Source organism: Mytilus galloprovincialis, chromosome 5, assembly GCF_965363235.1.
Source record: "Mytilus galloprovincialis chromosome 5, xbMytGall1.hap1.1, whole genome shotgun sequence".
Classification (NCBI taxonomy): Eukaryota; Metazoa; Mollusca; class Bivalvia; order Mytilida; family Mytilidae; genus Mytilus; species Mytilus galloprovincialis.
The window spans coordinates 46,673,196-46,745,284 of record NC_134842.1 but is presented as its reverse complement, the minus strand read 5'-3'; the positions used below and the strand labels follow the sequence as shown (position 1 = coordinate 46,745,284).

At 31.2% G+C, this 72,089-nt stretch overlaps 1 protein-coding gene and 2 long non-coding RNA genes across 4 annotated transcripts; 2 read left to right on the top strand and 1 right to left on the bottom strand.

The window, feature by feature from the left end:
* Positions 1-1,524: 1,524 nt before the first annotated feature.
* Positions 1,525-14,032, bottom strand: LOC143075925 (uncharacterized). The gene is made up of 7 exons (XR_012978464.1): positions 14,002-14,032; positions 10,981-11,056; positions 5,587-5,892; positions 5,057-5,157; positions 3,708-3,900; positions 3,238-3,345; positions 1,525-1,977 (listed from the first exon to the last, which is right to left on the bottom strand). It is a non-coding gene; the product is annotated as an uncharacterized LOC143075925 (long non-coding RNA).
* A 14,414-nt stretch (positions 14,033-28,446) lies between these two features.
* Positions 28,447-45,503, top strand: LOC143074574 (protein turtle homolog B-like). 2 transcript variants are annotated; one of them, XM_076249964.1, is made up of 11 exons: positions 28,447-28,508; positions 30,359-30,664; positions 32,719-33,021; positions 34,682-34,999; positions 36,766-37,053; positions 38,703-38,801; positions 39,733-39,754; positions 41,656-41,684; positions 42,479-42,652; positions 43,956-43,999; positions 45,017-45,503. In XM_076249964.1, exons 1-11 carry the CDS (start codon positions 28,448-28,450, stop codon positions 45,242-45,244), a joined length of 1,872 nt encoding a protein of 623 aa, XP_076106079.1. In that variant the 5' UTR covers position 28,447; the 3' UTR covers positions 45,245-45,503. The 2 variants fall into 2 exon arrangements, with proteins under 2 accessions (XP_076106079.1, XP_076106080.1); XM_076249965.1 differs by lacking the exons at positions 28,447-28,508; positions 30,359-30,664; positions 32,719-33,021; positions 34,682-34,999 and having other exon boundaries at positions 36,011-37,053.
* Positions 45,504-49,116: 3,613 nt separating this feature from the next.
* Positions 49,117-56,154, top strand: LOC143074573 (uncharacterized). The gene is made up of 2 exons (XR_012977942.1): positions 49,117-49,264; positions 55,293-56,154. It is a non-coding gene; the product is annotated as an uncharacterized LOC143074573 (long non-coding RNA).
* Positions 56,155-72,089: the final 15,935 nt, after the last annotated feature.

Genomic DNA, 72,089 nt, shown 5'->3' with positions numbered 1-72,089 from the left:
AAACATTTTCAGCTACTGTTAGCGTCAAATTGATAAACAAAAATTACCGTGATTTGTCGAAATATCCTTATCGTGATTCGTCAGAGGTCTCAAATATTTATCGTTCCGTTATTTTTGAAAAAAAAAATAAACGCGATTCGTAAAAATAATTCGATTTTTTTATCGTCTAAAAATAAAGTGCACATGTTATCGTCATGCACCAAAAATTACCGTTAACGTCATTTTTGCATGAATTTTTATTGTTATTCGTCATGAAGGTACCCTCATTACCACCACCCTCATATATTCATACTTCACTTACCTGTTGTCATCCATCATTGATACTTTTTACAAATTCCATTTATACTGATTAAAAGGCTATATAGTTTATTCCTTAGCATTTATTATGGGACCGGATCGACGTTGGCCGGATCGACATGGGCCAGATTGACTTTGGGCCGGATTGACTCGTTTTGCTCAGTCTTTAGTTTTCTTTGTTGTATTGTGTTGTGTTACTTAGGAGATAACTGTATTGTATTTTAAGATCCGACGGCATCAATTGGGGATTTGATGGTCGCAAATTAAGTTTACTAGCGACGCGTCATTCTAATGAAACTGACAGAAAACAACGTTAAAACATGTATTTAAAATCTGTCATATGCCGTCTGCGCTTGCGCGTACGTCCCATAGCATCAATTGTCAATTAAGGTGTAAGGAAGTGACGTTATCCAATCAAAATGAACCTTACAAACGTTGTTGCATTAGAATATTATTTGTCTGTTTGTCTTTTCCATTTTAACCATGGCGTTGTTAGTTTATTTTCTATTTATAAGATTGAATGTATCTCTAGTATATTTCGCGTTTCTTTTCAATAGGAGAACATAAAATATGGGATAAGCATCCATGTCCTAACTGAAAATCATACATGTACAAAGAAAAAGGATGACAGCTCTAATTGTTGTTCCTCGTCTCAAAGCCATAATTCGGCCTTCAGCAAGGGGCAAAGACATTTTTAAATCACTGCTTGTTTTATATATGTTCAAGAATGTATTAGACCGTTGGTTTTCCCGTTTGAATGGTTTTACACAAATAATTTTGGGGCCCTTTATAGCTTGTTGTTCGGTGTGAGACAAGGCACCGTGTTGAAGGCCGTTCATTAACCTATAATGGTCTACTTTTTAAATTGTTATTTGGATTGAGAGTTGTTTCATTGGCACTCACACCCCATCTTCCTATATCTATATAGTAGACAAAAACGAGTTTCATGTACAAAATTGAAATTTCTTAGTGAAATAAGAGAAAAATATTGAATATATATCTAAAAAGAGATGTGGCATGATTGTCAAGAGACAACTCTCCACAAGAGACTAAATGACACAACCATTAATAACTATAGGTCATCGTTTGCCCTTCAACTATGAGCAAAGCCAATTCGGCATAGTCAACGAAAAAGGCCCCGAAATGACAAATGTAAAACAATTTAAACAAGAAAACCAACGGTTAAATGTATGTTAAAACAATAAGCGAAAAACAAATATGTCTACGTTTCTTGTTTTGTAAACATTTATTTCAAAAGTTACGTTGGCATAAGTTTTACATCGGAAGTACATTTTAATTAAATACAGATACATATAAAATAAAATTTAATGATACACTGCAGAAATACATAATATACATGAAGATATATTATATTCATGATAAACTTTAAATGAAACCCATAGCGTACAGTATCTGTTGAAGGTCTCAATATCGATCTTGATTGATAGTTTGTTTCTGTTTCGGGCCCTAATAACTGTAAATTCAGAAATTATTGCGAGGTTTTTGTCGAATAATACGACTGAGTTTTAAACGCAATTATTAAAAAATCAATTTCTGAATTTACAGTATTACACGGCGGCCCTCCTCAGTGGTAACCGTGTAATGTAAGAGGACCAGACAGAAATTATGAATGTTATGAACTCGTCTTCATATAGTCCGTGCTCTCGCGCCCGCCCAGTTCTGAAAGACCAAAATTCTTTAAAATATTATCTTATATACATTGATAATCTTATAACAACTTTTATATATGCAAAGTTAAAATACATTAATCTTACGATTGAGAATGTTCATCAATGTCAGAATAGTTTGACCATACGACACAAACATCTTCACCGGGTCGAACTTCTTCAATGTATTTAAGAAAAAAATATTCATGATTTTTTTCTTCTATTTTGACTAAAGAGAATAGTCATTGATTGCATTACCTGATAATCAAATAAAAACTATGCAAGTCCTTTATTTGTAATTTTCACCATCATGCATATTCTAATTAACTTTTTTCAAAAAATGTATTAATCGAAAATCGAAATGATATTAATATTCATGAAATATTTTCATCCTGTACACCGAAAGACAAAGTTGTGTATCTCACTAATATAGACGTACAGCTGCAGATATTAAAGTGTTATACGGAATGACTTACACATTTTCAGTTTTATTGATTGAGATCTTGTCATACATAGGAATAAATCTATATATTCTAATATTCCTGCTTAGTTTTCGCAACAGTTTGTTCTATTTGCATTTCGTTTTCGATGTGAGTCAGTAATAAGTTTCTGTTCACAGCAAATGATTGGTTGAAATTAAACTATGCCGTTAAATTGTCTTCTGAATTTTCTGTTGCGACGTCATGAAAAAAGCGACCATTGATATAAAAAGAAACCACTTTCTGTCAATCTTTGAAAACGACAGATAAAAATAATTACAGAAACAGATTTCACCACTTTTACTCGGGTATTATCTCAATATTAGAATTTAACTGTCTCGAGTAGGGAAATATCATAACACACTTTTTGCAGTGGTGGAATCTTTGTTGCTATAATTCGTATTTTATTGGGTATGTGCGATCACGAATTGATTTAACTTTGTGTAATTCTATCAATTTCTAATTTCTATCTTACTTGATGTTTGACTAAATCTATTAAGGGGTAGTCAAAATGAACAAAATAAATAATACCGATCATTTATTGTGAATATTGCAAAGACACCCGTCTTTTGTTAAAAGAAAAAGATCGACTCTAGATAAATTTTGATTTTACGGGGTTACTGTAACACTTGCTGAAACCACTCATCCGCTTTTATATCCATGTTATAATTAATAGTATTCAGGTTTTTCTTTAATTCACATGCAAACAACACTACACAGAAATCAACTAAACAGAAGACTTAGATATATAAATGATATCACTAAATTCTTAACATTATAAAATGTGTACTTACTCTTTCTTACGCATAAAAAACCTATTGTGATCGATACAATAGTAATGATCCCAAGGATTAATCCCAGCCACATGAAATTATCCGTTGAACGGTTCACACTATTAACGTCTGAAATTATATATTGTAAGCAAAATAAAAGAATTATTTATTAACCGCTGACAATATATCTGCAAGTTTTTATTTCCGTGAATATTTAAACTTTAAACACAAGCAATATATATAATGCCTGTTTAGAAAATCTGCAGTGTACAATGTAACGAGTAGTTGGTATTTCTGATTTGATAATGGAGCTCTTGTCAAAACATTTTTTTTTTCTAATTTTTGCTTTAATTTTTTCCCGTCAAATTAGCAGTTGTGTTAATTAACATGATAATTGATTTTAGTGAAATCGAATTGTCGTACAAAGTATTTACAGATTGAGCCTTCAAGATATTGGTATACCATTTATACAGTTTAAGAAAATATCAAACCTGTGCATGATTTGGTGTCCAAAATAAGAAAGTCTTTTGATGATTTAACCTGGCACTTTACGTTGAAAGAACAATCGAGTTCCCTTTGTCCAACGTCTAATGCAGCTGTTATTGTAACAGTGTAAAGTTCAGAGCCTTTCTTGTTAGATTTAACGGATTCCACTGTCTTTACTGATGCAGAAGATTCCTTGGCCTATAATTATAGTTATAGGATATATAAGTGTTTTGCATGTTAATAAAGAATATAAAAAAATGTGTCTATATTCCAAGATGTATGAATATCAATTTTTAATCACAAGTTTATAACTTCAAAATATAAGGCGTGGTGCTTGTTTTAACGATTAAAACATCGTCGCAATTTGTTTTAACTTGAGAACGTAAGCAAAGAAAATATTGCTTAAAATCGTCTTTTTAGTATGAAGTCCATTATCACTGTACTAATATACATATTTTTAAGGGGCCAGCTGAAGGACGCCAACGGGTGCGGGAGTTTCTTGCTACATTGAAGACCCATTGGTGGCATTCGGCTGTTGTCTGCTCTATGGTCGGATTGTTGTCGCTTTGAAACATTCCAAATTTCCTTTCTCAATTTTATTTACAAATTTAAATATAGTTCTTTTTCGTTTAAACTTCATCTTTGTTCAATCATAACTGAAGATGTTGTTCATGAAGTCAACAGCAAAAACGAACATTTGACCTTTTAGATGCTCTTTAATTTTTATATGGAATTTTATAACTTTTGATTGATAAAGCCTTAAGGTATGTCTACGAATCTCGTTTCAACTCAAAAAAGCACAGTGTGCACAGTGTTAACACTTCTAGGTTATTTTTATGCAGCCTCTATAAAATCATTCATAAAGAAAATCAAAAACAGTTCCACGACTTAACTAGATACCTGGAGTAAATAGGACATAGTTTGATTTTGTTGATTAAGATTACATGATTTGATATAACCAAAACGATGTCTAACACGTGATTATTTATTGCAACTATAAAGATGAAAAGTAACAGGTGTGGAAAAATTATTGCCAATGAACAACACATAAAACTATAATACTAAGACCATGTACAGATCACTGTAAGGACGTTGCAAATGTGCAAAGCCAATGCTGTATACAAGTAGTAATTTATAAAGGATACAAGTAAATTAGGTCAAAGATTCATACTTCAACAATCGAAGACAATATGACAATTGGCAACTAACGACGCCTACATGATAAACAGTTCCTGGCTCAGGACAGACACATTAATTATACAATGGGGTTAACAATGTAAGTGATCAATCAAACTTATTCTCCCCGACCTGGTCAAGACACCCCTTATCTATGACATAGGTTTGTTAACTATACCTTGTATACGATAGAACAGTTTGGTATTGGGTAAACTTTCATCTCAATGTTTACAATGTATCTATCGTCTTTACGATTACTTGAATCTTTGACATCACCATCTAAAATAATAATTAATTATAAATGCTATTTACTTATATTTTTGAAATATATAGCCCAACAGGGTTACACAATTTATATTGAGTTCATTCGTTTATTTATGTTTGTTCTTGTTATTCTTCGCTAAAATACCGACGAAGTGTTCATATCTAATTTGATAAATATTAACAAATGCAGGTTACTTTTTGTTCTAAAGGAATAAAACAATTTTTGCAAAATATTTGAAAATTCGCATGAAGATGACGGTAAAGTGATAATCACTGATTATTCAAAATACTCACCAAAATGCCTATGATCATGATTAAAATGATAATAAGTAGTTTATTATATTGCAATATGTGTTATCATATTTGAAAGAGTTTATGCACAACAAAATTCAAGAATTATTTCTTGGTTTTAGTTCAATTCAACTTCAACACCAATATACTTACAAACGGTATCAAGGTCGTCTAGCTTTAACATTTTTGTAAATTTCTCGAATCCACATGCACAAGTATATTTACAGTTTACGTCGGAAACGTTGAATTCTTTGATAGTTAAACTAGAGTTGAATAAAGATTTAGACGATTGCATTTCATATTTTTTTGGATTTGTAGAAATGTCATCATAACATAAAAGGTCGTTACTTCTCCCGCCGTACCATGTCTTCCTCGTGTTCTGTGAACAATCATTTGCATCGCAACTCAATGTTGCTTTATCGCCAATCTTTATAGGTTTGTTAATGACGCTCCATTTTACTACATAAAAATAAAAAAAATTGTAGATTTCAAATTCATTACCCGTCAATCAAAAAGATGTTAGCAAGGCAATGATTTCCCAACAACATACAATAATTCAAAATAAAATCGTATTGCATTTTATCCTTAAATAAAGTAACACACTTCTTATTCTGTACTACGAAACATTTTATTCAAATGTACTGACACTAGATGTGGACTTTTTAATACTTCATTAGTTTTTTGGTATTTTGTTTATTTTTTTTTTACATAAAGACAGAATACATCATGTACAGTTTTAAGTATGGACTTTAAGATATTTCTTTTTAGATAATATTACATCAAGTCTAAATTGAACTTTTTTTACTAGTAATGTTTGAATCGCCTAGAACAGATTTTAATGGGAACCATTTTATGTCTACATATGGTTTTGGCGTAGGCGGTAGGTCGTATGTTGTTCTATCCTTATACATTACTAGAACACACCCGCAATATCGAAGGTCCGTTACTGAATAAAAGTATATAACTATGTGTAAGCCTTATTTTAGCCTGGATTTTTAGTATTGGTAATGTCGTCTGATAAAGACATGCTGATTATAAAAGAGGAACGAACAATACCAGAGGGACGGTCAAACTCATGAATCGAAAATAAACTGACAACGCCATGGCTAAAAATGAAAAAGACAAACTGACAAACAACAGTACACATGACACAAAATAGAAAACTAAAGAATAAGGAACACGAACCCCATCAAAAACTAGGGGTGAATTCAGGTGCTCCGGAAGGGTAAGCAGATCCCACTCCACATGTGGCACCCGTCATGTTGCTAATGAATAACAAATCCGGTAAATAGTTTAATTCGGTAGGTCACATGCATGAAAGGGAAGGGGATTGTAGTTACGACGTAAAGAACATATCCGATATCATTTGTGAAACGGTCAATCATAAAGGTCAACCAACCCATGATGGCGTCCGTAAAATTTACGAAGGGATGATTTCAACTTCACCATTTGGAACTCTTTGTTTAATAGCTTCCTTGTGAGCAGCAACCCTCTATCAAGAAAAGCATGATAGGAAATGCAAGCACGGGAATATTGTATCAATTGGGAGATATATACACCGTATGCAGGTGCTACTGGAATGTTGCTACTTAGAAATGGAAAGTTCACAATTGGAAAGCTGAAATCATCTCTTTTGTCGTAAAGTTTTGTTTTAAACCGACCCTCATTGTCAATTTCTAGATGTAAGTCAAGATATGAGGCCGATTTAACTGTATCTGTAGTATCCTTTATCTCTAGTTCGATGGGATAGCTGCGTTCCACATAGTTACCAAATTTTGAATTATTTAGTGAAAGAACATCATCTATATAGCGGGAAGTAGAGTTAAAGGATATCGCTAACTTCTTATCTTTCTTCAAAAGAAGTTCCTGTCAGCTTCATAATAATACAGAAACAAGTCGACAAGAAGAGGGGCACAATTTGTTCCCATTGGAATGCCGACAGTCTGTTGAAAAACACGTCCTCCGAATGTATTAGATGTACAGCAATTAAAAATCTTTCTGTTTGAACCCGTCGACCTGGAACTCAATTATTGATAATAATAATTATTTGGATAACAAAGGGGTATGGAATTGAGTAATCTTTAATCAACAGCATTATTCTTTATCAGTTATAAATAAAGTTGAATTCTTTGATTTGTCGTTTTTACGTGATGCCGGCTAACAAATTGGAAACTGTATATATACTCCTTATTTTAAGTCTTACATTTGTAGCATTCGTATTATCATCTTATAAGGACATGCTGATTAAAATACTAGACAAGGGAACAATGTGACAATCAATTTATTAGTGTCAATCCTGTAATTATGACCCGTGTAGATAGCAAATCCTAGGAACACCGTTGATCGGTGCGCCTGTCTTATGCTGAACGTACAGATAAGGTTATAGGTAACAGGTGAATATACTATTGATATTGGTATCGGATTGGACCCTGAACTTGTTTATAATTGAAAATATTAATTATGTGAAAAACCAAAACGACCGCCTCGAATGGTGTAATTTCTAATCAACACCATTGTTCTTAATTAGCTATATACAAAGTTGAATTTTTTGATTTGTCGTTTTTATCCCATGACAGCTAACAAATTTGACCTCGTTATTTTAGTATTAAAGATATCAAATATGCAGTCCAACCTTTCACAGAAGGGTTTACTCCTGACTTTGTACAGCTTTTAATTTAATGTTCTAAAATCAACAATTGCTTTTGAATGCATTTTTATATGTCAACATTTGAACCAATACAAAAAAAAACACATCCCTTGCATCTATCTGTTTCAAGTTTAATCAACCCTATAATAATAAGATTTAAAGTGCAACTCAAATACTTCTACTCAATACACATTCTCAAAAGGTAACTAATGAACATTATTTGGTATCGGTGCAAAAAGTCACATTTCTGTTTCTGTTAAACAACTTTTATAATGAAAGGAGTTTAGCATATATTTCTATGTAATAAGTTCAGCATCTCCAAATTTAATACATATATTCGCATATTCAAAAAAAAAGTTGGAAGAAAGATACGTTAGATTTTCCACACTTACACTTTTACCCTTTTAGGATTTATTTCATAATCCTAGGAAACGGAGATAACTTTTTATGTATCTAAGTTACTGTAGATATATACTTCACATAAAATTCAGCGTCACAATATCTTTTCGACTAGTTGTCAGTAACTGCGAGTACTCCAGTATATGTACCTTGTGTTTTTAATGTTGTTAGGGAGGTATAAGTACACTGTCACATCCGGTCTGCTTTTTTAGATGTTTTTTTTTTCCTGTTGAGTTGAGCCTTTTTAACTGTCTATTAAAGGTTTTGAGTCTGATGTTGTGCTGTACCACAACTGTTACAGGTTAAGTGATAGTTGTGTGCTAACAAACATGTTTAACCTTGCCTCATTCTGTATATGCCTGTCATAAGTCATGATCCTGTAGGACCGTGGTTATCGTTGGTTCTTGTCTGTCATATTTGTTATGTTTATTGATTTGTCATGAATTAGTTTTCATAATTGGATTGTTTCATATTTTTCACGTCGGAGCCTTTTATAGACGACTAAACGGTATATGTTGTTTTTTTCATTGTTGATAGCCATATGACTGCAATATTTTGCTAACATCGACTGCATTTGAACTGTTGTCTCATTGATAATCATACCACATTTCCTTATTGTTATATAGTCAGTGTATATCGTTACAAAAATAGGAAAAGTGTGAAGTAAAATGATGATAATATAGAAGGATAACGGTTCATGCTATAACAAGGGGCAACTATTGTAAGCAGTAGCCATGCATTGTACATTATGTTATGCTTTGTGCAAACACAGGCGATGTTAGATCTAATACCACGTCATTGTAAAAAGGCGAATTTGACTTTATGACTTACGCAATAGCGCTTGTTCTACTTAATTATAATTATAAGTTATTTCCTCTTTTTGGTGGAAAGACCTATTGATTTTGTTCTGACTTTTACTATATTTTTCCTTCAATTTTTTTCTCTGTTGTTCGTTTTACAAATTGTCGCCTCGATATTTAGTACATGATACAAACAGTTTTTACGCGTTTGAACTTTACCTGTTTTACCAATACTTTGCTTGTAAAAGTTTTTTCAACGAATACTTTTTTCATTGTGATCGTCACTCTTTTTATCTACACGGGATGTCAAAATAAATTTTGACGGGAGCTATCAAGAGACTACTGAAGAAAGTGATATAAGTGACATGTAATAATAACTAATAAACAAAAAGTGATAGAAAATCTAAAATTAGCTGCGTGATAATATAATTTGTTAACTATATCATAGAGAACTATGGGCCTTTGATATGAGGTCCTTTGACCTATAACTTTTATATTGAGTTCAAGTTCAAATGTAAATTTGACGTTTTAGATTTTGATCTTTGCTTCAAAATCAAAGTTAAATCTGAAAAAGCTATTTCGTATTTTGTCTTAGATTGGTAAATATACAACATTGAAAGGTCAATCGATAGTGATATTCTGTAAATCGGAAATAGTATTTTCACGTAAAATTTACTAATTTGGGAATGGAAAGTAACTTCTTATCTCTATTTAAATTTAGCAAAAGAAAATAAAAACCATATATTTTTGGAATCAGTGTACATAAAACTTTGTTATTATCTCAAGAATAAAATTAATGTGCTTCTTGTGTATGAAAATGGACATTGAGAATGTGCAATAGCCACACGTCATTCTGATACATTTACTATTGAATACTGAACCAATGGTCTTATACCAATAATAGTTGTTATGCTCATGAAAAGAATGGTTTTCAGCAAATTCAGGGTTTTGTGGTCAAGTTAAGGTTTACACGTGATAAATAAGCCAATCCAGATGGATGTAGCAATCACATATTTCGAAATGAAGTGCTCTTTGAGGAAATCTTTTCTGCCACATTTTCAAGAGCATATTTCATTCAACTAAAGTGCCTTCCTGAAATATTATCTTGTTTCGAACTTAATATTTTCCTAGATTTCAATCTTATCAACCCAACTCCCTACTTGAAAATTACGTCCTTTTTTGGGAAATCTTTTCAGTCACATTACTAAGAGCATATTTCATTCAACTGATGAGCCTTCCCGAAATATAATCTTGTTTTGATCTTAATATTTTCATAGATTTCGCTCTGATTAACCCAAATCCCTACTTTCTTTTTCTTCTTCACTGTGTCTCCTATTTTCAAAATCCATCTACTTATATCTATTTCAATCATATTTAGTCCTTTCAAAGAGGCATCCCAATAAATAAATCACTGATTTAATCATAAAAAAGGAAATGTGGTATGACTGCTTAGATAAATCTATTCAGAGTGCAAATGACGGATATATCTGCTTCATTCAAAGTGTCATCATAGTTGGAAAGCATCTAAATTCAAGCCCAATTCGATCTATTCTTTAGACATTTAAGTCATAATTTTCCAAACAAATGACTTTATGTTTATCACATCGGATTTATCATCAAATACTTTTTTCTCCAGAATTATATGCACAACTTCGGAATCAGTGAGGCAAAGGAAATACAATATGCATCATGGTTACTAACTAGAAGATTCACAGTGACAAACAAATGCAGCGAGACAGATGAAACGAATAAGATTTATGAGCCGCTTCATTCCAACCTACAAAACATATAAACAATTCAATAAACTTTACAAGAAGTACATTACTTTTCAATTTAATTTATGATTATTTAGATGAAAAGTCGTATGATTAATGCTCATTCATGTTCAATATTATTTTACTAAGCATATTTTTATTTCATTATTTTTTACATATATATTTCACTCAAACAGGCAAAAAAACATCACATCATACAAGATACAAAACGAAAATCACCATTTTGATAGCATATGAGAATTGAGTTATGTCTCTTTATCTATAGGGCTATACTATCAAACATCGAGGATTCATATTTAAATTTAAATTTCAATTGGTACTGAAAAAGCTATCCGGCATTTCCAAATAACATCTAATAATTTTCTTTTTATTTGAAAGCCTTTATCAGGAAAAAAACATATGAAACAAACAACATGTTATAGTTTACTAAAAAAAAACTGATAGCAATCCCTTACGAAAACCAATTAAAATTAAAATGTCATTTGTTCTTGAACAATTGAGAGGGTATCCTTTTTGTAAAACAAAATGCATATTTCAATAGGCGTAGAATGCATTGAAAAGCTCACGGACGCTTCAATAAAACAAAAAAAAAAACATCATTCGCTATTTAGGACATGACCTTGACTTTTGATCCTTGTCAAGGTCATTAGTCCACAATGTCATTATAGGTCTACAGCTTTTGGTTCAGGAATTTAAGCTTATTTTGACTTTTCAAAAACAGTTAACGGGGTTTATGTCAAATTTATTCGGTAGTTGTGTCAAAAAGATGTGCCTTTATGTCCCGAACATGTTTTGTGCCTTTATGTCCCGAACATGTTCCATAATTCACAATTTCGAAATACCTAATAGAAAAGTTTTACGTTCAAGGTCAAGGTCAACCTTAAAAAGCTGTGAAACGCACTAATTCATTAGAATCAGGTCAAAAAATCTTTCGCAATCTGAAACATTTTAGGACGGTTGGTTCAAGAATTAAAGCTAATTTTCAGAAACAGTAAACCCTTAAATAAAAGTTCAAAAACCCATAATTCACTATATTGGACATGAAGTGAAGGTCATTGGTCCTTTATGTCATTGAAAGGGTCTTAAACCTTTGGTTTAAAAGTAAAAGCTGATTTTGTCTCTCAGAAACATAAATCAAGGGTTATGACCTTTACAGAAAAGAGGGACTAAAGATACCAAAGGGACAGTCAAACTCATAAATCTAAAATAAACTGACAACGCCATGGCTAAACTTGAAAAAGACAAACAGACAAACAATAGTACACACGACACAACATGGAAAACTAAAGAATAAACAACACGAACCCCACCAAAAACTAGGGGTGATCTCAGGTGCTCCGGAAGGGTAAGCAGATCCTGCTCCACATGTGGCACCCGTAGTGTTGCTTTTGTGATAACTAATCCGGTAAATAGTCTAATTCGGTAGGTCACATTCATGAAAGAGAAGGAGATTGTAGTTACGACGTAAGGAACCTATCCGATATAATTTGTGAAACGATTATTCCATAACGGTCCATAATTGAGGATAATCGGTGAAGATCCTAGGTGACTTTAAATTACGGTTTCTGAGTATTAGTGGTCAACCGGTATCCGTTAATTCTCTCAAAAGGTCACAACCCCACCAATGAGTCGTTAAATCGTTTAAATCCAACGGAACAGGACTGGTCCTGAACAAATTGATACCATTCCTTGGTTGTTTTTTTTGTACGGTTACGGTGTTTGAGTCATAACAATGTGTTGAGGTTTCGAAAGAATAACTCCGCACCGAAATATTTTACAACTTGCAAGGTGAGTTCCAGATAGTTATTTGTGACATCGATAGAAATTGTGAACCTGAAATCGACACATCTCACGGTTAATACATCAAACTTCATCAAAGTTTGGCGGGAAAAGAATGATTATAATTATCAAAATGATAATCAGAAGGAAAAATACAGTAAGGGGTTTCCCTTTTAGGAAAAGATAGACCTTAATTAAAATGTTTGTGTTTCCTTTTCGTAATGTATAATATGTTGCATTAGGTGTAAAATGCATTGAAAAGCTCACAAACACAAAAAAAAACTTACAATATGTGAAAAAACATGACATTGACCTTTTAATGACCTTTGTCAAGGTCATTGGTCAACGTTGACATAATGAAAAACCTTATTTGTCTTTTCAGCAATAGATAATAGGGTTTTATGTTTCTAACGGTAAGTCAAGTCTCCGGTCAAAATGTAAAAAAGTTGCGCATTTACGACAATTTCAATATTTAGAATTTCTGAAAGTATAATCGTTTTTGAGATATCTAATAAAAGTTGAACGGTCAAAGCTCAGTCAACCATAGAAAGCTTTGACTCACATTAAAATTCTTTAAATAGGTCATAATCATAAAATTTGCTATCTTTGACATGACCTTGACCTTTAACCTTGTGACCTTTGTCAAGCTCATTGGTCCCTTATTCCTTTGCAGAAGACCTTATGGGTCTAGGGCCTTCGGTTTATTACTAAAAGCTAAGTTTGTTATTTATAATCCGTTAACATGTGTTATGCCCCTTACGACAAGGTCAAATCTCTTTGGTCAAACTGTAAAAAAAAATTACCGACATCAGTTTATAGGAATAATAATCAGAGGAATAAATACAGTAAGGTCTTTCCCTTTTGGTTAAGGGGGGGGGGGGGAAATCAGAATACTAAATTAAGTTCTTTTCTTTTTGAAAAAGGAATGACCTCCAAATTGATAAGAAGAAATACTGGAAGGTTTTTCCCTTTTAGGAGTGCCATTTGCTATCTAGATAATTGAAAAATTGTTTAAATACAAAATACTACATTCCAATTTTAACTTTTTGCTAACAAAATATTTTACACTCTCTTGTAATAGTATACCCTTTCAATGTTAAATAATGTTTTCTAATCTTCATTTTAGCCTATGGTTATATTTGACCTAATACTGAAACGTATACCTTACCTTTCGTGGGTATTTCCAAACATTAAAAGTTGGGATTTTATGGATGGTTCACTTTTATACTAATCTTTGTAACTGTTAAACCAATAAAAATCCTCGATCACCAAATAGATACCTGTGTTAGTTTATTTCTATTCGACATTTTGTTTTAGTTAGATAATGTATGTGTGTTGTCTTGAAGGGCATATGGAGTATAAAGATAGGTATCTAGAATGTTGATACAATATAGCTTGTAAATAATATTTTAACTTTTACGGAATTCCCTTTGTCTGATTTGTATTGGAGTATGCGGAAGTTTTGTATGCTTGTTATACATTTTCTAATTGTCCATTACATGTATCTATACAAATACTTAGTTTATACAATTTGCTTTCAGTCATACTAGAAAGAGTACATCAATTTCATCAATATTAATCATTCAAGATCAACATATCACGTCTCATGAGAAATGAATTTTCACTGCTGATAACACAGACATTGATTGATGTTATTTACAGTAACTTTAAACCTGTCAAAATCTTGTTTCGATAAAGATTTTCTTGTATGTCAATATCTACAGGTATATAGAGGTAACCATGGTGAGAATACAACATATGTTATTCTGCCTTTGTTGTTTTGTGAAACATTATTGTTATTTGTTGTGTTTGTTTTAACTATACACAAAGTATACTTTTTCAAAGTGGAGTCGAAAATGTCCGTTATTTTGTTGTGAACTGATCCCATCGCTGTTTGAAATTTGAAAAAAAAATATTCCAAAAGAATACAAAAGATAATAGTTTCAATAGAGTCTGTAATGTTAGAATAGAATTAGTTATAATTTTTATTATCAAAATATTTGAATTCCTAAACTATGTATTCCAAAAGTACTGAAATACACTTGAACCGATTGTAATAGATTGAGTTATCAATAAGGGTTGAAATAGTTTCTTTGAACCATCCAAAGAATGGAAATATCATGAACATAAAAAAACATACCTGAATAATTACGCTTGTTCTATTATATGTTTGAAAAAAATGATTTTCTTTTATTTTGCTCAATTGTGGTAATTTTTTGAAATTTAATAATAGCTTGGCTTTTTTGGGGAAGTTTCCAATTTACGTTTTAAAACCATTTCTTATATTTCATAAGGAGTAAAGGTTGGTTATTTGACTCAATACTTGGAAAAGAAAAAAGACAAAAAATCAAGACCATTGCCCTCATGTTTACTCTGAATATTCAAACATTTTGGAATTCATCGGTAAAATATTAAGAAATTGAAGTTAAAGTTCCCAACATACTTGTGCACACATGGCATTAAGTATGCAAATTTTGCATACTAAGTAGGACATGATTACACAGGTATGCTATAACACCGTGTCCAAACATATCAACAGGTAAATCCAAGCAAAAAACATGTGTGAGTTTTTTTTCAAGGATTCATGTACAGTGTTTATATTAGATTATGATTTAAAAGTATTTTGTTAGATAGATGAGTAATAAAACTATTTAGCTATACAGGAAATAGTGTGGGAAAATGTGTAACCACAGTCAAACTAAATGATATCAAATAAAAGGTGAACAGACTTTTTCACATCAATAGGTAATACATTGTCATTGATTCCTCAACGTCAATTTGCAGATGATGAGAAGAGACATATGTTTTCTAGGTTTGCCAATTTCAGCATGCATTATCTTTTTGACGTTCCATAACCTGATATCGATCTCCAGGCATTTTTTGATTTTTTGGGAACAAGAGTTCATGAGTTCCACATTTACATTTGGGAAGTGCGCATTCGTGAATAGATTATCATGTCTTACTATCTTTACCATGGTAATATTGTTTGGGTGAGGGGACTTGCATATTTAATATTAAGACGTTTATACATAGTAACATTTGTTGCATTAAATAAAAACACCGGAGGTGGTCTGTTGTGTTGTTTGATGTTCAATATCTTTTCTAAGTCCTAATATACATCTTAAGTGTACTCTGAATGACCATCACATCATCTCACCTATTATCAAATGCCAGTCGGCATGTAAGGCCCTGTTGAATGTTCTTGCCAGTATATAATACAAGGTACTTGGATTACAGGTCACTCGCATTATGTCGACCCCGAAGTTGTGATCTATTTCAAGTTACATATTCAACTGCAGCTGACAAACTAACGATCAAACTACTGTATAATGTATAGTTATTTCAAATATTTATTATTTCCTTGAATAAGTAACACTCATCCTTAATTTCGAAATAAATGTGAAAAACATTAAAACACCAATAGCACATACCATTTTAGTTTTATACATAAGGTTTCAGTTCACAATCGAGAAGATAATTATTTTGATTTACATTTTTTAAACAATTAAATTGAATAGTGTTTTCATGTATATAAAATCATGCATTTTTTGTGATATTGTTTTGATGAAGTCCATTTCAGTAATATCACCTAATCAATGTAACAGTTTTAATTCCATGTACCAAAATATATAAATAAAGACTCCACTCTGAGAAATGGTTGGAACCTTAGTTTGTGTCCTTGATTTGCTCGAACGATTCTAATTATTATCCTGATATTCAACATATATTACTATATATGCCACTAATAGGAATTGCTTGAAAATAATTTTGTATTCCTTTGTGCGGAGGGCTCTTAGTGCTAGTTTTTATTCAAAGTATCGCAAATGACTACCAGATCTTGCTAAAACCAATGTCCGACCTTCGATTCAGGATGGTTAAATGACATGCTTGGCATACACCATGTCTAGTCATGAAGTTTAGTTGTTTAAGTTCAAAATCAATAAGTACTAACATAGACTTCTCTCAGAGAAATGTTTTGAATATTTTCTTCGATTTCTACGGATACTTATAAGAGTTAACTTGATATTCAAAATATTGAGAAACCTTCCCGGATTACAGGTCACGTGTAGACATGTCGACCCCGCGGTTGTAATCTATTTCAAGTTACATAATTATTCAACTTGCTTTATTAACCATGAGTTCTTTCTGAAGTTTCAACTTCAATGAAATTTTACAAGCATTTAAGAATTTAGACTACCATACCTTGTTCAGTAGTTGCCGTTTGTTGATGTGGTTCATACCTGTTTCTGGTTTCCTTTTTTTATAGATACGACCGTTTTTGCATTAATTTAGTCATTGTGAGGCCCTTATACATGTATCTTGTTGTTCGGTGTTAGACAATGCTTCGTGTTGAAGACCGTGCTTTGACTTATAATGCATTACTTTTACAAATTGTGACTTGTATGGAGAGATGTCTCATTGGCAATCATACCTCATCTTTTTATATCTACATTAAAAAAAAAATTACTTGTTTTAATTTCGGTTATAACGGAGGTGATACTTTGTTTCATTGACATTCAAAATCGAAGATATCAACGAGAACACTTCTAAAATTGAGAATATTAAACATATGTCAAAAGACCACCAGAAAACGCTTAAATGACAGTCAGACCTTCGTGATCGTCATATATCAGAACCTGGCTTACACTCAGGCAAGACAATATATCATATCAAATTTAATACCTGGATATTTTTACATCTCCGATTTGTTAAAAATGACTTAAATTCAAACGTTTGAAATTCAAAATTGAATAAAGTTAACATTCTCTAATAGTAATCTGATAAGGCATATCGAGGATAACATATGAAGTGCGGCAAGGCTTAAAGGCATACCAAATATTATCGTCATTGAAAGATAACAAGGGTGATAGTTAAACTATTATTTACAAGCAATATTGTATCAACATTCTAGATACCTATCTTTATACCCCATATGCCCTTTGACTTTTCGCTGCACTTTGTAAATACAACTGTTTCAAAAACCATGCCTCTTTTCGGGAAATATGAGATAACCACATATATAATGTTTTACGTATTAGATGATATTCACAGATATTTATTGTGTACGTACTGGTTCCCAGACTTGATCTCTATGTGTGATCTCATAGAAACATAACTCGGGAATGTTACAAGTATAAATTCGCACGAGTAGCGACGAAATTGAATTTTGTAAGGGATGGTAATACAGGTTTTAAAATAAGTTTAAACTCTTAGAAGTTCAGGGCATATAAATGTTGAAAGTATGCCACACAGCCTTGCGTTTTCACCTTTGAACATCATTGTAGTGTAACTTTACACTCTAGCATTTGATATATTTTTAAAATACATAATGCACAGTTTAGCCGTTAAGGGAGTTCTTATTGGAAATTACAGTGTCTATATTTACATCAGTGCAACCTACATATAATGTCGAATGTGCCCACCACACTATACTTAAACTTAAAAACTATCGAGGGATGACGACGTAGTGTCCACACAGTCACATTGGATCACGAATACATATGTTTGTTGTCTTCTAAAATTCATCTCGAAAGCTTGTACATAGTATTTTAACTATACTTGCAAAACAATCACAAAGCGGGTATTTAATCGACAACCGATGACTGGATACCGAATTAAGTTAAATACCATCACTTGCTTCGATTGTTTTGGATTTTAACGATAAGTAAAGCATTTAAACCAGTGTAATAATGATATTTAACACGTAAAAGAGATCAAAAGAACTTTATAACTTACGACTGAATGACTGCATCCATACTTAGACATATAATTGCAACGTTTATGTTGAAATACGATCAACATTCTGTACTAGGTTATTTAAAAGCATACAATTAATCCTTTGTAACTGTTTTAGACATATAAGAAGATAAGATATAATCAATTATAACACGAATAGCATTAAACAATAGTCTTGTAAAATAATAAAATTTATTATCGAACAATCAGGTTTTTACAGTAGTCATTGTTGCTGTCCGTTCCGCCTCTTTATGTATGAGTTTTTGTCTTTGTCTAAGGTAACCACACACACGCACACAATTGTTGTAGAAATTTTTGACTACTCAAAAATTAGGAGCCTAATCATTTATTTGTTTTAAATCATTACCTGTTTCAAATCGATAACTTTGTAATCTAATGTGTCTGTTGATAAAATATTTTTTTGGAACAAGAATGACTTTGTTGCTAAATTGTGGTAATATAGTACGGCAATTTACGCCTTTTTAAAGACGTCTAATTACCGACATTTATTCACCCAACAAACATATGTCTATAATATATAATTCGAAAGCCCATTAACTGTACTTTGTGTTTTACTCTTATTGGTATGGTGCAATTTTCGTAAAATCAATGTCAAAGTTAAGGTAAAGAACAATTGTTCCAAAATTATTCTAGTATAAACAAAATGCCCTTTTTTGATAATAGATTTTTTCTAAAAATCACATGAACCGTACGTAAAAAGGAAATAAAATAATTCCAAATTAAATCGAAACTTAAATATTAATTGCGCAATATTGACTGAAAAATGCAATTTGAAAAATAAAACCCCAAAAAAGATAAAATTGCGGTATAAGCTTTATTTCTCTGAATATCATTATTTACATGTCAAAACAAAAAAATTATCGTTCTTTGACCAAATTATATATCATTATTATCTTTTATTGCAATCAACATGATCTAGGTCAGGATTCGGTCTTTTAATCAAGCTTTTTCAGTTGCCGTAAATACAATAATTTGCAGAAAGTGACAAGCTTGCTTTTCTTTGTTTAAACAATATTGTCAATATCAATATTTGAAAAACGGGATAACGAAAATATTTCAACACATATAAGTTATAACTGTTTAATGCAGTACAAAAATATTGATTGTCGCTCAATATTCAATTGAACAGTTCGCACTATGAGGTTTTAAATCATTTATCTAACTTGTGTTTATATTATTACACATTTCTATATACTATATTATTCGTTTTATCCTATATAACAAAACAAAATTAATTTGGAAGACTGAACACATTTCTCTTAAGACGATGATAATCGTCGAGTTAAGGAAGAGTTCGTAGATTTCAGTGTAGTGTAAAAAAGAGTAATGCTAGTCAGTCCTTTTATTCCGCCTTGATAATGGTGTTGTCTGAGTTACCTCTGCTATGATTTAAGACTGCGTCTTTGTTATCGTCTTATATTTTTCAACCAAACAACGGAAACTAGCTTTATCAACTTTAAATGATATAATGACAACAGAAAGCTTTTTCCATTCATGTCTATCTGTTAGTCTTATAATTTTGTTATTAGCAATTTTTCTCCTACATCGTTTGGAGCAAAGCAAAGTTAAATGGTTTTGAAGTGCAAATATGGCATTTTTTTATAAATGCATTTTAAACATTATAAACAAATTCAAAGAGTTAAATAGTAAGAAATTCACATTCAACATAACCGAGTTGGTTTCGAGTTACATGTATTTCGATTCATTTGGGAATGCTTTTTTACATATAAACCTAGCTTTGTGTATGAATGTGTTTCCGTGTCCATTTATATATGAAACTTTTTGCAGTTGTGAGGTCGTTGCAATCGTACCATTAGAAAACCAAATCAACAAATTATAGCATGAAAATAATTGGAATTATTGTTTGTATTTAGTTTTAGGTGTTTCCTTTTTTATCTGAACTTCACACCAACTAAATTGGGAAGCAATGTATTTACTTATATGGTGCAGAAATGTTTGTACCATTAATGTTATTACAACTATTGTGTCGATATATACATAAAGGCAACAGTAGTATACCGCTGTTCGAAATTCATAAATCGATTGAAAAAAAAACAAATCCGGGTTATAAACTAAAACTGAGGGACACGCATCAAATATCAGAGGAAAACTACGACACAACAGAAACACAACATTAAAATGTAACACACAGAAACGAACTATGATATAACAAAGGCCGTTTTCCTGACTTGGTAAAGGACATTTTAAGAAGAAAAGTGGTGGGTTGAACCTGGTTTGCCGCACGCCAAACCTCCCGCTTTAATGGCAATGTCAATCATAACATTAAAATGACAACATTGCATGACAGGATTACAATACAAATAGATGGGAGAAAATATAGGACAGAGAAACACACGAACAATAACTAACAAAAGGTATCAGGTATAAAATTTAATACGCCAGACGTGCGTTTAGTGCACACAAGACTAACCGGTGACGCTCAGATGAAAACAGTTAAAACGCCAAAACAAATACAAAGTGGAAGAGCACTGAAGACCAAAAGTTCCAAAAAATTGTGACCAATACGGCTAAGGTTTTCTGCCTGGGATAAGAACATTCGTATTATTTGGAATAATTCATACTTTTGAAAACAGTAAATTTTATAAAATGACTATATGATAGATACACATGATAAAACCGAAGTGGTGACTAATTACAAAATGTACAGAATAAAAACGGATACATTACATGAAACAACTTAAACCAGCACATTAAGTTAGCCAAAGTCATCAACACCCTTGATGACGTCACATTTGAATTTTTAAAAAGATTTCCCAAAACTTTCGTTGATCCAAATAAAAATCTAATGGACTGCATGATTAATTATGTATACCATAACATAAGAATACAACAGAAAGAAAAAAAGATTTACAACTACAAACATTAAGACATTTAACAAAATCCGATGAGAATAACAAATATAACATCAAAACTAAATACATGAATTTGGGATGGAAAAGTACCGTGACACGTCTTATAGCAATGCAAATTCACACTCAGCAAAACAGTCGCAATCGGGAATAAGTCACATTCGGTAATTAAAAGATCAAAGGACGTAATTACAAACCACAATCTAACACGTGGTAAAAATGTCATTTGTTAGTTTAGACAAAGACACATCGTATGAATCAACCAATTCGTGATGGTGTCTGTAAAATTGACGGAGAGTCATTTTTAATCTGTCCTTCTCATAACTTTGTTGGAGCAGTTTCTGCGTTAGGAGCACACTCCTGTATATGAAGTCCGTATAGTGTGAACATGCTGGAAAATAACGTATCAACTGAGATATGTATACACCATACGAAGGAGCAGAGGGTATGTTACTACTTAGAAATGGGAAATTGATGATTGGGAAGTTGAAATCGTCCCGTTTTTCATAGATTTTCGTGTGGAGTCATCCTTCTGTGTCAATATTGAGGAAATGATCAAAGTAGGAAGCAGTCTTTTTATTATTAGTAGTATTCTTAATTTCAAATTCACTGGAATATATGAGATGAAATTATTGGCTGAAATATCCCTGTTTTTCAACTGTCCACGAAGGTATTACCAGTCCAATAGCCAGTTTGGAACTGACATGGACATGCAAATATTGTGTTGTTAGACTTTCCTGTACCACAATTTTAGAAATAATTGTGAATTCAGGAACATATCTATCTCGTGTAAAGCTCTGATTCCTTTCTCGGCTTTTTCGTTTTAGGCCATATTTTGGTTTATAAGTTCTCCATTGTTTTGTCCAATAGATTTGCAGATTTCAAATATGTTGGCCGGATCATGGGAGTGTCTAGTGTATAATAGAGTTTACTTACTCAGTAAATGTTCGATGCAAATGAAGCAAATACAAAACTTATTATCTACAAATACATTGAGTTAACAAACTTTAGGTCCCTTACTTCCCCAAAAAATCATGAAGCATGTTCAGATAATTGAATATGCTAATCACTTTCTTAACACTAAATAAGCATGTTATCGCTCAATATTAACCGTTGGTTTTCCCGTTTGAATGGTTTTACACTAGTAATTTTTGGGGTCCTTTATAGCTTGCTGTTAGGTGTGAGCCAAGGCTCCGGGTTGAAGGCCGTACCTTGACTTATAATGGTTTACTTTTATAAATTGTTACTTGGATGAAGAGTTGTTTCATTGGCACTCATGCCAGATCTTCCTATATCTATGTTATTCTGGTTTTATACTTTTGATAAATTTATTTGGTTTTCACTCATTGTTATCTTTATCACTCGAATTATGGAAAACGGAGTTACTAACTGATAAAATCACAAAAAAATACTGAACGAGGAAAATTCAAAACGGAAAGTCTCTAATCAAATGGAAAAATCAAAAGCTCAAACACATCAAACGAATGAATAACAACTTACATATTCCTGACTAGGTACAGGCATTGCTTGTAGAAAATGTAGAAAATTGTGGATTGAACCTTGTTTTATAGCTAGCTAAACCTCTCACTTGCATGACAGTCACATCAAAGGCCATTATATTGACAATGATGCGTGAACAAAACAAACAGACATAATAGGTAAAAATGTCAATAATACAGCAGTCAACATTGTGCTATAATCCTAATCACTAAAAAAACCACAAACATGTAACAAAGAAGCACACAATGGAATACTGACCAGGCATGTCAGTAAAAATTAAAGACAGCAATATTTAACATAATACAATAACACAATGACGGGATGTACAAGTACAGAACAACGTCATATAAGTAATGAAGAAACATAAAAAGGCATATAGACAAAACACATAGCATTAATGAAAGACGAGCAACAAACAAGTTTTCGAAGTCACATCAAATACATGATTAATATTTTATAGTGCGTCTGATAAGTGACTATTGACCTCTGTTCTAATAGATGTCATTTACCATACATTATATAAGTAATCAGACGACATAATATGCAACAATGATGACATCATGTAAATTGTAATTAGTTATCAAAGGTACCCGTAAATTGCCCGTCCTTGGCTTCTCATCGTGATTTGATGGAAGTTGCATCAAACGAATTTGAATATTTTACAACCGGGAAAAAGAAGAGGATACAGATGATATGCTTTCGAATTGTATATAATAAGTTTGTGTTGTTTCGTTGCTTTCCTTTTGTAGTTGATGTGTTTCCCTGTGTTTTAGGTTTTAATCCGTATTCGTTTTTTCTTAATCGATTTGTGGCTTTTAAACAGTGGTACATTACTTTTGCTTTTATCTAGCCATATGCTAGAAAGGTTCATTTTTCAACTGAAGGTAGATATATCAATTTCAGATACTCATTACTGCTTTTTGAAGTCATCGGCGCTCCCATCGATTTTCATATATGCATATAAACTATATTAATGGTTCATCGGAAATGACAATTTTAATTCGTTTGTTTCAATTTTAACATGAAATAATCATATTGAAAAAATCTGTCAAGTGCACAAGGAAATTTGTTCTCGGTGTAGATAATGTTAGGAAACTATTAAGGTAACTATATTTTTGTATTTATCGTTTTTCTAAAATGATTTTTTTTATTTTATCAACCGCATATTTCAAATGAATTGGAAAGTGGTACGCTTCCAATGAGCTTAGGTGTACTATACAGACTTCCTCGAAACAATTATGTTGTCAAGTAAAATATAAATTTACACCATAGGAATCAACAAAATTCTTACGGTCGATATAAAAAAAATCACGAAGATCGACTACAAAGAAATTAAACAATCAATATTTTAGACTTTTAATTTGTTGTGACGATTTTTAAGTGAGAATACAACAACATAATCTGTGGTGCTAAAAAAATATTTAAAGTCTATTGAAGACAGTTTATACTATACACTGGACAAATATGTACGATGTGAGATGTATGTCAAATGTTGGTTTCAACGGAGAATTAATTGGCATCTTGATTTTAAATCTCGCATGTATTGTGAATTTATTAACAACAATCTGAATGGTGTTCACGTGGTACTGGGTTGTAAGATATCGTTGTTTGCTTATTTTAGTTTGCCTAAAATGTGTTTTATGGCTTCAAATATTTAAGACAAGTCCGCTAAAAACTGGTTTACAATATCCTGTTGCCTGATCTTGTTATTATAACTTATATTTGAGCCAAGACAATGATAACATAATATTTAGGAACAAGACGTCTAATACAAATATACTAATAAGATTATGATTATCTTGGTGTGTTTTTTTGGTTTATATCTAATTGCGTCTAAAGCTCTTCGCTAATTCAAACAGTTATATTTGTCGATATTTTACACTGACCGTTTAAATATCTTGCCTACCCATATTGAAATTACCATAGAGCATGACATGGAATATTCTTTCGAGTCTGATAGAATAAATACTGTATTTCTATAGGTCGAAGCGTACGAAAATGACTTTAAAATGTTCCCGTTTCCTCCCGATCATGTAAAATGTATGTACCTTATATTTTCATGTTTATTTAGTTAATAAAACTAATAGAAATGTAAATATATATTGTTTTAACTATAATATAGAATACAATTTTATGTTGCTAAACATATCTGTGATACTATGATAACGAGGTCCAATTTATTATCCGTCATTGGATTAACACGACAAATCAAAGAATTCAACTGTAAACATAGCTAAAATTGGACAATGATGTTGATTAAAATAAAACACCACTCCAGACCCTTTTGTTTTCCACTTGCTAGTAATTAATATTGCCAATAATTAACAAGTTACGAGTCGTATCCGATACCGATACCATTAGTATATTCACCTGTAACCTATTACCTTATCTGTACGTTCCGTATCCGACAGGCTCACCACCAAACGGTGTATTTCGGATTTGCTATATACGAGGGTCATAATCACAGGGTTGACACTACTAAATTCAATCATTGTCTCATTGTTTCCTATTGGAGTAGTTCAATCAGCATGGCCTAACAAGATGACTAAATATCTAGACTGAAAATAAGGCCTATAGGTACAGTTTCCAATTTCATAGCCGGCATGCATGCCGTAATAATAACAAATCAAAGAATTCAACTTTATTTATAACTAATATAGGACAATGCTGATGATAAAAAATTACTTCATTCCAGGCTCTTTTGTTTTCCAAATAATTAATACTACCAATAGTTGAGAAGTTCCAGGTCGACGGATTAAAACAGGAAGATCTTGAAAGCAGAGAAAACTGAGCATTTTATTATCAGCATTTCTTTTTTAGATGCCAATACCAATACTAAAAATCCAGGCTAAAATAAAGCCTACACATAGTTATATACTTTAATTTATTCACGGACCCCCCATATCACGGGTGTGTTCTGATATATTCTAAAATAATAAAGATGAAAATAACGACAATGCAAACAGTTGGTTTGTGTGCATCTGCATAACGAACACTACACCATTTCTCTTTTTTCGACTACAGCTGGTTAATATTTGTAGTTGTGGAGCCTTTCAATTGTATTCAATAGTGATGCACTTTTTGAACAAAATATACAAAAGCTATGTACATGTATCTGTTTAATTAAATTGTAACATGTGGAGCAGGATTTGCTTACGCTCCTAGAGCAACAGATGTAAATCCGTTTTTTGTGTTGCTCCTTCTTATTTTATTTATGTTTTGTTTTGTTTACCTTTGAATAAAATTGAGAATGGAAATGGGGAATGTCTTTTGTGTTGTTTTTAACCCTTTAACTATGACATTGTCTAATTATTTTCAACTTATGAATTTGAATGTTATCTATTTCTCTCAAACAATTGTTGTACGCCAGACATTATAATGTTTCAGACATCCTTATAACTTCTAAAACTATATGAAGTAACAAGTAAGTAAACCTTATAAATTCAAGATTTATTATTTAATATGTTGCGGGACCTTAAAACGTTTAAAGGGGGAAAGATGGGCATATCATAAAATCCTGAACTTATGTTTTTCAAGGCTTAAGGGTTATTCCCAGATTTGTAGACCTCATATCATAAAAAAAACAGAATGCATTGGTAAAGTATCAAAAGTTGTTTCATCTTCACAATTTAGTCTTGTTAAAAGAAAAGAACCACAAGCACTTTTAACTCAAAATCATAAACTGTGATTTTAAAGTCTTTCAAATTTTATGTGGCAATACCTATTGAATTTGTTCTGATTATACAATGTATAATTAGTGTTTTGATGCCCAACCTACGATAGTAGAGGGGCATTTTTTTATGGTCTGTGCGTCCGTCCGTCCTTCCGTCCATCCGTCCTTCCGTCCGTCTGTCCTTCCGTCCGTCTGTCCTTCCGTCCGTCCGTCCTTCTGTTCGTCTGTCCTTCCGTATGTCCGTCCTTCCGTCTGTCCGTTCGTTCGTTCATTCAGGTTTAAGTTTTTGGTCAAGGTAGTTTTTGATGAAATTGAAGTCCAATTAACTTCAAACTTAGAACACATGTTCCCTATGATATGTTCTTTCTTATTTAAGTGCCAAATTAGACTTTTGACCCCAATTTCACGGTCCACTGAACATAGAAAATGATAATGCGAGAGGGGCATCCGTATACTATAGACAAATTCTTGTTTATTCTATTGTGTAATTTTTGGTTCGAAAGATGTCGCTTAGATGTTTAATAAATGATATTGCATAGTTAATGCGACTATACAATTGACCCTGTTTAACCGACTACTTTTCTTTGTAGGAATAACACCCCTCCCAAAACACTTGTTTGCTTGCGATTGCATATCCTGCGTAACCGTAAAACAAATCGACATTTTTGTTTACAAATTGTTCGATATAACCTCAGGATGATTCGTGCATATGAAAGTTATTTCCACTTCTTTATTCAAAATAAGTGGTGTATTGATGTTTTGCTTGAATAGGAAGTGATAGAGACATAAATTATTTTCATTTGATGTTTTTAGTGAGGATAAAAAACAATTGAAGTCAAGGTCAAAAGTCAGGGTCATTTTCAAATTTAGACTTTTGCTGGTGTCATTATCTCCCTTGACACGTTTAAATATAATTATATTATAAAAAAAGTGCACAAAAGTTCCTTTTATTATATTTTGATACATTTGGTCAGAGATAATCCAAAGACGTCTTATAGGAGTTAAGTCCCTAAAATGTGTTTGTATTAAAGATTAATTGAGACAGAGGAGACAGATATTAAACAGGTCGTTTTGGAATCGAAACAATGTGACTGAATAAGATAAGACGGGTAACCTTACGAACCATCACATTATATCTCAGCCTGTTGAGCTAGTACCACGATTCATTCTTGTTAATAGATTTCCGCACTAGCACTCATGTAATGTTTGTCATAATAATCATCATAAAGAGCATATTTTGTCAGCGAATCATTTTGTTTCTTCTTTTCTGTTTTATTTTCCATGTACTTTGGTTTATAATCAAAAGATCAAATCAATCTACGCTTTCCTTGGTTATCATTACGAACCGTCGATATTCCAAAGTTGAAGCAATAATGCGTATACCCAAACAAAATCACTGTCATAAGTATGCACAAATAGATCCAACGGCGGTCGTAAGTCAGTGTGTGCTTATAAAAAAAATCTGAATTTATTATAAGTTTGTGCATATTGAATGTTTGAAATAAGTCTCCTTGTATTCGTTTGAGAATTATGTTGCCTAATGAGTCGTCTAACATTATTATGTGTACTGGCTTAAGTCATCCAAACACTTTTTTGTACATTCCTGGCTTTCGACTGCTTAAGGATAATCGTTCTTGAACAAAAGTAAATTAAGAAAAGTGCTTCGAACGGTAAACAGTAGTTTAAGAGTTATTTTCCAAAATGCCAGAATATGGTTTTAAATAACCATGTATTTTTAAAATGAAATAAACCAAGTTATTTTTCATGAATTTAAAATGACTTATTAATGTGTTGAAATATTTGTGATTACAGGCATGTCCAGAGTACGTAATGGTGCAAAAGAATGGCAGCTTGTGCTCGTTTTTCTTCTGAAAGGTATATATACATGTGAATCTCTTTTGTAATCGTAAACTGTTAATTCCGGGAACTCGTTCATAAATTTTTGTGATCGTTTTTCTACAGGAATAAATTCGTGCATATATTTTGAAAATAAAAATCTTAAACATTGTTCGCACATTCCTAATATTGGTTTGTTCATCGTGCATTTTGTTTTTCAAAAGTTATAAAATTATCAACTAAAACAATTAGAATCTTGTGATTAAACCTATGCTTACTGGTACCAAAAATCATGTATTTTCTGATTCTAACATTCAAGAGCTTTAGTTGTTGCTTCCAAGAAAGAAAACATACTTCGGTATACAATACAACATGTTACTTTACTTTAGAATCATTCGTACCTAGTCAAACAACCCCGTTTCAATCTTTTTTTCAATTCATGTAAGACACAACTTAATCCGCTCCACTTTAAATAAATTAGAAAAATAGTTCTTTGAAAAAAGAACAATTGCAATGATAATTAAAACATTCGTACGGGTTCTGCGTAACCCAGTGTCTCGCCTACTTTTGCTGTAAATCGCAGGATCAACAAAAAATAGGGAAAACATCAATAAAAATATTCCTCTTGATACTATTTTGGATTGTAAGAAGCTTCTGTCAAAGTTTGGTAAACATCCAGGATAGTTTATGAATCTAAAAAATGTTTTAAAAACTTTAACAGCAGACTGTATGTAATGCTAACTGAAAGAAAAACTAAGTCCATTTATGAGTAAAATACAGATACACAGGTACAAAATATTAATAAAATTTCCTTCTAGATACTTGATTTTGATCATAAACAAGCTTCTGTCCAAGTTTTGGTACAAATCTAAAATAGTATAAGAAAGTTATTAAGAAATTTTAAAATTTAGCCACAGGGTGAATGTGTTGTTTCCAGGCCAAAAATCTAAGTCCATTTAAAAGTAAAATACGGAAAAAATGGCATTTTGTTTTTACCAAATTTACTTCTGGATACTATCTTATGATCATAAACAAGCTTCTGTCCAAGTTTGGTAGAAATCCAGTATAGTTTAAGAAAAGTTATTAAAATTTCAAAAACTGTAACCACAGAATGAATATTTGTGGACGCCGCCGCTGCCGACGACGACGACGATGCCGACGGAATGTATGATCGCTTATTCTAGCTTTTACGACTTAAGTCGAAGGCTCGACAAAAAAACAGTATCAAACTAGCGCATAATGTATTAAATTATAGGCCTGAGTAGATATATATTTTAAAGTTCAAAAACCTATTAACGATACCAACCAACAACAGGTATAGAAACACAGAAAACGTAGTACAAGTAAAACGCAAAAATTTAGAAACATTTGAATTTGCTAATAAGATATAAATCTTTGAAATAGCTCCTCAAATATTTAATTTGAAATCTGTTTCAGGGATGTCTGCTTGTCATCTTTTGAAATTTTTGTCAGATTTCGGAATCCTCTTGTTTTATCCATTTGAATGCCTTAAAACATTTTGCCCATGAACCCCCATTTTTCTTTTTATAAATTTTTTACATGTATAATTATAAGCCATTTATAAAAGTCTTATAAAACCTTATTTATTTTTTAATAGTGTTTTAGAACTTTAACTGGTCAATGATAAAGCTATGAAAAATCAAGAGAGAACGTTTCCCGCCAAAATTCCAATGGCTAATATCTCGAAAACAAGCACATTCACCCCTATATTTTTTTTGCTTTTTTGCTTCCGCAATTTATCCCCTATCAATAATAATAGTTTTATGAAAAGTTATTTATTTTGACACTAAGCAGCGAACTTCCTTAATGACCGATGTATGTTTTTTTTTTAGAAAAGTGTTTTCTAACACAACATATCTCTTTTGTAGACTTCATTGTTGTGCATACCTCAAACATCTTATATACAAATGTTGGAAACGACATTACAATTACATGCCCAAGCGACAAAGTATATTCATGGACGTTTTTGAAAACCGACGATATATTGGCTTTTTGCAATGGAAAAAACGAAATTAATATGAAATCAAATATATCTAACAGACTAAACGTCAGTTCAAACTGCACACTCAGAATAATCAACTTTAAAAAAGAAGATGTTGGAAAGTACAAATGCTCCCATCCTAGTGAAAACATCAATGGAATGACGAGCCATATTACAAATATTCAAATTGAAAGTAAGTAGCTCAAACAATATCTATTGATACTGTACAAGAGTTAATACCCTAAAATTTTGACGGATATTATGCATGTTATAATCAATAATTTAGTGATTTGCTGTTTTAATACAATCAAATGTAGTCCAATACTGTAATTTTTATCATATAACTAACATACTTTTGTTACCGTAGTTTAAGGTTTTTATTCCAATGTCATATTTCTAACATTTTGTGCGCATTGAAATATATTATTCACATTGTAATTGTGTTTTGATAATGTATATCAATTTAGTAATACGGAAGATGAAGGGATGATTCATCAATGTTTATTTAAGTTAAAAGTGAAAGGACATAATTATAAGTGTAGACGGAATAGGTCTGTCATAAATAATTATAGATATACGCTCGCTTCAATAGATGTAATCCAAAATATAAGATATATCAAGCAGACTTAAGGTGGCTCGGGCCTATTCGAAGGTTCTATCAGAAGTGCCGTATTTTTTGGTTATTTTATTCTTTACAGAAAGTGAATCAAATCGGTCGAAAAAAATGGGGGGTCACGGACCATTTAAGCTCAAAATTTTACTTTTACTGAGGTATGTTAACGGGACCGTTTTTCAGTGAAATGATAGGAAAAATAGAGGTGTTAACATATTTTTATCTGAATATCACAAAAAACGTTCTAAACTGTAATATAAAAAGCTAAAATAGAGCTACAAAGAATTAGCACAAAAAAACATAGGTCACCGATAACGAAAAAAAATATTTTGCCTTAAAACCAAAATTACGGCGGGAAAATGGTAAAAATGGATGAAATGTCATTTTTAAGCCCTTTACAGATATACATAATAACGATAATATTCGTTTAGTGACATAACAACGATGATTTGACATTTCCAATCAATCAAAATATTTTAAAAAATAATATCGAATTTACGACACATACGTTTCGTGTGCATTGAAATCCATGCGTGAAATGATGCGCAGTCGAATGGTCCCGATCCATCTATGAGTGTACGTGCGTACATTTCAGGTTCTTTCATTAGAGTATTCGCCATGTTCGAGTATGTCATTCATTTTCTTTAATCAGCGCTGTTGATTTTCCTCGGCTCTCTATTTGCTTAAAAATAGCATAAACTAATATTGGTCCAACATCAATATTTAAGTGCACGTTAATACCAAAAAGAGTGTTTTCCACTTCTACAACTCATTTTGAGATAAATGTATTATATTATACAAACATTTTCAACTATTGTATTTTGAACAGATATATCATGTTAAAGAGGGGTATTTGCGAAAAATACCAGTCGAGAGAATGTTAAATTTCGCGAGCCGTAAGGCGAGGGAAATTCATTCTCAAGACTGGTATTTTTCGCAAATTCCCCTCAAGAACATGCTATATCTGTTTAATTACACCGTATGTCTAAAACGCATTGATGATCGTGACGTTACAAGCGTCCAGTCGGATAGAGTATTTTTTGGCAAATACCACGGCAGAGAGGGTAAAAAAGGCATATCCTTTTTGCATATACCCCGGCAACGTTAAAAATGAACGATATTCATTTGATAGCAGTAAATTGGTGAAACATACACTGGCTATCAACCAATCAAAACCCAGGATTCTTACATAAGGTGTAATTACATTTGAAATATTTTGATTGATTAGAAATGATGTGTTTTCTCAATTGTTATCTGAAACGTTTATTTTTATCTAAACATCTCTCAAACGACAATTAAATTATAAAGTCATTTTCAGACTGATCCACTGTGGTTAGTTCCGTCATGTTTAGGTCCTTTGCTTGTAATTACGATATTCAGATTGTTCAGAAGTTGTTATATATATGATCGTAACACCACAATATCATTCTGAACCATGTTAGAAATATTTCACATTACTGAATAGACTGCAATTGATTCGTTTGGACCATATTCAATTATAGAATTTGTGCACATTATAATGCAAATATAATTAGAGAAATATATAAAAATAAAACTCTTATGCACTGGTTTGTACAGACTCCCGTGAGCTTGGCATATTCACTTTGATTATAAAATAATACTGTTCCTTTCAGACATCACGCTTGTTACAAACAGTAGTCAGACTTTTTCTCAAAAAGACAAACATCGAATTCTAAAATGTGAGGTTTCCGGAATGCCAAACGTATACAAATTCAACAAATGGCGACAAATTGTAAATGGACATCCAATTAGATCCCTTGTCGGCAGGAACGATGGAACCCTTACCTTACCATACATAAATACAAGTGATATTCAATATGACGACAGTGGAATATACATATGTAATGTTACTTATAACAATCGAAATGAGAATGGACAACTATGGCAGACTGGAACAGTTAATGTGACCATCAGAGGTAGTACATATAATAAAGTTATTCCTGATTTCTTTTAGTGTATTCAGTAAATAAAAATTTTGCATTTGCAAAGGAAGAATTTTTCATTGGTTTTAGTGTCCACGTTTTATAGTTGGTAATAGAATGGAAAGGGAAAGACACGTAACGTTTCAATGACTGCAGCTGCAGAAAGAAAAAGACCATTGTGCTGAAGGACGTTTTATCTTATAAGCATATTGCTGCTATTCTAATTTAAAGCGACAATACATAAGCCACAATCCTTTAAATCCTACTAATTATAAAAATTCTATCTTCTAGAGTAATTTAGAGTACAGAAATAAAATACTTACAACCGAGAAAAAAAAAGTTAATTATCTGTTAATTGACAACATTAAGCAGTCATATGTAATTATATACCATTCCATCAATATCCGTCATTATCAATATGCGATATGGAAAGGTTGAAACTTTTTATGGAGTAGTGTAGGGTAAGGCAGATAGTTGTAAGTTTATGTTAAATGTTGTTTGGCGAATACTTTTCTATTGATTTGGGGTAAAATGGTAGATGGGCATATCTAGGTGTGTCTTTGCTATGACTTATCAATCAATACCTCATGCTTTTCATATTTCATATTATGGTAACTGATGACAAAATGAAGCTGAAATTATGTTGACGTTTACTGCGCAAAGTACTGGTCTGTGATAGGGCTAGGTAAATGGCACTATATGTCGTTTCAATAGAATGTTTGAATGTTCAAAATGGACAAATTTTCCTTTTGCAACAATGTCACTTATCCATGTCATAAAAACCTAAATAACGTTTTACTGAAATGACAGCAATTTATTTTCAAATCACTTAATTTTCTTTAAAAAAAAATCACGTTAAACTTTAGTTGAAATTCTATTTTTATTCAGCTGTTCTTTAATATTCGATTTTTTCATTAAGTGCGAAGTAAGCATACGTTCTTTCTGGATTCATAAAGTGCTTATTGCAGATAATTAATTTTTACTGAAAAAATTCACCTGTTTTAAAGAGTATCAATAGTTTGATATATTGAATAGTTTGTTAAACCCTAAGTATGACTCAAACCAGACGGACTTTTGTTACTAATTGGTTGGGTTGCTGTCTGATTGACGTATAATGTCAAAGTGTTTTTTCTTCATTAAATGGTAAATATAATTGATGTGAATGGAATTCAAATATCATTTTAAAGCTCTTTTGTAGTTAAAAACAATTACATAACATAGTTTAGCCATAAACACGATAAAAGCCATACATTTTGTACGCAAGGAATTTTCACTGAAAAGTCATGTTATGAAATATCAGGCATGAATCCGGCATGATTCAAGTCAGGTAAAAATTAACTTCAAACTATCATTCAATAATCATTTCAATTTGACGTCATTTCCTGTGATGTGGATTGTTATGACAGACATGCAAAAATCAGCTTTCTGTTCCCATGGATTCACGTGATAGTGTTAAGAACCAATGTCACATACCTGCCAACTTCAAAAATGGAAGGTGGCTACTTTTCATGTGCATTGAAATCCATAATGACAAAATAAGATAAGCCGTCTTTTTTTTTACTTTCTTGTAGATTTAGAAGAATATAAATGAAACTTTACAATACTCTAATAAAACTATTTATATCTTTACACAACTTTCTCATTTTCATAATAGATAAACCAGTGTTAGTTAAACCACTTAAACAAGTATATATTGGACATAACATCTCAACACCCAGTGTTGCTCTGTACCTGCTGAGCTCATCAGAATTATCAGCCTCAACCCTAAATGAAGGAGGAGGACGTGTTCAAACATCAAAATGTGCTGCTACGGCTGTGAATACACAATTTCATGGTGTTCCTGTTAATGTGTCTGGCTATATTTGCAATGTTTCTCTCACAGAAACAAAGAAAACGAACTTTCAAAACTATTCCGTTACAGTATCCAATGAATGTTGTAATAATACTTTCCATTTCTCGATCCGATCTGCAAGTATGTATATCATTTGTTAGATTAAATTGTGTAACTGTGCAGAATTTCATTCTTATAATGAAAACCTGTTTAGGTGGAATGGGAGTCTAAATTAAAAAAAATGAATTTGTTCATACTTTGCCAAAACGAAGTATATAATGATATATGTACAAAAATATAGTAAAATTGATACGTCATCGCGCATTTCCTAAGCTTCAGGTTGTGACATAATGACACATTTTGTATGAATTATACCGGAAAAAAACTCAGTATGTGATAACAAACATAACTAAATGATAGAATTGTAAATTGAAGAAAGCTTCTGCAAAATGCTTTGAGACTGTCAAAGAACGAAATAGGGTCACTGTACGTTTTTCTCGACTAAAATACAAAATAGCAAAATTCCATGAAGATTCTTTTAGAAAATGCACTTTCTTAGGGTAACCTCACCTTAAAATGTCTATATAAAAGCAATAAAAAATAAGCGAAAAATAATCCAGAATATGATTAATTTAATAATTAAGTTACAATCTTATAAATTTGTTCTTTAAAATGAAAATTTACATTTAGTTACCTGCTTTCCTCTATCAAATTTTCCTAACTAGATTGAATATCTGGCCCTTAGAGTCTCTGTTTTTTACAATCCATACAATATTTTATAGATTCCTGTACAACACAGTTTAACCTCCAAAACTGTGTCTCACATGTTTCCTATTGTATCTTATTCTCTCATAAACCTTTAATGAAGTTTGCGACATCAATTCATAAGAGATCACTAAATTTAAATTGGTATAAAATTTGTCCAATTGATGTTTTTGGAAATCTTAGACACGGATATAGATGTCAAACTGTTTTGTACAAGAATATATGAAATATTTTGGGATGCTATGAATAACAAAGCTAAATTCATTCAAGTGTAGACATCACATTATAGCAACTAATTACATAACAATTAATTATGTAGTAATTATGTCATAATGAAATTATCACAATTTTAAAGATTATTCTTTCTTCTTTCTTTTAGTACCTCATTTATAAAATTTGAAGAAAGATGGACTGAATTACATCAGAAGTGAAAACACTTTGTTGTGTGGTACCTTAAAGTGATTAAAACGATCACATTGACCCAACTCGTGACTTGACTAAAGACAGGAAGACATAAAAACGAGGCGAAATTCTGTTTTTGTTTGATTAATCGTTCATTCTCCAGCTGTATTTCTCTTAATCAATGATATCTGAAACTGCACATAGAAAATTTACACCAAAACGGAGAAGAATACTCACCTTACAAACAACAAAAATTCAACTAAAAACAATACCGTACAGATAATTGATGGATTGAGTGCAAATAATACATGCATATCAGAATTTAAACCCAATTATGTACAAGACTGATCCTCTTGGTTAAATTTCTAACATACTAGCCCACAAAGTAACAGTCTGCAGGAAGACATGTTATTGAAATGTCAAATTGAATGACAATATTCTTCTCGTGTCTTGTATTGGAACATGAGTGTTTGTTAAATACAAAACAGTATTTCACAACAGCAGTGGTACTGTTCTATAACTTTATCAGAATCAGGTATATTTGATTTTTGTTTCTTTTGTACATCACCTTGTCACATTTGTAGTATTTCCGTTTTAACATTTAACGTATCAAGATTCTGTTAAGATATTTACATATTCAATCACAATTTTATGAAAACTGCATTATTGTGTAAGTACTGTTAATTTTAAGGACTTCAACTAAAAGTATGTAAGTTGCTAAATATATTTCACTTGTTTAGGGGAACCAGTCCAACCCAAGGTATTTATGTATGGTTCAAGTACAACCGATATACACGGGGTATTGGAACCAGGATCAGATGGTGGTTTGCAACAAGAATTTATCATTGAATACCGGAAGCAACAAAATAAAGATTGGAAATGGCTTATAGTTGAAAATATTGGGACATCAAGAGTGAGTTTTCATATTCCATCATTAGATCATAGCACGGCATATGAATTCAGGATTCGTGCTAGAAATACAATAGGAAACAGCTCCTCAACTGATACACTCACAGTCAGGACTAAAGGTACATCATCGATTCATCATTTGTTATGAGTATGAACATAAATAATGTGTATTTCCAAATATGAATGAAGCTATTTTTTTTAATATAAATCAAGGGAAAAGTTTTTAATTAATTAACTCATTCATGTTAATGTTTTGTTTCTATTGGTTGTCGATGAGATAATACTTATGACACATTTCAACTCAACCACATTCAATATAAACCTAAATGTTTACAATGTCCGTATCACTTGCACATACAATCATAAATACTTGATGCTACTTCCGCTAAGTCATTAATACAAATAATGTCCTTAGGTACAGGAAATTAGAAAAAAAATGATGAGGAAATATTTTTTCAACAATTGATCAGTATTCAAATAAATTGAAATAGACCGTCATATACAGGAAACAATTTTTATATTAACACTAAAAAAACGACGACATATCAGTTTAATAGTTGAATAAAAATATAATCAACAAAGAAACAATTGGAACATAACCTTCATTTATTTCTAATGACAATAACACAAGGAAATTATTGGTTATGACGATAATACAAAAGGAATATTACCTTGTCTTAAATCAGACTATTACATGTTTAAAATATCTGTAAGGCTTAACAAAACAAAAACATATTTTAAAGTTGTTATTGTATTTAACTAAATATATAATGACAGAAAAATAAAGGCAAGTAAGATTTGTTAAATATCCAGAAGTAAAAAACTATCCCAAGATGTGTTACTACATCTAGCAAATTTGAATTAACAACTCCATATTAATATTGCATCAAAACATATTTTTTACAATAAGAAACTTATATACATTAAAAGTACTTCTATGTAAAAGTAAAACGAAAGACAGAACTCGAAGGAAAATTCTAATCGGAAATTTCTTTATCAAAAGCTAAAACACATCAAACAAATGACAAATAACTGTCATATTCATAGTTGTTAGTGGTCGCATAGCTTAAACAAACAAAGCATTACTATTATTGAATGTTTGCTTCATCACATTTTTTAAAGATAAAATATACAGTCAAACTAGATTAATGCTTTGCATTTTTATATGGACAACACGATGTCAATAATTTTTACCCTAATATCTTATTTATACATATTTGATACATCATAAATTGAATAAAAACGTAATGTATTGTACTTTTTTTTATTTTTATCGATGTCCATGTATTGTTGTTGATTTTCCTTACTATTTGTTGGTTCTTATGTGCTTCTTATGTTATTTAATTGATATGGGAAAAAGGATAACTTCATTGTCTACATCTAGACAGGATTGAATCGGTTAATATTCAATTTTTCATTTTTCCTCCAATGCATATTATATATTGATGTTGGTTGTTGAACGACTAATGGAAAACATTTTCTCATCCCTCTTTTACTGCTTACCTAGGGCTTTACTTTAGCAAGAGCTAAACTATCGAATATATAAATCTAGTGATAACTATATCTATTCAACACCTTCAAATGTCAAGTATGTTATGAAAATGGTAGTGATGCCACATCTTTGGTTCTGTAGTCAAACTTATATAAGAGAGGCATTGTTTTGTTGGTTAACTGTTCGAATCTCGTATATATGCATAGAAAGATTAATCAAACGTATTTTTTTATAATATCAAATACATATCTAAGCGTTGGTTTTTTTATATTTTAGGCGAGAGGAAAAGTTTGTGGGGAGGGTACACAATAGTTATAGTAGTGACAACTGTTTTAACAGTTTGTTCAATAATTATCTGTTGGCGACGTCGAAAAGGTACAGGTATATCTTGTTTAATTAGCTAAAAAGAATCTTTTGATTTACAGGGCATAAAGTATAATATGTACTTGAAATCATCTTGAAAGTTATGCTTCATTCTGAATTTTGCTGATTTTCTGGGTCGTTTTCTTGGAATTTTATCTAGATAAACGCTCGTCCTGAATATGCATGAAATATTTGCCACTTGACGTTAAGCAACCAACAATCAATCAATCTAGATAAACGCAACGGATTCAATTAAGAAATATAACTACCCAGTTCATGTTTAAATGAAAAACAAATCTATAAAATGCATATCGAATATGGTAAAGTTTCCCACTAAAACTCCGGACGCTATTTCAGTAAAATATGGCGTTTGTGTGCACAGATTACATTGTGTCATCGTCGAATTATAGTGTTATGGTTTAACTGAGTATTTTATTCACTTTATCCATATGATGCAATTTTAGAAATAATTTACATTTCCAAAAGTCAACACCATGTTAAACCTGAAGCGCCTTAAATTGAAAAATTTAACATAACGATTATTCGGTCTTCTGCAAAACGAAACAAAAAGCATGGTGACAAAGCAACTAGTCTCCTAATCATTATGCGTTCATGTTACTACCAATAGTTGACTTTTGCGTTGACATCTTCTGTTTATGGCCAATATTTTAACTGGTGGAAAATTCAAAATAATATATTGACATCAGTTCATGATGAAGATACTTTTGATTCCTATCCTGAAAATCTCCAGTCATTAAATCTTTCACAAAAATTCATCCAGCAACATTTTTCATACTTTTAATCACGCTCTTAATGACCGCGATGTTCAAGTCTAAGTCCTTCTGTGTGTAGTAGAAGTGGTTGCGTAATAGTTATTTTATGAAAGTAAATTTTTCTTTGCAAATCAAATACAAACGTTAACCTTTTTTTCTTTATTTTTCAGCTTCCAAAAATGTATTTCATAGGTATATCGTTACATGAAGATTACTAGTTACTTTGTAACAAAATTAATGTCTGGTTTCTTTTCTACTGAGCACAACATTACTTGCATGTTATTAAATATATAATGTTCATGACGTTTATCTGACAATGTGACTTATTCTTAAATTGTTCTTCTAATGTCGATATATGATACAACAGGCAGATTATTTTGGAATATGAATGGTTCTATAAGAGTGCACTCAGGACTGATATACTCATAAATATCGGGTAGCTGCAGTGATAAATTCTTTGAAAGTCTCACTCTGTTTCTAGTTCCTGTTGTATATAGTTTTGCCGTCCTGTGATTTTCTTCTAACATGCAAATCAAAAACTCAAACACTTATGTTGAAATGTTCATTAAACTCAGTATTGATTAAGAAAAAGTAGGAAATACAAATGTATGTGTCAATTTTAGTGCCTTTAATAGCTTGCTGTTCGGTATGATCCAAGGATCTGTATTGAAGACCTAGCTATAATTGATTACTTTTTATACATTATGACTTTGGTGGAGAATTGTCTCATTTGCACTTATACCACATCTTCTTATTTATAATTGCGATGTTCTTGTAAATGCTGAAAAAAGCTGGTGTTGAAAAGTTTGTTTTCTAATGGAATGGAGAAAAATCTTTTGTCTTATTATTTTCATGAGTTTTATGCTTTACTAATAATTATTAAATGTGTTTTCTACTACTCCTCAGAGTAAAAACGATCGTGACACTCGTGTTCTTGCCAGATGAATTAACTATATCAGTACCTAATCAAATAAGCTGTTATATTAAAATAATTTCATTGGATGTATTTACTGCAAAAAAATTCAATGTTGCACTGAAATGCGATTTAAAAACTGACGTTTATCCACGCATTTAGTACGGTGGTTTTAAAACACACCGTTCAACTTTCTGTTTTGTGAACCTCTTGTATTTTAGTAATGTTACATCAAAAATTTGAAGGCCGAAATTTTATCAAATTTGTTATTACTACTGAAATACAGAACGGTGTGATGTCAGATCATTATAAGTTATACTGGGACACACGTTCTGTATTTCAATCAGATTCTACCCTTTTTAGACAATAAAACGCCATTTTAGGGCTCTTCTGTCAACAACATTTTCATGCTGTACATTAGATGATCAATCTTTCATCGTTTTTAATAATTTGTTATGTCATGATAATCATTGTTAAACTTAAGGGTCATTGATGGGATAATAAAAATCTTGAATCTTGAATCGTTCATGTAAATATTTTCTTATGAAACTTGAATGTCCTTAACTATTCCAACAAAGAAATACATCTTTGAAAAGAGTAGAAAAGTGAAGTTCTCTATTTTTTTATGGTACAACCTCGGCTTATATTTATATTGTCATGACCGGATTGATTTTTTGTTCAAACCGATACGGTCACTCAGATTATAACTTTCATTGATTCATGTTTTTAAGTGAAATACCTTTATTTATTTTACATTGAAATGAATACTTAGAGTTTGCGAATGTGATATTTAACTAGATCATCATTATCATAATTAGTTTTGGTAGAAATAACACAAAATACATTCAGTATGTATATTAAGGAGAGTTTGTCAAAAAAGGATATGCACATTATAAGTTCATTATAAAATTCGAAAGGTTTTTTTTATTTTTATTTCAAAGCGTTTTTTAAGACAACACATTTACAAACTATCCTTTTTAACGTATTCCTTAATGATTGATAATTGGTGCGATTACGAGATGAATAAGAGAAATGCTATCGTACGAATATATAGTAATATCTTAAAAACTTTTAAAAATCTGAAACGATTGTTCAGTAAATTCACTTGTGAATTTCTTAAATTTTTATTTCAGACTGATTTTTTAAAAATTGTGCGTTTAAATCTTAAATTTAATTGTAGATCGCAAATAGTTGAACAATCTAATCAAGGTAAGGACAAGCATCATTCATATTATCATACATACAGTTCATCGCAGGGTAAACAAACTGATTTATTGCGTGTACTTTTAAAAAATCAGTATGATCAGCATGAACTACAATTCACATAAGTTTGCAATATAAATGAATGAGGAGACGGCATAACTTCTAAACTATTATCTTCCAGAAAACAAAACAATCATTTTGCTTATCATTTCCGAAGTGCCCCTTACCCTTCACCATTTTTTCAGTCTACTCCACTGCCACTCACATTACTCATTAAGCAAACATTCAATGAACGGTTTACTTGTTTTAATAGGAATAAGGAAACACACATACATATACGTGCTCTCATGAACACAATGGCGTTGACAATGTATATGGTTAACGAAGGGTTGAAACACGGATTATAGATTTGATTCGTGCCATTTATGTCTTCGTTGAACAACACCACGCTCGATACATTACAAAGCTGCATAATTACATTGTCAATTAATTGAACTGATAGTTTTAAAAAAGGATATTGTATTTGTTTAAATAGTCAGTTTCTATGTATGTGTGCAGGATTTTTCTATTGCAGTTAAACAGTGTTTCTGTTGTTCCATTGTTTTCCTATTATAGTTGATGTGTTTCCTTCTGTTTTGGTTTATGACACATATTTGTTTTCACTTAATCGATTCATGACTTCTGAACAGCAGTAAACAACTGTTGCATGTTTACATATATTTATATATAACATAAATTTCATATATGAGAAAGTGTTATCGAAATAATTGAATTGCGCTTAACTTTCTTTCGTTTTAAAGGTGGTGCTATCGAGAATAGTCTATATCAGTCTGCAAGTGATTTAACGGAACCATCAACTGCTTCAGGCATTGTGAAGACAGATAATCGTTCTATTGATAGAAAAAAGACCAATGTGGACAGACAAATAGTTGGTTATAATATTGTTGAAAAAGAAGATAATTTGATACCGTTTGGTAGGTTTGAAAACCAGTATGAAATCAATAATGAATTAATTTAAATATCATATGAATAGTTATTGGTTATCGTTGATGTTTATCATGTCTAATGTTCGTAACGTCATTTACTAGATAAAGAATCATTTTAGTGTAAGCTTACAGTGAAAGAAATTACAAATTGCATGAGCTTAACAATTATTAAACATTAAAACATCGCGTGTGTGCCATTTATAGTTTTTGATAACTCTTTACCCTTGCAACAAGAAACCCATTAAAAAAAGTTCACCACCTGATCAATAACGAAAGAAAACTGCAGTACTTCTAATGTCCTTATCAACGGTTCAATAATGTGTTTCCAAATCAAAACAACGCGGACTAATGATCAATCGTACAAATATAGGACTAATCTGACAGAATCGGGCCCGTTTTCATAAGACCTTTTCGCTTCAGTCATATGAAACCTCAAATTTAATCAATGAAGCATTTGTTTTTTATAACAAGATGGATAATTTTCATTATTAGACTTATGTACATCTACTTTTTCGGAAGACATAACTTTTATTTGTCCACGTTCAGAAGAAGTTTACTTTTTTTAATTGCTTGCTTCCAGGAAGCAATTCGCCGAGATATTTTCTGTATGCCAAGTGACCTTAGCGTGACCCTCTCGTAAAAATCCGGTGTTCGCAATTCGCATGCATTTGATCTGTCACTGAAATAAACTATTATCTGATTGAACATGTTAAACACGTGCTCAATATCCATGCTTCTTTGTTTATTGTCGACAAACGGGTGACAATCCAGAAACTTCGGCCCCAAAACACGAACTATAATTAACTGCCGATTGAAAAAAATGACGATTATACGAAATTTATGCAAAAAAAATGATAAAATCGTGCACAGAAGACTAAGTTTATGATATATGTATGCATTGGCTCAAGAATTGGATTAATATCATTTTTCACCGGTCACTCGTTTCATATGACTTTATCTCGTGGAGAAAATTGTTTGATGATAAGAATAGCTTAATATCTCCTCTAAAGGTACATTAGACCGTTGGTTTTCCCGTTTGAATGGTTTTACACTAGTAATTCCGGGGCCTTTTATAGCTTGTTGTTCGGTGTGAGCCAAGGCTCCGTGTTGAAGGCCGTACTTTAACCTATAATCGTTTACTTTTTAAATTGTTATTTGGATGGAGAGTTGTCTCATTGGCACTCACACCACATCTTCCTATATCTATGAAAACTAAAAAAGTGTACACTGGTTACATACATCAAAAAAGCAATATATTTTATATTTCTCAATTCTGTTTTACATATTTCAGTGTGTAAAGAGTTCAATAAAAGAGGAGAGCAGAATATGAATTATGTAAGAAAAAAACATTTGTTAATTTGTGCTTTGGATGAGTAGTTAAACAAAATGTCCCTAATTTGGTGACTGGTGAGATAAGAAAAATGGAAACCTCTGTTTATTTTGGTAATGAAATTTGACAACAATGATACATACATGTTGTATACCTTTTGATAATCTATTAGAATATGTTACATTACTTCACTGTGTCTACCTTTATCAACGTCAATTGCTTGTTCATTCCTTAATATTCATATCAAGGCTAATTAAAAAAATACGTATGATGTATGAGCACAACTTACCAAGCTTATATCCGATAAGACAACAAGGGTAACAACAGTCAAAATATCGGCACAATCTGTACGAATATTATTATTGGATTTTAGCTTATCGATATTGCTAGATCCTAGAAAGGTGATCACTGGCTCATCCACAAGTTCACATATGAATCGAAGCTGATGTTTAATAATGTCAACGTGCAAAAAAACCCAAATAATATATACATGCAATGATGATCTATGTATATTTGCGTCCATTCGTTTTTATTTTGAAATATCAGAAATAAAAACAAAAACAGGCGTCGTCAAAATTTCTTTAGTTTCATTAGAAGTGAGTAAAACAAATTCGACTTATATGTTAAAGCCGTTCATTTTTTGGTGTCAGATACAATACCCACCAGAGCTTCGTATTTCCATTCACAAAATTTACGTGGTGTTCCGAAATATGATTAGTGATGCTGAATGTCCGAGTATCGTCTAGCTAGATGCAAATACAATGCATTTAATTAGGGATCTGCGATGGCCACTTTGAGACTTTTCTTGAAAGAATTCTTAAAACTGTTATATTTATGAAAGAAGCATATTGATATTAAACTCATCTTGTATTTAATATTCAAAACACGGAATGAATTTATATGACACAAACGTTTTTAAATTGGCACGCATGAAGTAAAAGTACAACAAATGATCAAATGTGTGGCAGGAATACATGAGAACGAAATTATAGACGATCATTTTTGTTTTACCTTTATTGTAGGATTCATCAACTCTAAATTACGTTGAAGTTGTCTTCGACCCTGCTGAAGCTAAAAGTACATTTCAGATACATGGAGCTGAGAACAGAACACCGTATGCTGATATAGATTTTTCTTTAACAGCAGATCCTTTGACTTCTTCTGATGAAGAGTCTTTGCCCTCTCATGAGGACAATACGGACTTTGTGTCTTTGGAGGACGTACAGCAGTGGAATATTCATGAGAGTTGACTCTTACGTTAATTATATGCTCCTTATATTTTTTTTGTCTATTTAAACTCTAATTGTAGTATACTGAATGTATAACCAAACCAAACTACTATAGTATAACATGTATATGTTGTAAATATAATCCAAAAAATACGAAAGTATAATTTGATGTTATTACTTATAATAAAAGGTCAGTATGCCCTACATGTATGTAATTTTTTATATGTAGTAGCTGGAGTCTGTGATGTTCATTTTGGGACTTTTATTAATAAAATTCTTAATTTCATAGTTGTATTGTTTAAATTCCTATATTCGGATTGATTTCTAATTCACAAGACATCAACAACATATAGTGTCACCATTATTTCCACTACATCTTGTAACAAGTTTAAAAAAGTTGTACGTGAACTTTGACGCTAAGTTGTAAATATTTGTAAATTGATTTTCTTCTTATTGTTTTTACTTCAGCTAAGAAAATATTTCGTTTTTCTTCTGATCGAATGAAAATCTAGGCCACTTAGGGGCAAGTCTTGTGAATACAAACTGCTCAGAGTCTTAAAGACCATAACTTGTGCTCAACCAATGAGATCCTGCAAATATTTTACTTCAGAATATAAAAGAATAGAATAAGAATTTTTTATTTTATGTGGGAAAAAAAACAATCCTGGTACCTTTGATAACTATTAAGTACTGTCTATCCTTATCGAGTAAAATCTGTGCTGGACCTTAGAGGTCGAGCACAAAATATGGTCTTTTCAGACTTATTTTAGCAGTTTGAAGTATGGTTTTGCTATGTAATAAAAGTTATTCCTTAATTAAACTCTGCACGGACCCTTTATTGTTGCCGTCTAAGTTGTTGGGATTGAAGTTGTGTATTTCTGCAATTGGTCGTAAATCACGATCATCAGAACAGTCTTTAGCTCTTTGGGAGCATTTGTTGTGTTTAAATACTTTATTTGAGGAAAATATAAAAGTGTTTTCTGTATCATATCCTTGGGTATGATTGCCAATAAGAAAACTATTCACAAGAGACCGAATGAAGTGGAAGTACGCAACTATGGGTCAACGAACGGTCTTGACAATGAGGAAACCCGATTTGGTTTAGTCATTGGCTATTAAAAAGGTTCCAAAAAAGAAAACAACTGACACAAGAACACCAATACCGATAACACAAAACAATGAAATGATAGGCAGCAACTAATGACTTCAACAGAATAAAAGGCTCCTTGCTCTTAAATATATATATCATAGTACCAGGGATGGGGTAATCGTAATCTGTAATCGTAATCGATTGTAATTGATTACATTTTTTCAAGTAATCGACAGTAATCAGTAATCGAAGACATTTTCGATTACATGTAATCGTAATTTAATCGATTACAGCAAACATTTGGATGTAATCATCGATTACTTTTCGATTACATTTCGATTACTTTAGTAAAATAGTTTGATGAAAAATAACCTATTTCAGAGGAAAATATGTATATTATCTCTTTGTAGTACAGATAAAATATTATGCATCAACAATACTTGAGAGTTAATCAACTGCCTTATTTCTATCTATTGTCTCAAGCTGCATTATGAGCAACCAGATCCCCTACCTAAATTTACTTTATATCTAGCTTTTGAAACTAATGGATGTATGTGCTTATCAATAATTCAAGAGCTTTAATAATAAAATAATAAAATAGATTTGAAATAATAAAATAGATCTAAAATAAGAAATATGTCCGTCTTTCGTTAAGTTCTGTAGTACATTTTTAATTCCTGAAAACATCATTTTCAATCAGAGTTGAAATTAAAGCTTAGAATACATAAACAGTTGATTTTTTAAATGTTATGATATACATGTATATAAGTTAAATTAAAAAAGAACACAAAATCCTTTTCACAATGAACCAATGGCAATGCATTGCAATTCTTTTTAGAAATAGATACATGTATCCCTTTGATACTTTAGATATATTTTGCATATAATTTGATTGGAGAAGTTAACAAATCTTAACAACATTCTTGCCTTTAGTAATGAGATGATCAAAGTCTTCTAATCAATAACAAACATACTTTGTTTTTATTTCAATTATCTTATGTCTAATTAAGAAGGAAATTTACAATATTTAGCCCCAGGTTATAAATTGTACTCCAGTGGCAGTTTATAATCTGTAATTAGGATGGTTATCCAAACAAATGGTTTAAATCATCATGTCATTATAATTTTTTAATAATTTTGATCTTAAAAATTAGCTGAACTGATTAATTATTCTACTTTTTTTTTATATTTCCTTAAACATTATAATTAACTATGCATAAATATTTTTTTTAAGAGTAAAAACAAAAAAGCTAACGTAAGTCAGTAAGAAAGCAAATTTTTTGCAAAACAATTAGTTATGAATAAGTGATTGTTGAAATACATGACATCTTACATTTATGTTGAAAGTCAAAATTTCAAGATTTTTTAAATATTTCTAATCTTCATTAAGCATGTTAAGAGATTTGATCTAAATAACAGCTACTAACTTATAATTAAGAAACAATGCTTTAAATGATGTATTTGGTAAAGTTCTTAATTTCAACTATACAAATGTTGAGCAATATAATTGTGTTTTACTCAGGCATGTTATTTTTTTGTTGAAATGTTGAAGCATGTAATTGACAGTAATCGAAAAGTAATCGATTGTAATCGATTACATACTAAAATTTGAGTAATCGATTATTAATCGATTGCACAAAAATCCTTCATGTAATCGATTATTAATCGATTACATTTATCAGTAATCGTGCCCATCCCTGCATAGTACTATAAAGACACATATAAAGTGAGTTTGCCGAGATATCATAGCAGAATTATTAAACACTATGAAACTGCTCTTTTACCTATTTCAACTTTTTTGATATTCTCGTAATTGCGAGCTAGTGGGTCTATTTACGATCGGTTTAAACAATATTTGTTTTTACTCTACGAAAGACACTAAGAACTTCTTCGGCTTTGCAACTGTGAGTGTACAACATTGTGAATTAATTCCTATAAATTTCTTTCAAAATGGAAAGTCACTTGTACGTCGCATCTAAATCAAATTGTTATATAAGGTTTTATTTTTGCATTGTTGTTTTATTTCTGACTGTATAGCGATGACTTGGGACTTAAGTAATATACATATAATTGTTTTATTCCTTTATCCAAACAAAATGTCGTAGTATTTTAAAACTGGTTGATAGAAAGATTAAGAACTAATAAGTACATGTATAATGCCTATTTTAATTTAAAAAATCTCAAATTTGTCTTGAGGCCTTTTAAAGCTGACTAATGAGCCTTTACTTTGCAGACCGAAAGGTGGCCTATCATATGTTTAAACTTATTTTTCATTTGGTAACTGGTGAAGAGTTTTCTCATAGGCAAATATACCACATTTTTTTATATTTAAAAGTTTGGCACGTAAATTGGAAAAATATACTTGAAAATGCTCGTTTAGATGTTTATCATACATCAAATAACTTCATAACTAATTTATTATTCTAGCTAGATATTTAGATTAGTTACGAACTGAGACCGATATTAGAACTTGAGTTGAATTACCACGAAAAATTTCTATATATAATGTTTATTTGATATTTTAAACGAATGACACAACATATTCAAAAGAAAATCTTTGCATTGGTCGTGTTGCTAGATAATTAAATCTTTGCGTTGGTAGTTTTTGAAATATTCATCTTTGTGTTGTAAATATATATGAAGGTTTAATATTTGTTAATTAACAGGGAGATCAATAGTGCTATTTAGGGTGACAATGTTCTTTTATATCTTTACAACAAATTTGATCGATTTGTGTTCAAAGCCCTAGATATATATGTATTAAGTTTTAAAAATATGTTTGCACATGCATAATTAGATATATTGTTTAGAGACTATTACAGGTTACGTGTATTCTTATTGTACCCAGTAGTTACCGTGTGCTCTGATTGGCTGACAGTGATAATTAACAAGCTGCCCTAAAAAGAAAACTCGTTACTTTACCGGAGTTTATGAGCTGTCACAGATTAACGGTAAGTAAGCTCGACAAGCGGACTCTCATTCATCATATTCTGGCTTAGAGAAAACAATTTTAATTATTTTATTTTAACGTAAAACAATGTAAAACTTCAATACGCACATATTTGATTATATAAAAATTGTTTGTGATGGGAAAACAATTTTTTATTTCCTTAATTTCAATATTTTATTTTCACAAGCAGTGGAATAAATTGCCTTTAATGCAGGGAGTGTTTTGTACATCAATACAAATTTCAATCCTGGTATCTGTGATGAGTTTATTTACAGCTATAAATTGGTATTTTTTTTAAATAACTTAGTATTGCATAGTTAACATTTATGTTTAGCTTGATTGGGCATGAGTCCCAAATAAAGGGACATTTTCATGTTCACAGCTTCGACTCAAGGTATCATTGATTCGTTATAAAATTCGTGTATTTTTTTAGAATAAAGGTCAACTTGTTAGCCATCGAGAGATATTTCTGATGTAAATATAAGTATAGATGAATAAACAATCAGGCACGTGTAATCGTATATCGACGATTGTTTGCGTCTTCTAGATTTCATGTCATAGATTTCCCTGCATTTGAATGATCCTTTGTGAGCAGAATCAGTCAACTATTATGGTCTTACAGGTGTCTGTCTCGCTTCACTTCTAAATGTTGACATTTTGTTTTCTTGTTTTGAATAAGAAGATGTTGTGTAATTGGCAATGCAATCCTTTTTCCGTCCCAGTTAATATGGTAAAGGGGTTATTGAATTCGTATGCAAATACGTTGATTTATTGACTTACATCCAATATACTGTTGACCTTATGTTGACAAAATTGAATCAAAACTGAATATGAATAGTGAAAAACAATTTTTCAATTCCGCTTTGATAAAAAAAAATTGTCAACCCTTTTAAGGCATGCGCAATTAAAACTGTATTTTTATTCTTGATGACAATTGCAAGTTTTTATATCCGCAGTACTATTTGGATCTAATTTGTCAAAATAAGAAAGAAAAAAACCGATGTATCATTAGCAATAAGTCAACCTCACTTCAACCAGCATTTATGCAAACCATTAATTTTACCCTCAGCTCGAGATGGGTTGTTAGTGTGCTAAGCATGTACTGTAATTAAAGAGAAAAGAATATCAATATGAAAAGTAAAACTTCGAAACAATTGGTAAAAACCATTTCGTTGACTGGTCAATTTATTGATTCTAGTACAGGTCAAACGTTGATGAACAGGTTTTGAATCTATAAACTGAAATCATTCATACATACTTTGAACAATCGTTAATGTAAGTAGCACCGTCTATCTGTATTTTATATATGTATATATAGATAGATAGATTGCCTAACAATGTAATTTTAACACACTATCTAGTATGTAAATATAAGAATGTTTAAAATATTTACAAAATGATTAAAATAAACGCAATATTTCTCTAGACCAACTAGCTTTATCAAGCGTGCATCTATCCAGGTGAAATCGGATGTTTCAGCTAAATCCAAGAGCAACATATACATGGAGATGCAATTTATTTTTATTTTTAAGGCAGCTCAATCCAAATTCAACATAGACATTGAGCTGCAAATTTTTTTTATTTTCAAGGCAGCTTAGTTCTACATATACATTGAGCTGTAAAAGTTTCTTATCATCCACATCCGATTTCACCTGGATAGATACAAATATTGCGTTTATTCTCATCATTTTGTAAATATTTTAAACATTCTTATATTTACATACTAGATCGTGTGTTAAAATTACATTGTTAGGCAATCTATAATTTTATTTGTGTAATTGAATTAATCTCTGTACTGACTAATCCACATTCCCATAGATTTGTATGTCATGTGCTGCTATTTATAGGCACTTATATATATATAGATATATATATATATTATTCTATTTTACGTCGTATCATTTGACTATCAAAACCTAGGTGGCGTCAAGTCTAAAGTACCCAGTAAATGGTGATGCAATATAATTCCAGTCCATCCATTATTAATTGTTCTTTTTTTTTTGGGTCATCAAGATAAGAGAAAAAAATCTGTGAAAATGAAATTGACAGCTGATGTCCCTATAACTTCTACTTTGAAGGTTAACATTAAAAAAAATGTGGACACGGTGCACGACTTTTCTTAATGTTATTGTTAAACCCCAATGAAGCCATGCAACGTATCAGTAATACTACAAATTATCCCGATACACATACGTATAACGTATTTTCAAGGGTAGTGATGATCGGCTGTTGCCGTCGTTGTTGGAAATATTACGTCAGTTCAAAACAGAAAATTGGCAGGATAGTTTTAGTCTAAGAAACAAGTCTTATGTTATAATTTTTCATTTAGTTTGAACTAGCTGTGAGTATTTTCGAGAAGTCTTAGATATTTACTTTGTGTCGTTTTTATTTTCAAAGATGGATATCATCACGTCCTGTCTATTTTTGATAGATTTGTTTCTACTTTGTATCAATCTGATGAGTTTAGCCCTTTTGACCTTATTTCAGAAGTTTGTTCTTACGTTGTACTGTTACACAATTGTCCCAGGTTAGGGAAAGGATTATCACCTTCAGAAATGTTGAAAACGCCACCTTATAAATGTGTTTTTCCAAAGTCCGGATCCTGTAATTTAGTGGTTATGGTTTATTGCTGTTTCTCATATTTGTTTTTCTTTTTTTTCTTTATTGTTTTGTATTGTTAGTGTTTGTGTTGTTCTGTTGCACAAGTGTCTCATGATATGGAGAGGTCTGACGCCTTCAGATATGTTTAACCCATAACATTGTATATGTGTCTGTCTCAAGTCAGGAGCCTGTATCATACTTGGTCTCGTTGGTTCATGTCTGTCATTTCAGTTTTTTGTAAATTGTTTTGTTAAAATTTAGCCCGTTATTTTTCTCAGTTGAATTGTTTCATACTTGACATGTCAGAACCTTTTAAATCCGACACTAGACAGTGTGGATTTTTCTCATTGTTGAAGGTTGTCAGTAATTGCTAACATCTACCTTATGTGAACTTTGGTGGATATTTGTCTCTATGACAATCATACCACATCTTATTCATATACTATAGATGACTTCGGGTACTCATTGTTTTTTGTTTTTTTTCATTTCCAACATTTTTTTACTTCTCTTTCGCAGATCCCCTTCTCATTCTTAAATTACATATCTCACTTTTATACCCCATATAAACCACAGTCCCACATTGTTTTCCCTTATATATCAAATTCCTGACACATTTTGACCCCCCTTCTTTTCACTAGTACAGAACTATGTTAAGTACTATCGTAAGAATTTAATAGTAATACGCAGATACCTCTGTGGATGAGAGGGATAATTGCCTTTATAGCAAGTACCGAAATGTATTGATGGACTTTATGTGATGCATAAAAACGTACTGGTAATATAAGGTTCCTAGTTTAAATCGCCAAATGGGTATGTCGACTACATAGGACTCATCAGTTGCGATTGAATCAAAACGATTTGACGAACAAATATATTTCAGAGAAAATAAGCATTGGAAACAATAAATATTGACATAGAGATATGTATCACCTTTGTGTAAATTTGATAGTATAAAGCAAAGATTAACAATAGAAGGGAATTTACTTTAACATGTTAACTTTCCGAAGCATCAAGAATTAAAATGCTAATTGAACCGCATGTCAAATATCATTTCAACTGACCTAATCATAGATTTCAACATATCAAAATGTAAATTTCGCAAAAGTTATAACGTCAAGTGACCACGGCTGTGGGGAGGGGCAAACAAATCCATGCTACTTAGATATATTAATGCTCAAACAATTGCATTTCAAATACCTTTGATAGGACTTGACATGTATTTCGTGGGTTCGAATTTTAATAATAGTTGTCATGTTGATTTAAACATGGATAAATGTGATGTACTGTTAACTGACCAAGTCATCTACCAAATTAGGCTATTTACCGGATTTGTTATAAAATAAGCAACACGACGAGTGCCACATGTGGAGCAGGATCTGCCTACTCTTCGGGAACACCTGATATCACCCCTTTTTTGTGGGGTTCGTGTTGCTTATTCTTTAGTTTTCTATGTTGTGTCATGTGTTCCATTGTTTGTCTGTTTGACAACGTCTTCTTTCATTTTTAGCACGGCGTTGTCAGTTTATTTTCAATTTATGATTTTGACTGTCCCTCTGGTATCTTTCGTCCCTATTCCACAGCTAAAATAGCTTGCAACCTTCTATAATTTGCAAACATTAACCATAGACTATCAATTGATAAATCAAGCAAGATCTGCTCCCACTTATCCGAAGATTTGAATATACGTAGATCACTTGAAACTCTACAACTCATTTGTTGCCATAAAAGCCATGCCTAAAGTCTTAAGACTCATTTGCGCTTCGACCAAAATAATTGAAAATCCAAATTAATAACAAAAAAGAATAGCATTGGAATCAAATGAATGTTGACAAAGAGATATGTCTCGGCTTTTATGTAAATTTGAAAAAATAATGCAAACGTTCAATTGAAAATGACTATAACATGTAAACATTTATAGCTAATGAACTCCGACTGAAAGTGCAGGGTAAAAATTTAGCCGTTGACTCATTTGTGAAATAAGTATTACTATTGCTAGTAAATGTGTAATGTTAACAAGAGATGCCACGGCTTATGCCAATTCATACCAAATATCATCGACTTTCAACTAGTGGTTGTTCCTAAGGTAGCACAATACTAAGATTTTATACCTCCTATTCCCCCATTTTAAAATGCTGTAACTTTTTTTAATAATGGTAGAAAATTTATAAAAGTGGTATTTATAGATAGCTAACAGATAACTTCTTCACATTAATGCAATGTTGTTATCATACAACAATAATGTAATCAAACAATTTTAATGTTAACTGTGTCTACAAAATTTTACAAAAACTTTCCACGTTCAATTGAAATTAGCTTCTTCATAGATATCTCGAAAGAATTGATTTTGTTATATGCTGTTCATAGGGCCATTATTTACAAAAGGGTGTCTTTGATGATTGATACAATGTTTAGATTAAATTTTACACCTAATCAAACATTGTATACTTTTTATGTGGTAAGGATTATTACACTAATTAGAGATTAATGAGAGAACGAGATACGAAAACGATAAATTTAGGCACTCTTTTGTAGCTCCTGCTGTGTTGAATAATATTTCATTGAAATTTTGTGTATAGTTATAAAGATAATAGAGCTAAATTCATTAAAGTGAACTGACCAAGATTTTGACATTAATTGCATAATAATTGATTACACCATGACTGCATAACAAAAATATTGCATTCATTTAAAATATTAATCTTTTATCTATCTATATATACCTCTTTTATTAATTTATACAAAGTCTGAAAAAAGTAACAGCATTTTAAAGGTTAGATATTGGAAGTCAAAAAATGTTTGTATTGTGCTACATAAAACTGGTTTCACCACAAACTAATTAAACTAAAATAAGTCAATAGATCTTGACTGCGGTGGCAAGGTTAACTAATATCCATATATATTAGATGTGTTAGTGCTAATATACACATGCATACCAAATTCCAAGCACATACTCTATCACAAACTACAGATTGTTTAAACAGCCAACTGCACGCCTTAGTTTCGATTTTCGACTTATTCGAGGCAAGAAAAAAACAGTCATCAAATCTTGCTAAAATGGGTTGAATAAATTTATAACGACAAATGTTTTCGATTCATGCAAAAACTTGATCAAAAGAAATTTACAGAGAGTAACCTTTTTAATGCAATGATGCAGAAATAATTTCGTAGGCAAAAATAGTTGATACATGTGTATGAATAGTGAACAGTTTAATATAATTGATATGCTAACTTAAACAAACGTTTACAACAAAATATAATTCCAAAATTGGATTATTAACAAACAATTACTAAAGCCGATTAAAATCCAAGAAAATATAACTCCATTTTAATCATTGAAGCCTTCCATTGCGTTTTTCATTTACAAGTTTATGTAGTTTATAGTATAGGTGCATTCATGTATCTTTAATCGCATCGAAATATAATTTCAGAAAGACCAGAACAATCAACGTTGCCGACGTGTTTCCAATTTTGGATGTTAGCTATGTATGATAGGCACCAAAATGAGCACACGAAAGCAACTTCGGGATCCATTCATAATATAATGAACGGAAGATGAAACTAGACTCATAAAGAGTTTCGCTGTAACAGATCCAATGCAGAAAAACAAGACATTTGCGAGATGCCACCACTTTGTCGATCTTCAATTATGTTGAAGAAGCAGTTTTAGAAACTTGTTGTTCTATTTTTCAGTTTCATCCTTGTAGTCTTGTAGTCTCAGCTATCTTGAATATCAGATGTGTAACCATCAATCAGTGCAGGTGATGCAGATTTAGATTCCGTTGCGTTGGTGACACTAGTCTTGTCCGTATGGTGTCATTTCAAAACAAAGTTTAACAACAAAGATGAAAACGAGTTTGGTTTCCAGGGAACCAGTATATTGGTGATCATCTTAATATCAGATAACCCCAATGTCAAAATGGTAAACGTACATAGAAAATACTGAAAATGACTCGTCAACATCATCAAACCCGTGACAAGTAATATTGTTGTCAACAGCAACATAAGAAGATACTGAATAGACGGTCCATTTATGGCAAGATCAAGATCAAGAAAGACATTTAATTCGTATGGTCTATGATGAGTATATGTTTAAAACAACTTGGTTGATTCCACTGTTCGCACATTTGAGAGGTGAATTGATGGAGTAATTCTCTAAGAATCCCAGTTCTTAGTCGGCGTTTCAAAAGAACATATTGAGTGAAGAATAATAATATTTAGGTAATCAGGTAAAAAATCAATATCAATTTTAGAGAACTGATTGTTAGAATAAAATAAAAAAATTAAACACGATATCTTCTTTTTTTTTGGCACTTCCGTCTTCCCCAACCACAACTGTGTCAATATCTATATATTGACATATATTAAGCAAATGGTAAAGAGTTCCGCGGGACTCTTTTGTCACTCATGCGATAATCGGTGTAAGTATTAGTTAACTGCTATCACAGAACTATACCTTGCCCTTTTGGAATTTTTATTATGCAATTGTTGAAACTAAAATAGCAATATGTTAATATGTTTAATTATTTGTGCAAATATATAAAGTCAATGAACCATGTATATTGCTAAACAATCTCCATACAAATGAGGTGTGCCGGGGCTAATACAACTGCATACCAAATACCATTGACTTGGTATAGGTCGTTCCCTTTAAACACACATAACATCAAACATTAGATTATAAAATATGTCAAACATTCGATGTCATTATACTATGGTGAGAGGGTTGGTTGGGGCTATATAATCTTCTATTTATTTGCCTACCCTACATGGTTCTCCCTGTACTAACCTAATAACAAACTAATACATATTAACCTAGCAAAATGTTTAAAGTCAATAGACCATGAACGAAATGATCGAGGCAAATAATCTTCACAGAAATATGATGCCCAATGCTTATACAACTGCATACCAAATATGATTAACCTACCACTTATCTTATTATCAGTAAAATACAGAAAAATTAAAACAACCAATGTCTTAATTTTGCTCTGGATGCTGTATTTTAGTCACAAAAAAAGCTTCCGGAGGGGGGATAAGAAAGTTATTGATGACTGAAACCTTTAACCACTCGTTTAGTGTAAAAATAACTCGCAGTCTAATTTGTCAGTATAAATGAAAATAAATAATTTTATTTGTAAATTCGAATTTTTACTCGGATACTGTCTATCTATCATAAACATGTCATAACATTCATTGATTTGACAAAGTTATTGATTAAAAAAAAACTTTTATCACAGACTGAATCAAAATATGGACTATGTAAAGCTGCATATCATCTTCACGTTCAAAGATATTTAGAAAAGAACGACGATTTACTTTTAAAGAACCGGTAAGGACAACAAAAATTGCCCAAGGGCTGAAATTAAACGAAAAATGGATGGACTTTATTTTCCATATTCTCTTTTATTTGCATTTCTTCTGACGTTCATTATTAGCAAACTTTTAATCTATTTAATTATATGCTTAAATTTGTTTGCATGCGTAGTATTTTCTTGTTTTTAAAACGTTATTCCTGCTGAATTCGTAAACATGCATATTTATACGAATCATCTTGAAAATGGCTGTCGTATTGAATTTTGCAGAATGCGTGCATTGCTTAAATTGTCTATCATATATGGAAAGCCTATTTTTTATCATTAAACCCTCAATTATTCTAAAAATAAATTTGAATCAGCAGAACTATTACACTAAGTCTTGATTTTCCAAACTGTTTAAGACATCTTTACACTCCACCCTTTTAATAATTTCTGTTTATAAAATAATATGAAACGAAAGTATATCAAATTCATTATTTTAGCAGTTGATGAAATTATAAATTAAAAGTACTTTATCCATCTGGCATAAAGGGCGGGCCAAATGTTCTCTATGGTTATGGTATGTGCTTATGCTTATACAACTGCATATTAATTGATATTGGTCTACCTCTTAAACTCTCCATGAACTGATAACCTAATCACAAACTGATACATGGAATCTAAGCAAGATTTTCAAAAAGTCAAAATACCAAAAACCACGGGGTGGAACCAAAAATTCTCTATGCAAATGGGATATGCCAACTGCATACTAAATATCATTGACCTGCTACTGGTGGTTCACTATATACTAGACCTAATCACAGACCATGATATTGTTTAATTCGACACCGACACCGGAAACAGCATGCTTATGTCTCGCTGTTTATAAAAAAATCTTCTTATAAGGGATCAATTTGTGATTTAGGACATGTTACTTATTTGAAGACCTTACTTTGCTGAACATTTTGATAAAATTAAGTTTCAAAGTTGATATGAAAAAAATTGTAAGGGTTCCGGGGAACCCAGTGTCTTGCCTAATTTTGCTGTTAGTCACACAAACAACAAAAATGATGAAAACACTGAATAAAAATGTACCTGTCGATACTATCTTTTGATTGTCAGAAGCTTCTGTCCAAGTTTGATAAAAATCCAGGATAGTTTAAGAATCTTAAAAATGCTTAAAAAACTCTAACTGCAGACTTTATGTAAAGTTAACTTGAAAAAAAAGTTCATTTATAAGTAAAATACGGGGAAATGGATCTTTTTTTTACAAAATGTATTTCTTGATACTATCTTATACTTAGAAACATGCTTCTGTCCAAGTTTGGTACAAATCAAGGATAGTTTAAGAAAGTTATCCAAATTTAAAAACTTTAAAGTCATATGAAACGAGTGACTGGTGAAAAAAAATGTTTATCCAATTCTTGAACCAATGTATGTATATATCATAAACTTTACTATCATTTTTTTACGCAAATATATCGTATAATTATGATTTTTTTTCTGTCTGTGTGTTAGAATTTAACAAATAAGGCACCTCATTGAATTCCGTGTCTTGACTAAGAAGTTTACCGATTGTCACCTCATAGTAAACAATCAACAAAAGCATAAAAATTGAGCACGTGTTTAACATGTACAATCAGATAATAATTTATTTCAGTGACAGATCCATGCTTATGCGATAACAGAATTTTTACGAGAAGGTTCACACTAAGGTCACTTTGCATACGGAAAATTTGTCGGCGAATCGCTTCCTGGAAGCAAGCAATTAACAAAAGTAAACTTCTTCTAAATATGGACAAATTAAGGAATTTTCTTTAGAAAAAAGTATATTTAAAAAAGTTTAGTAATGAAAACTATCCATTTTGTTATAAAAAATATATGCATTAATATTTTTTAATTTGAGGTTTCATATGACTTTAACCACAAAGTGAATGTAACGTTTCCTGGCAGAAAAACTAAGTTCATGTATAAGTAAAATACAGAAGAGGGAATGTTTTATTTCCTAGCAGAAAAAATAGTCCATTTATAAAGAAAATTCTAAAAAAAATGAAATTTAATTTTAACAAAATTTACTTCTGGAAACTATCTTATGAACATAAACAGGTTTCTGACCAAGTTTAGTAGAAGTCCAGGATAGTTCAAGTAAGTTATTATAATTTCAAAAACTTTAACCACATATTGAATATTTGTGGACGCCGCCGACGAAACGACGACGACGATGGGATGTAGGATCGTTATGTCTTGCTTTTTCGACTCGACAAAAATGGCACAAACAATCTTTCAAGGGCAAAAACTCCTATAAGGATATCGATGATGACATGTTTATGTGGCTTATCTGTGAGAGTTACTTTCTTGACGTATTTGGTGTTAGGTTGTCTCTCATCCATGAAGTTTGGGAATATTCGACTGCGCATAATTTCACGCATGAATAACAATGCACACGAAAAGTATTTGTCGTAAATTATTTTTTTGAAATAAATAAATTTTGATTGATTAGAATGTTAAATTATTGTATTTATGTCACTAAAAAAATATTTTCGTTATTATGTGTATCTGTTAAAGGCTCGAAATGACATTTCACCATTTTCCAGCAAATTATTTGGTTTTAAGGCAAAATATTTTTTTTTTCCTTATCTGTGAGCTATGTTTTTTATTTCTTCATTCTTTGAAGCTATATTGCAGCTTTTTAAATCACAGTTTCGGCCCAAGTGTCATAGAATTTTTTTTTTGTTATTCCGATAAAAACAAGTCAACACCTCTATTTTCCATATCATTTCATTAAAAAATGATCCTTTTTACATACCTGTTTAAAAGTAAAATGTTGAGCCTTAATGGTCTGTGACCCCCTATTTTTTCGACCAATTTGATTCTCTTTCTGTAAAGATTAAAATAACAAAAAGACGGCACCTCTGATAGAAACTTCGGCATGAGAATAGGCTGTTAACACAAAAATATGCCAGGTCGTTTTGTTGTTTAATTGGATAATGCAAATGTTGAAATAAAAAAAGCAATACTTAACAATACAAAACCTACATTTGTATAAATCGTATATCAGCTAATATATTAAGCATAGAAACGGGCAGATACAATAATGTTGATAAAAATGATAAACTATATAGAAATTGTAATAATATCTCTATTAAAGATGAATACCAATTTATACTTGATTGTAAAAAATATAATAAAATCCGAGAAAAAGATATAAAAAAGTATTATTGGAGAAATCTTTCTGAATAAAAACATATCCAGTTGTTCTCTGTCAGAAATATTAAAGAATTGATTAACTTAGGAGTCATTTTTTTTAAAATCAGCAAAAAAACCCAGCTTTTTTTGCATTATATAGTAAATTTGGTCTCTCTTTATTTAAGTGTTGTATCATTCTTCGATCGTATTTTGTATTTTGTATATTTTTTAGTATGTATTATATTTTCTTTCATGCACACCTCTATATTAATATTTATCACATATTTTGTACTGATATGTACGTTTTTGCATGGCCAATAATAGCCGGAAGTCAAGGTTGGTTATCAGCCCTCGGGGCCGATATCGATATCAGCCCTCGAAATCCATATCAAGCCTCCGAGTTTAACTTCCGGTAACCTGTCAATCAAAGGCTATTTGTAAACAAATTGAACACAATGAAAAGAAATTTAAAAAGTTACAAATGTGCTGTAGAAGAAAAAAGTAGAAATCAACAGTGAAAATCATAAAAGTTCCCGTAAAATTTTGACGTCATGAAGAATTTAGAAAATTCATGACGCCACACTGGAATGAGTAGCGATATAGATTTCTTCCTACGTCATTTTTTAACATTTGTAATGTAACACTTTAAAGTCGTTTAATATTTGCAATTCTTCAAATTAACATATTTATTGTTAATTATTTCTGAAACTTTTCATAAAACGTTGTTAACATACTGTGATACGAACTTTCTTTAAACTCAGTGATACATTTATTTATTTTTTTCTTTAAATATCTATTCTTCTGCTTGAAAATATGTGATAAATAGATTATTACATGTCATTTTCCATATGGTCCATGGTATCAGCCCATGACCCATATCAAGCCCTCGGGCTAAAGCCCTCTGGCTTGATATGGGAGTCTAGGGCTGATACCAGGGCCATATGGAAAATGCCATGTAATAATCTATAAATATACTATATATCTCTTGTACAAATTCTTATATTGTTGCACGTAAAATGATGTGTATGTGTTCTATAAGATATATTTCTTCGGAATTAAGTATCATCATTATATAATCCTAAACACAAATATTAACTTGAAAACTAATTAAAAGTTTCAAAGTCAGTGAACCATGGTGAGTTGTTTGAGGGCTATACCATCTCCACGGAACTGAAACTTGCAAATGCCAATATATTTGCACATCAACTATCGTTGAAATATTAGACTGCCTTTCTGTAAATATAAACAATGCAATTCCCCCGAAGGAACTCCCTTTGGGGCTAAAACTGTGACACTTTCACTATGACGTTTCGTGAAAAATTACATCATAGAATAGAAAGTTGATAAGCACTATCATTGTATTCAAAGGTCAAAACATAGGATTGTAAGGCATTTTTTCAAAAATTATATTCCCTGAACTTATTCAAAAGTATATTTTACCCATACCTTGACTTTTTGATTACTTAAGAATTCATTTGTCATCGCAATAGTATTTCTTTATGCTGATGACATTCCCAAGTCATGTCTTTCTAATATGAAGCATAGAGTTGATATTTGGGAACCAGTATGTCAATAAATCAAATTATCTATATATCTCCTAAAAAGAGCATAAGATACTAATAAAATAATTTTAACTGCGTAACCTTGATATTACCCTTTTACTTTTATTTATAATTTTTATTTACAAAGAGCTACATTCAAGTGTATATGACTCTTTTGTTAATCTAATGTCCAAATAAAAAGGTAAAGTTGGAAGAAGATAATTAAAAGGATGTGCAAGTCATAGTTTACATCATTAGATTTATGATGATTATACAACTCTGAATTCTGCACCGTATTATATTCACATAGATCCAGCATGGCTGGATAAAAAGATATATGTAGGTTGGGATATATATAATGATAAAAGGTATATATCATAACTTTTTATTAGCAAAAATATTAAAAGAGGCTTTTGAAATTTTATTCAAAAATATTAAGTACCCATACATAGTTGTTAACTATAAAATAAAAAATATAAAATCTACATGTTACTGTATAGGTTATTCCACTTATTGTTGTCGCTTCGCCAATTATTACAAATGTACTATTTTTTATGTTTAACGCAACAAAGCACAAAGAAAGATAAATTATTATTTTGATTAATTGTAAATTGTTAAAAGTCTTTGTCATACGTGTAATGTATATATCAAAGGTGTATACTTTGGTGTCAGTATAGATTATATCTTTATTAGGAAAAGTTCTTTCAAAAGGTTTTAAATTGCTTCAAAATTTAAATACCTCTTTTAAATGGCAATATAATATATCATCTGTCTTATAATTTGGTCAGGTCTGTCAAAACATATCTATTTGGTAAAAAGCCAAGATCGCAGTTGTTTCACCGACTAAAACTCCAAACCTAATAATACCTTTTTTGTTCATAATACATACTTATATTTCATGTAGCAAGTGCTCTATTTTCTATAATGCTAAAATTATAATAATACATTGTTACAAAATATATCAAATACAGCTTCTTCTACAATATTAAAGTTTTTGGTTAATAAGAGGTCAAAGTCAATAATTACTGTACTTGCATTACGGAGGGTTCAGAATACATTGAAATTAGTCCCAGATGATATGTAGTTGACATGCAAGTCCAACAGTTAACACTTGCCATCTGTATATTTACCGTTTAATGGAGAACTGAGAATCAATTAGTAGACGTTTATTCAACACTTAAAAATGCATGTCCATGGGAACAAATACAAATCAGTATCAGAGATCGTTTATGATTTAAATATCTATTCTGAACTAAAATCTCAGTCCTAAAAGAAGTTACCATAAATACTATTTATTCACCTGTTTTATATTCGCCATAAATTTGCCAATTTATAGCATCAGTGATATTGTGTGGGTCTTTTCTATAATAATTGATCCTATCTCCATTAAATGAAGTGTTCTCGCTTGTTATTTGTATTTGTCCTAAAATACTTTGATGCATTTAATAATCTAAAATTGACAAATTGTGAATGAAATACTATTCAAATCCTCTATACTTTTTATCTATATTATATAGTATAATATTTCTTTCAGTTTATTACTTTTTAAGAAACTAAAACTGAATGCATACTTAACAAATGCTTTCGGATTTCATGTGTAATTTTTACTGAACAATGAATTATTAATATAAGATAAACAATACAGCAGAATGATCTAAAAATAAAAGAAAAACAGAAATAAATTACCCCCATACAGATCGTTAATAATGAGACAACCGCAATTGCTCACAACAGATATATGTTTTTTTCCCTTTAAGACAAGTTTTAGACGTGTGTTTATTTATGGGAATTTTACCTTAAACGTTATACATCAGATTACTAGATTTTTATTGTGGGGTCGTGTTTGGGTTTGTATTTCTGTAGACTGAAACTTAATACTTTGAAAAACATCATCTGTTGAGGTAGTAAATTACAGTAATTAAATAGTATTGCATCGATTGTATACATAACGTTCGTGTCTAGAGAAATAATGACACAGCTTTAACATGTTAAATAGATTGTCTTGTTAAAAAATCTATAAATTGCATCTGTCACCTGATATTTACGAAAGATTATACAACAAGGACGTCCTTTATCACGTTAAGCAGAAAAGGTTATTCCCTGTTGTATAGGTTTTAAAAATAGAAGTGATCTGTACTTCAAATTTGTAGTTTTTGGAAAATACGTTTATGGGAAGTGGTCTGGATTCCAGTATTTTGATAAAGACGTAGATTAAGTTAAAATTTTAATATTTTACTTTTTAAAAATGTTTTAAAGACATGTTTTTAGAGACTGTAAAAATATCAATTTTAAAAGAGGGACGAAAGATACCAAAGGGACAGTCAAACTCATAAATCTAAAAGCAACTGACAACGACATGGCTAAAAATGAAAGAGACAAACAGAAAAACAGTACACATGACACAACATAGAAAACTAAAGAATAAACACGAACCCCACCAAAAACTAGGGGTGATCTCAGGTGCTCCGGAAGGGTAAGCAGATCCTGCTCCCTATGTTAATATGCATCCCTTAATATGCACGTGTTATGTAAATGGATTAAAGAAGACATATTTGTATAGAGATTTCTTATTGAAGTGTATGTTTCAATATTTTTTTATCCTTAATTTTAATCTTAATTACGACCGGCAAGTAGCAAAACTCTATATAATTCGCTAATTTGCTGTTGCCGGCAAAATAGCCACTGCCTTAAATACGTATAACTTATTTTGATTTAAAAGTACTGACATGAATATTACGACCGAGTGCTTCATTCAACTACAGTTCATTCTTTTGTATGCCTGTGTCGGAAGTCAGTGTAGTTTCATGTATTGGTTGCTGTTTATCATATTTGTTTAAGGTACATTTTTTGTCATAATACATACAAAGTCGTCAATAAAAATCATAAACTAATAATACAAATATCGAAAGAGTCAGCAAGATAACAAAAGGACATTCTAACTCCTTAGTCGAGAACAAACTGACAATGCCATTGCATCAAACGAAAAACGATCAAAAGACGGCATGGATAACAAAACAAAATGTAGACTGTCAATGCATCTCATAAAAGCTTCATTTCAATAATTAGCTGTATTTATAGTGCACAAATTGGCCATTATATCTAATGAATTTATTTCCCTTGGAAATTTAAAGAATAAAGGCTTATAAAACTGCATAGCAATATTTAACCATTTGCTTACATGAAAGGTTTCCTTTTAACTTACCATGCTTACCTTTACACTAACTTAAAAAAAGTAAACTATACAAAAGTTTCAGAGTAAATAAATTATGACAAGAGGATAAGGCCATATGAATTCCATTGATTAGAGGTTTGCTAATGCTAATACAAGTGCATATCAAATATCTTCAGCTGACCTTAAAAGCAATTCCCTATCAACGTGAGACAAAATTTGAAAAACCTTGTATTGAATTGTTTGTAAGGTTTAAAGGGATTTTGTCTTGCACGTTCAATGAATCTCCATAATATTGTGGATTCAATTATTTTCATGGGTATCAATTTTCGTGGATTGAGGAAAACTTGCATATTTGTGGATTTTTTGTTTCGTGGTTTTGTCAAACTGTGCATACAAAGCCATAGAAAATATGTTATTTTTTTACCATTTAAATTCGGGATTCACTTGTACCCACGAAACCCACGAAAATTGGTATCCAACGAATAATAATAAATCCACAGTGTCTCATTATTTTTTATATAGCTTTATTAATCTAAACCTACTTTTAGTGTACTTTGAATTTATTATTTCAAAAAAATCACCAACATGAGTCACATTCAAACAAGTTCATTCTGATTTCATATGTTCTTATTTTAAATGTAAATGTACAATATATAAGTGATTAAATTACATTCCATCGTGAAATTATTGATGAATGAACAGTTAATTCTAACACGCAATGCCAAACACGTACCTATAAAATTAATATATATATATATATTTTATATATTCTTTATTTGCAAAACAAACAAAAACCAATTTTGGATATGGCAATTAACATTAATCCATTGAATGAGGTCGGGGTCAGGTTAACCCTTTATAATCGAAATGTAAAGCCTTGTGATGGGTCAGAATAATATCCACGGAAATAGCTCCTTCAATTGCATACCAAACGTTTTATGGGCAATTACTTTTATAAGAGCCATTTTACAGTTTTGAGGTAAATAAACAAGAGGTAGATCTTGACATTCATAACATTTCTGGTCTTCAGATTATCTCTATCTAAAGTGATTTTCAATTTATAGAAAAAAACAAGAAAGTGTCCATAGCATATGGATGTCCCACTCACACTTTAATTTTGTATATTCAGTGGACCTTGAAATTGGGGTCAAAACTCTAATTTGGAAATTAAATTAGAAACATCATATCATAAGGAACAGGTGTACTTAGTTTCATGTTGATTGGACTTCCAACTTCACCAACAAGAGTGCACACGATGAAATGTCTCGCCTTCTTTACTAAACATTAATATTATGTTGAAAGTCCTAAATATAAAGCTTTACTGTCACATCAACTCAACATTACCCAAGAAAACTAAACATTGATCATTGAACCATGAAAATAAGGTGAACCACGCCAGGCAAAAACACGACCAAAACACAAAAACTTAACTATAACCACACAACTATGACAATGAGGTCAATGTTCACCTTACAGTCCTTCCATACACCAAATATACTAGACCTATTGCTTATATTATTTGAGATATGGACTTTACCACCAAAACTTAACTTTGTTCACTGATCCATGACATTAGGTCGAGGTCAAGTGAAAACTGTCTTACAGGCATTAGGACCTTGCAAGGTACGAACATACCAAGTATAGTTATCCTAACACATATAATAAGAGATAAAATTGAGAATGGAAATGGGGAATGTGTCAAAGAGACAACAACCCGACCGTAAAAAAAAACAACAGCAGAAGGTCACCAACAGGTCTTCAATGTAGCGAAAAATATCCGCACCCGGAGGCGTCCTTCAGCTGGCCCCTTTACAAATATATACTAGTTCAGTGATAATGAACGCCATACTAATTTCCAAATTGTACACAAGAAACTAAAATTAAAATAATACAAGACTAACAAAGGCCAGAGGCTCCTGACTTGGGACAGGCGCAAACATGCAGCGGGGTTAAACATGTTTGTAATATCTCAACCCTCCCCCTATACTTTTAGCCAATGTAGAAAAGTAAACGCATAACAATACGCACATTAAAATTCAGTTCAAGAGAAGTCCGAGTCTGATGTCAGAAGATGTAACCAAAGAAAAAAGAATGACAATAATACATAAATAACAACAGACTACTAGCAATTAACTGACATAAGAGAATTTAACATTACCAGTTGTCACTAAACCATGAAAATGAGGTCAAGGAAATTGGGCATGTGACTGACGCAAAGTTCCTACATCTATATACAAAGTATGAAGCATCCAGGTCTTCCACCTTCTAAGATATAAAGCTTTTAAGAAGTTAGATAACGCTGCCGCCGACGCCGGATCAATACTCCTATGTCGAGCTTTCTACAACTAAAGTTGCAGGCTCGACAAAAACTACCTTGATCAAACATTTTAACCTTTAGAGCGCACAAATTTCATTTTCTATTTTCAGTGCATAACGAATTGGGGTCAAAAGTCTAATTTTGCATTTAAATTAGAAATACATTGTTTCATATCAAAGGGGACATGTGCATTAAGCTTTAAGTTGGTTGGACTTCAACTTCATCAAAAAATACCTTGACCAGTAACGTTTTAAACTGAAGCGGGACAGATGGACAGACCAAAAGACCGCCAACAGACTGAAAAAAAATATAAGGCTCCATACAAATACTTTTAACATATTTATTTTACTTTTAGCTATATCTGGCATGTTGGTAAGCAAGCGGGATCATTGGACATATTTTTAAAACTAGATGATGATGGTTGTGGTCAAGTTTGGTTCCAATTGTTCAATACAGTTTGGAGATACCTCACATCTCCGTCATGTTTAGTAATATTCACTTTTTTTTGCAATCCAAACTTATTTTTTCCCCTCTTAAGGTTTAAATGGACATTATAAATTCTTTATTTAAAAAAAATACTTGAATAATGTCTTTCATCAGTGTTATATATATAAAGGTACTTTATATTTTATAAAATTCTTGGCTAAAAGATGAAAAGGCTTAAATAGTGTTGGATGAGAAGATGGACTCTGATATTTTCCTTATAATCAGATCTTTTCAATAGCTTATTCACATAACCCCTAATCATTAATTTGAACATTAGTGAAAGCTGGTAGATCATACAAGATTTTGCTTCTCTCAATCAACGCCGACATTTTAAAATATGGTTGAATAATTGTATGAAAATATATAATCATCGGATGTATGTAATATAGAAGGAATTCAAGTGTTATAAAAACCGTGAGAAATTAGCAGAAAAGCTTGTATGCAGACTTTGGCAAAATGACGAAATCAAATATTAGAGAAAATATATTTCCTTAATCAACAAAAATAAACGAATCCAAAGTATGAATATTGGCTTGAGGTATAGAGGGAGGGTTTCAATCTGACAAAAAATGTTTAACCCCGTAGCAATTTGACACCTGTCCTAAGTCAGAAGTCTCCAGCCTTTGTTAGTCTTGAGTGATTTTAAATTTTAGTTCATTATATGTTTTGCAGTTTATTATGACATCCATTTTCACTGAACTGAATTAGTACAGCTTTTTGTTTAGAGCCAGTTGAATATTGCCTTCAGATGCAGGATTTTCTCACTGCGTTGAAGACTGATTGGTGGCCTTCATCTGTTGTCTGCTGCTCTTTGGTTACATTTTGTAAGTTGTTGTCTCTAAAACATATTCCCTGTTTCCATTCTCAATTTTATTGAAATTCAAAACTTTGAGCAGAATGCAATAATTCGTTTCTCCTGCTACCATATTTGTGTCATATTCCTTATTTTTTGGCTCCATAAAGGAAATACAATTTAAAATTTAAAAATAGAATAGGAGATGCACAACGATACTGTGCCAGATAAATGCTTTGAATATTCATAGATAGAAAGTAAAATCACAAAAATACTTAACTGATATATCAGAAAGTCCCTAATCACATGGGAAAATCAACTGACAAAACACATAAAAAACGAATGGACAAGAACTGTCATATTCCTGACTTGGTACAGGCATTTTCAAATGTAGAAAGATCATCATTTTCAACTCAATAAACTAGTTAAATGAAGATACCAGACATTGACAACGTTATGGCTAAAAATAAAGAAGACAAACAGACAAATAATAGAATACAAGAAACAACATAGAAAACAAAAGACTGAGCAACACGAACCCCACCAAATACTGGAGGTGATCTCATGTGATTCGGAAGAGTAAGCAGATCTTGCTCCACATGTTACACCCGTCGTGTTGCTCATGTTATTACAAACTACGTAAATAGTCCATTCATGAAAAGGAAAGGGGATTGTAGTTACGGCGTAAGAATCATATCCAATATCATCTGTGAAACGGTCAACCAACTCGTGATGACGTCCGTAAAATTTAAGAAGGAATGACTTTAACTTCACCATTTGGAATTCTTGGTTTAATAGTTTCCTCGATCAATGAAATAATGATAGGAAATACATGTACAGGAATATTATATCAATTGGGAGATATATACTCTGTATGCAAGTGCTGCTGGAATGTTACTCCATAGAAATGGAAAGTTCACAATTGGGAACAATTTTTGTCGTAAAGTTTTGATTTTATCCAACCCTTATTGACTATTTCTAGATGTAAGTCAAGATATGAGGCAGACTTAACTATATCTGTTGTATGTTGTAACAGATGTCTATCCCCATTGATATTAAGTCCAAGTGAAAGGGAAACAGATAAAAATTATTTGCATCAATAAATAAAATAGGTCTACAATTAATTCCGCAGGATATTAAACATTCTCAAAAGTTTCAATGGCTTCGACTACAGTTAAGATGTCATGGATAAAAAGCCTGAACACACAAACTAATGAAAGAAACTTGAAATTATTTACTAATAACATGACATTTATACATATTTTAAATAATTTTTGCTATCAATATTTACTTTAACATTCTATTTGAAGGTTCCTGTGCTCATAACAGTTTACAAGTAATCTTAATGTTGTTTAACCATCATTTGTCTCAGATTTGTGGCTAATATTGTCCATTTTTCTTTTTAATACTGTAAACTGTTCCCCTCTACTTTTATCCAAGGTACTTCATACTGAGCTGGCTGGTTCCACCTGAAATATTGGTTCATTTGATATAATAATACCCTTGATACATTGTGACTGTGCATTTCACGATTTATACAGTGTTTATATCAACTCTCTGATACTTTTCATTCTATATAAAAGTCGAAAGCAGTTTCCATTCATACAAAAATTAGAAAAGACTGTAAATGGATATTCATGAATATTTATACAGTATAGTCATTCTTTCTTTTCTCTTATTTTCAGTTTAAATTAGTCAACCTTCATATCAAATGTTTTTTATTCCCTTATAATATTGGTTAGCTAATTATTTGTTAGTTTCCTTTATCAAACAAAAGAAACAAAACAAATCAAAACAAAAAGAAAGAAATGGATATTCTAAACATATATTTATGACAATGTGTATGATGTACAGCAGTCATTTTTTTCTTTCCTGTTAAATTTCAGTTCAATTCATTAACCTTTAAATATTTTTGTTCAATCACTTCTGACATCAGTATGCTTAGTATGTACTTATTTCCTTTTTAAAAAATGTTTCACATATTTAAAAGAAAAGAATGTTTCAAGTATATTGTTTGTAAATGAAGGTGGTGGACCAATTTATATTTAAAAACTAAACTTTATTACAACTCCTTTGGTATGCTTACTTTTTGTTCGTTTCTATTTAATACGGGTACATTACTCGGTAATGACATTGGAAAGAAATAGATATTGTTGTCTGTTCTATGGTCGGGTTGTTTTATTCTCTTTTACACATTCCTCATTTCCATTGTCAATTTTATTCTTTATATATGAAAACACCAGTCATTATCTATCTTTTCCTAATACCAGTTTAAATGAATTTACCTGTACATCAAATATCCTCAATCCTCCAAAAAATATAATAAGTGGTTACTTGAGACCTTTGATGTATCATGACACAGATATCTTTAATGCATTAGAAGAGATGTGGAGGTATAGGTCATTGAGAAAACAACCAAATCATTTAAATTTATTTCAGTCTTAAGAAATCCTTGAGATACTTGAATGTAATGTGAGACTTTTATTTAGTTGTACCATCAGGTTTAATCCACTTTTCTCTAAGTAAGGGATATGACAGTTGTTTTCCATTCAAATGATGTGGTTTAGTGATTTTGCAATTTGATAAGGGACTACCTCTTTTATAATAAAATGAATTAATGCAAAAAATGTATATTATGATTTCTCATCAATTTTTATTGAAATGTGAAATTTTGTTGCTTATCTCTATTTGCTATTTGCTATTTATTTGCTTTACATGACATAAAATAGTCGTATTTGGAGTTTAGTAAATGCACCCCATTAACTACTTCAATCAAAATTACTTTTAAAATCTAATTTTTGACTGAAATATGACTTTCAAACAGAAAGAACTCTGAAAAATTGTTGAATAATGATTACCCCACTTGAAGTTTACCAATTAATAGGAAGTTAAAGAAAAACAAATCTTAAAATGCATTGAAAGGTTAAGTATGTTAGGTCTAATATCAAAGTAAAGGAAGCTTTTATTTGTAGTGTAGAAAAAGAAATTGCAAAATAAAGAAATATTCTATAAAAAAATAGTTGATGCCAAGGCTATAATATATATATATATATACAACTCGTCTAAAAATCAACCAAACAATGTTAGATCTGTAAACTTTGGAGTATGTTCGATAAGGTCCTAAAATGACCCCCTTTTTTAGCGTAAATTTCAAATTCGGATTTATTTACCAATATCACGATAAATTATAGCTAATACATTGACTAGATAGGATATAAGCCATTTTATTGAAAATTTCACGTTTCTGTGTTTCATTATGACGTCACAAGTTGTACTCATATTGATTTTTCACGAAAAAATCAATGAAAATGGGTAAATTTCCATTGATTATTGGACAGGAAACATAGAGCGCATACGTCGACAACAAAAATCTTTTAAAATAATGTTTGTGAAGACATTTCACATGTCTTATTTGAATATTAAGCTTGTCGACGCC

Excerpts from the sequence above, each read along its gene's own strand:
- LOC143074574 (XM_076249964.1), top strand. The coding sequence starts at position 28,448 with ATGTCCAGAGTACGTAATGGTGCAAAAGAATGGCAGCTTGTGCTCGTT. Across the intron at positions 33,022-34,681 it reads AGTTAATGTGACCATCAGAG|ATAAACCAGTGTTAGTTAAA; the intron begins GTAGTACATATA and ends TTTTCATAATAG. Across the intron at positions 38,802-39,732 it reads CTGTTGGCGACGTCGAAAAG|CTTCCAAAAATGTATTTCAT; the intron begins GTACAGGTATAT and ends TTTATTTTTCAG.